The following is a 72,089-nucleotide window of genomic DNA, read 5'->3' on the forward strand; positions in this document are numbered from 1 at the left end:
TATGTTTACATATACATGTTTATTTTATGTTATTTCGCCAAAAGAAGAGAAAATGGGAAGAAATATCGGGTCTTATGCAGAGTCGTTCTAACGCATAATTAGTGACATACTAAGGAGATCGATTACCATGTTTTCCTGCAGTAGTAAGGCCTTTAGTATGACTCTAATCATACGTCAAAACGATTCTGCAAATGGCCCATCATTTTTAGGCTTAAATTAGGTAATCTTCTAGGAACTTTCTGATCTGAATAGTGACGTTTTTGCCAACAAAAGCTGGCAACAGTGCTTCTAAATATTCTTGGCGCTGTCTATGTAAGAAGAATGCACATGTTCCTTGTATGTTGATCTGTGTAATGTAGGGAGTGGAATCATTTAAGGTATCTAAAAGTTAGTTCAACAAGCGTAGTTACTATATTTATTATTGACACTTCATATTGAAAATTCGGGCAGTAAATTGAACGTTTCCGTTGTAATTAGTTTAAATTAGGTGCAGTTTTACTATACAGATCCACAGATTGTAAAATGTACGAAAAAATATAAGAAAGTTTGTAATTTGCCCATTTTATGCCGAGAACAGAACGCAACGAGCCCCTGCGGGGTTCTAGCCCTTTCCTACTCCTACCCCTTCTACTACTATTTATACTATGGATCCGTATAGTAAACCTGCACGTAAATTTTTTATTAGTTTCATCACAAGTGTCCTGTATCAATAGAGGCATATATTCTGAAAGAAGTATGCTACTGAGGAAAATTTTGAAATAAGTTAATACATTCAAAGTAACTTAAGTACAGGTGAAAAATATGGAGGCCGTTGTTGGGAAAATGTACAACTAAGGAACTCATTTATCGAGGTGAGATACCTCAATTAGCTGATTTCCGTTTACGTGCTCTTCATAAACGACAGACACTGTATAATGAGTAAGACTCCAGTTTAAACCGAGATTTGAATAACTTCATTTCGCTTTGTGCTCCGCTATTGGGAATCAGCCCAAGAGCTCGTGCGTCAAGCGCATGTGCTGTAGCTGCTGGATATATGTCACAGACTCTGGTATAAAGTTAACTGATTTTTCGGGGCACGCAGTGGCTCAATGGTAAATGCTTACCTCTGTTGTGTTTGGTTCCTGTTTCGATCTCCAGGCAATTAATTCTTTGCTGTATAGCATCGTGTCTTTGTGTTTTTTCAGAGTACTCCCGTTCTCTCCCACAATATCATTCAATCATTAACAGTCTCCCTTAGCCCCAAGGGCATAATTGTGGGGGTTAAACTGAAAGATTTCATTTAATTTCTAGTGAGTTTTCAAAGGTCTTTCTCTTGCAGAGTAGATCCAGCGTGTCGTGCAGTTTGATTATACGGATCCATACATAAATCATGAAATATATACTTCTTTCTCTCTGCAGTTACTTTTTGTACCTTCAGCAATCATTTTTAAGGTGGGCGCAGATTCGCTTTAAGAAGTCTTGTTTAAAAACCTCAACCAAGCTGTGCATTAGTGGTTACTAAAAATCAGTAATGTTATCTGACCGAGCCAGGGAAGGAGGGCAGCAAGGGGGGTGCTCCGTAAGGAGCAGGCGCGTTAGCGATGGTGAACATATTTGTAAACTAGGATTGTGGAAAACCACTGCTTTCACGATACAAAGATATCTGATTGGTCCTTTCATTTAGACTTTTACTTACAAAAATGGAAAGAAAAAGACTTACCGTTTACTATTCTCCACATCTTACCACTCTTTCGTGCTGACGATTTGTAACAAGTTGAGAAATTTGTAAGAACTTCAATGGTTTCGCTTCTTCACCTTCATATACCTTCAGTCACCTTCACTTTATACACTATGCGCAATGGCTATATAAAGAAAAATGTGTGCAACATGTTACATTTCGATTGTGTTTTTCTAGGTACAAATCTGTGTGTGTGTGGGGGGGGGGGGGGTAACAACACACCGTACTTTTATTCAGATAGAGATACATTATTCAGATACTGGTTTATTATAATATTACTAATTTATTATGAAAGTTTTAGAAACTGTCGATCCATCACTATTTACCTTATGGGCGAATACGGGGAAGGTTCTAGAACACAGATCTCCCTATACAGGTTGGTAGCTAGGTTGATTCCTTTCTGTACCAAAGATTAATATTTAACAAACATAGTATTGCCGAGCGAGCGTCAGCGAGTGAAGGCGGGTTAGTGCCCCGGAGGGCACGTTGTTTTCTGTCTTTATTACAGCAAAATGGGAAGGGAGACCTGTGTTTTAGAACCTTGCCGCGAATACGTGTATACCAAGTTCGACTTTCATTAATGTATTTTCACGGACATACACATCTCACAGGTAAGAACACACCGTATTTTTATTACAACAATAGCTTTTAGTAGCTGTAATTACAAGTTCTCACAATTACATGATTTAAGCAATGTTTACTAATACTTTTTATACGTATCTTCAGAACTTCTTAAGATATTGAAGTGCTGTAAACGGCAAAATGATTTCTTTGTCAATTGCAAATCATGCAAGTAACTAGATATGACACTTATCTAAGCTTGTTTTCGAAATAGAGCCTTTCGAAAAGTTTAAATTTTCAAACTTGGTTCGTATTCATTCTGTCATCTTCATTGTGATGTATGTGTGATAGAGACTTCCAAATTTGGATATTTGTGATCAGGGTTGGTTGGTTTAAACCAACTTGTTTAAAAAAAAAAGATTAAACAAAAAAAAAAAAGACTGGTTTTAACAAAAAAGAAAGGAAGAAAGAACGAAAAATGCTTTAAATCGTATGAACTTAATGGTGGCATTTCCACATATGAAACCATCTGCATTAGTTTTATCTTCTTTTCAACTTTTAATCAAGGCGTCCCATGTTCAATTCTCGGCCGAACCACAACCTTTCTTTCAAGTGTAAACCAAGTAGCAGTTCGGATGTCACTTTAAACCAAGGTCGTCTTCTTACCTCGGTATTACATAAGGATTATTATTATTTATCAGGAGTCTTTCGTGAGTGAGTCTGTAGACTTTTCGCATTTGTGGCAAATTAATCCCGGTTTCGAGTCCAAATGGAGAACAATTTCTCTCACATGTAGTCCGAGAAGCAGTTTGAATTCCTCTTTAAGCTTATGTGACCCCTTCCAGCATAACCCCGTTGTTGCATAATAACACCACGGCGAAACAAATGACTTCTGTCCATATGTAATAAAAATACATAGAACAAATTAAACAAACAAATAAAAAAAAACTTGTTTAAACCAAAAATAGCGTTTCTTTTGTTTTTCCAATAAAAGCTATGGTATTTGCCAACCCTGTTTGTGATAGTAAAACATTCTTAGTTTGCAACACTGAGTAATAAATGGTATTTTAAGTTTTCGTTTGACATATTGATTTGAAATATTTATATTGGGTTGGCAGCACTGTTGGGTGTTGCTGTTTAATTCGTGCAAAAATGTCCCCCACTTTATAGTTGCTTCATGCAGAGTTCAGCTTTTCTCTCTCCTTTGGTTTCTCCGTTATCACAGTTGGACGTTATAAATGATACACCCTGTATATGTGAACGTGGGTTAGTAGCCAGGTTGGTTCCTCTGTTTATCAAAGCTCAATTTACATACTACCGGTAATGGCAAGCGCGGGCCAGCCAAATCGTGCCCTCTATAAGGCATGTGATGAGTGTCTGATCCATGTACTGTGCTGAATTTAGCAGTATTGGTTACTGAGTTATGTCTGTTCATCAGAAGAAATGAGAAGTTACTGAACGAGTAGTTTATTCAATGTAGGTATGAAGGAAAATTATTCCATGAAAAAAGAAAGAAAAGAAAACCAAAAATGGATCAAAAGATTGCGATTTTGGTTAATACTTATTTTTGGATCAGGGGCTAGAAAATTTTTGAACGGTTCCTAAATCGACTTTTCGTACTTTCTGCGGAATAAGCACATCATACTGAGTTAACTAATAGTTTGGGTTTGGCTACACAGTATGTAGTTCTCCAGATATAGGTCTAAGGCATACAAGAAAATTTTTGATTGAATGAAATATATTGGATCAGGGACCACGAAGTTTTTGAACGGCCCCTAAATTGAATTTCTACGGGGGAATAAGCACATTACTGGGTTAAGTGATACTATGAGTTTGGCTACACTCAGACCCGTATTTAGGTAAGCGCTATTCTATGCTCGAGCACAGGGCGGCATTTTTTAATTTTTTTTTTTTTTTTTTTTTTTTAAATTTTTAAAGTAAAGATTCAGAATAAAGTAATATTTAAAACTAGCAACCCGTAGGGTCCCGGGCAAGGGCGAAAAAATGTTAGTGTGCTTAATTTGCTCTAATTACAGTAGTTACCAATAAGCTAGTTTTTTTATTATTATTATTATTATTTTAGAAATTCATCATCTCCCACCCCTACCCCAAGAGAAGTTACGTATTTATATAGAAATATATATACGTAAAGCCGAAATAACAATACATCTAAATGCTCTTTGTTTTGTCTGTGCTTAAAATAATTGCAAGTAAGGGTAAAAGATACGGGTCACCGTACTAAAATATTTCGCTCCAATTTCTTAATCTAAAGCATGTGATGTGTTTATCAATGACATATTTTCTTGTGAAATACTAAGAAAAATGTAAGGCGTTTTGGGAAAACTTCGCCCAAAGATAATTTGTCCCAAAAAGGAAACTACCACTTCTACATTTTTCCGTAACAATTTAGTTATACTAGGTTTATTAATGAAATATTTGTTTATAAAATAATAATAATTAAGCTGAATGAGCCGAATTTTACAAATTTATCAAAAAGAATCTCCAACAGTAAACTACCTCATGTGGATATTTTCATCGAAATGAATTATACAACGTTATAAGAATATTTAGATTTGTTTATGAAATATGACCAAAATCGCCAGAGTGGTTGTGCCTTATTTCCCCCATGTTCTTGCAAAGATTCATAACACGCAAATTGTTCAACAATATTACCACGACAGAAAAAAAAAATAATTGTCAACAATAACGACAAAACAGCTAACAACAGCAATAATAAAAACACGAGCAAATAAAACACAAACTAGAATAACTATTCCGCAACCGACACATAACCAGTAAGTTACATGTTGAAGTGACAACTTGCTGCGATAGTAAACTATATTTCCAATAACGTGCCCCTCTCGAAACTTTTCTAACAGCCTGACAGTTTTCTTCAAGCATGTCATCGTAGAAAATCAGTAGCACGAGATTTGGCGTACCGAATTATTATTTATTTTTCAACAACAATTGGTTTCGACCAGGGTTGGCTGGTTTAAACCAAACAAAGAAAGAACGAAACATGCTTTAAATCGTGTTAACTTGATGGTGATGTCTCCACATATGAAACCATCTGCATTACGTTTATGTACTTTTCACCTTTTAATCAAGGGGTCCCGTGTTCAATTCTCGGTCGAACTACAGCTCATCTTTCAAGTGTAAACCAAGTAGCGATTCGAGGTGTCCCTTTAAGTGAAAGTCTTCTCCGTTATAACCTTGGTATTTCATAAGGATGTTAAGCCTAAGCATACGAAATGCAACCAAATCATATATTTCTACATGAATCAATGCCTGTTGTTTTATAAAGAAGCCAAGGTTGCTTAAATATATTGATAAAAATTGGCAAAATTTATCAACTGCCTGCGTAGCTTCCAATATCAGCTTGGATTTGACTTTGTTTTAATTTTATTGAATGATATCTACATACCAATTTTGTAATTTAATATCTAGCGTAGCGTAGTGATTATGATACGTTGACCTTAAAATTTTATATACAAACACATTTAAAAGTAATAACAGGATTTTCCCAATGACTAAGGCGGGAGTTTCCCGATTTATACCGGGTGAGGCATTTAAAACTGTTTTTTTGAATATCTGGAAAACTACAAATCGGATTTTAAAAAAGTTGTAATAAAAGTTGTTCGTCTCGAAGGGGGACATCCAATGATATCACACTCGACCCCCTGCCCCCACCCCCCGGGTGCGGGAGGGGGGGCAACTTTGAAATCTTAAATAGGAACCCCCATTTTTTATTCCATATTCTGATTCTCCGTGAAGAAATACGTAACTTTTGTATTGAACATTTTTTTCGTCGCGTGATAGATGGCGCTGTAATCTACGAAAATCAAAATGGCTCACAAACATTTGAAAAATGAGCCATTTAAAACTGTTTTTTTCAATATCTGGAAAACTACAAATCGGATTTTAAAAAAGTTGTAATAAAAGTTGTTCGTCTCGAAGGGGACATCCAATGATACCACACTCAACCCCCTGCCCACACCCCCCGGGGGCGGGAAGGGGGCAACTTTGAAATCTTAAATAGGAACCCCCATTTTTTATTCCATATTCTGATTTCCAGTGAAAAAATACGTAACTTTTGTATTGAACATTTTTTTTCGTTGCGTGATAGATGGCGCTGTAATCGACAAAAATCAAAATGGCTCACAAACATTTGAAAAATGAGGCATTTAAAATTGTTTTTTTGAATATCTGGAAAACTACAAATCGGATTTTAAAGAAGTTGTAATAAAAGTTGTTCGCCTCAAAGGGGGACATCCAATGATACCACACTCGAGCCCCTGCCCAACCTCCCGGGGGCGGGAGGGGGTTAACTTTAAAATATTATACGAGAACATCCATTTTTTAATAAAGGTTTGGATTCTCTGGGAACAAATACGTAACTTTTGTATTGAACATTTTTTTCGTTTCGTGATAGGTGGCGCTGTAATCGACGAAAATTTGTTACGAACAATTGAAAAGTATCCAAGAAATACGCATCAGATTAAGAAAATTAAAGTAGATAGTTTTGATATCTTTGTAAATGCTATCAAATGACACCATAGTTGACTACCGTAACGCTATCTCAGTTATTCTGAAAGGTGGTTATTCTAAAATCTTTAATAAGAAACTGTAATGTTTTAAGCAAAATACTTGATTCTCCAGAACATAATTCATTACTTTGCCCAAATTTTTGGCGTAATTTCTGTTACCGATGTAGGTGAAATTTACTTCAATTGGACTACGTGGACGTAGTGTCTATTAGCTTGTTGCCTTTGGTTTGCTGATTCAATGTGAGTCCCCTTGCCTCTCACTAAGGAGGTGCTTGTTTCAGGTAAGTCCCCTTGAGTCTCATCATCGAGGTGTTTGTTTTAGTTGAGCCTCTTGCATCCTACCATTCGGGTGTTTGTTTTGGGGTTGTCTCTTTGCCTCTCACACATCTTCATTGTTTACTGAACAAACGAACAAACGTTCGAAATGGTTCCCCTTTTCTGCAATAGACTACACATTGCAAGTAGGGATAGGCGCGAGTCGAGCTTAAACTCGAGTCGAGTCAAAGGTAATTTTCTGGAGTCGAGTTCCAAGCCGAGTCACTGTTTTGAGCTCGAATTTCGAGTCGAGTCGAGTTTGATAAATGGCTCGCACATTCAGCTCTTTTTAACTCGTTTTTAAATTATGGCCTGTTTAGACTGGAAAGCGAAAGTCATGAGAAATGTAAGCAGTAATGTCGAATACTTTTAATATTTCTCACGACAGAGGTACATCTGGTGGGGGTACGTTTAGTATATGTCATCTCGTCTCGAAAACTAGACAACAATAGATTTTTATAACGAGACAGCTTCAAATTTCGTGAGCACCAATATAAGTATATACTGTAGTTCTTACCGTCTAGGCTTAGACCTGCACGGTCGACTTTTTGAGCCCCAGAAGAAGCCCAATCCGCGCAGTGATGTCAATAGGCTCGGCTGGAACTGAGCGAACAGCTCAAGCCGGCTCGGTTGGAATGGAAAGCCATCGGCTCGGTTCAATTGAGCCGGCTTGGTTGGGACGAGCCAGCGACTCGGCACAATTAAGCCGATGGCTCGAGCCGGTTCCATTCGGATCAGCCACCAACTCGACTCATGTGAGCCATCGGCTCGAGCCAGCTCCATTAAAAGCAGCCCATCGACTCGGTTCGACTCAGCTTAACTGAGCCTATGGCTGAGCCGGCTCGCTTGGGTGAGCTGTTGGCTCACTTTTCTGTTTGGCTTGATAGTGAATAAGCTGTGAGCCGACCGCTTGAGCCGATGACAACCCTAAACCCGGACCAAGCAGTTTTGAACATGTTTGACCGAAGCCCTATAACTTTTATCAATTTTTGGCTTGCTCCTCCGGAACTCAAACCAAGAACCTCATGACCGATGTCCTTGCTTCCTAAAGACTTGTCGACTACGCAGATAGACAGTCAACTAGTTTTTAGTATTCAGATACAAACCGCCTATCTTTCGTATAGTAGTAGTAATAATAATAATAATAATAATAATAATAATAATAATAATAATAATAATTTGTAGTAGTGGTAGTATATTACTAGTAATATCATTGATAATTATATTATCTACGTAGGATATTTGAAAAGAGTATTTGGAACTACACACAGGATTTAGCTCGAATTGGCTCGACTCGACTCGAAACTTAACCCGAATTCGAGTAGAATTTCGAGTAGAGTTGGAGGAAGTTTTTCGAGTCGAGTCGAGTTTCAAAGAAAACTTGCTCGAACTCGCTCGTGCCCTCCCTAATTGCAAGTGTTACACCTACAGGAAATCTAACCATGGACTGCTACGCGTGATAGCAGTTCTTGCTTCGTAGACGGTAGTTTGAATAATGCAAAATATATCGCAAAAAATAGTCACAATTTCGAACATTTTCTTATCACTTGTCAGCGGTGTTTACTCATTTTGATTGTTGTCTATTAGAGCGCCATCTATTAGACAGCGCCAAGAAAGACAATGTTACATAACGTACTCACAAAGTACGTTCACATGTCATTCAGGGTTATGTCGTTGTTTGTATTGGTGAGTATAACTTGTAGTTTCAAGGATTAGTTTCTTGATGTAATTCTATTGAGTGGAGTTCGATTGTGGATTTCACTTTTAATGGGATGTTAACTGAAAGAAAAGAATATGGGCAACAAGACAATAGTCCGTATCGTATGATGAAGTTGGACGTTGCTATGTAGTTGGAGTCTGTGATCAATAATGATGAAAATAGTTGTTCATTAGTTACAGAAAAATTCTTATTATGGATCAATTGAAGATATCAGTAACATTAGGTGACGAAGTTAAGGAGTACTTTGAGTCAAATAGACAGTAGAAGAAGCACGTTTAAGGTATGCTAACCTGTTCCCTGATAGGAATGTTCCTTCTGCAACGACTCTTCGCAGTATTATTAAATTATTTATTGAAACTGGAAGTATTCAACCAAGACAACGAGTCCGATCACGGCCTGTGAAGAACGAAAATGCCGCAGTGAATGTTTTAGCTGCAGTTGCTGCAAATCCTCACATCAGTTCTCGGCAAATCGCACGAAGTTCAGGAATGTCGCAAAGAAGTGTTCTGCGCATACTGCATGAACACAGATTCCATCCATATCACGTTTCGTTGCATCAGGAACTACATGGGGACGACTTTCAACACCGCTTGAACTTTTGCAATTGGATACAACAGCAATTAGCAGTTAATGATGATTTTATTTCACAGATACTTTTCTCTGAGGCAACTTTCACGAATACTGGTCAAGTGAATCGGCATAATATGCATTATTGGTCAGTAGATAATCCTCATTGGTTAAGGCAAGCCGAGCGTCAACGTCCATGGAGTGTGAACGTTTGGTGCGGTGTTTTAGGTACTCGAATAAGTGGCCCATACTTCATAGACGGGAATTTGAATGGTCAAATGTATGCCGATTTTTTAGATAATATTTTGCCAACACTACTGGAAGATGTCCCACTTCAAACAAGAATGAATATTTGGTTTCAACAAGACGGATGTCCAGCGCATTATTCACGGATATCTCGTGAGGTTTTGAATAGAAAATATCCTGATCGATGGGTTGGACAAGGTGGTCCTCAAAATTGGCCTGCACGATCACCTGATTTAACTTCTTCCGACTCTTTCCTGTGGGGAACGCTAAAAGCAAAATGTTACACGGAAGAACCAACAACCCCAGAAAATATGCGGCAGCGCATAATCAATGCATGTGCAAACATTAGCGAAGAGACACTTAGAGCAGTAGAATTGTCCTTCAGAAACAGAGTTGTAATGTGTATTGCAGAAAACGGACACCATTCTGAACATTTGCTTCGGTAAAATATGGAGCTTCCGATGGTGAGAGGCAAGGGGACTCACCTAAAACAAGCACCCCGATGGTGAGAGGCAAGGGGACTCACCTAAAACAAGCACCCCGATGGTGAGAGGCAAGGGGACTCACCTAAAACAAGCACCCCGATGGTGAGAGGCAAGGGGACTCACCTAAAACAAGCACCCCCATGGTGAGAGGCAAGGGGACTCACATTAAAAAAGCACCCCGAAGGGAACAAATTACTACTACGTCCACGTCGTTGTTCCTGGGTAACGCTAAAAGTAGTTTTAATTGTCGAGTATTTTCAAAACGGATCTTGTCCATTTTTTCTTTTTCAAATTGAGATATCAGTAGCTTTGAAATCTTTCAGGTCGTATCTTTCTGTTTATGAATTGGTTTCTTGCCAAAACTGTCTAAAACATTTAAAAAAAAAGTAATTTGGAAAGTAGGTTTTTGTTCATAAGTGACATTGTCCACAACAACATGGCGCACTGATAAGGAAAGGATTTTTTAATTCCAAAACGGCTCCTTTCTATAACCATTGAATGACTAGTTGCCATTTTCGGTTCAAATTGTCTTTTGTCCCAATGCTATGCTTTGCATCAGCAAGCAAGACAATAGTGATAAACAATTAAATTTCACGGGATTTACATTCATTTCTCCTTCAAGAAAGAATATTGTGTTATCACCGTCTATAACTGAAAATTTGATAAGGTATTCCAGATATTCAAAAAAAAAAAAGTTTTAAATGCCTCATTTTTCAAATGTTTGTGAGCCATTTTGATTTTTGTCGATTACAGCGCCATCTATCACGCAACGAAAAAAATGTTCAATACAAAAGTTACGTATTTTTTCACGGAGCATCAGAATATGGAATAAAAAATGGGGGTTCCTATTTAAGATTTCAAAGTTGCCCCCCTCCCGCCCCCGGGGGGAGGGGGCAGGGGGTCGAGTGTGGTATCATTGGATGCCCCCCTTCGAGACAAACAACTTTTATTACAACTTTTTCAAAATCCGATTTGCAGTTTTCCAGATATTCAAAAAAACAGTTTTAAATTCCTCATTCTTCAAATGTTTGTGAGCCATTTTGATTTTTGTCGATTACAGCGCCATCTATCACGCAACGAAAAAATGTTCAATACAAAAGTTACGTATTTTTTCACGGAAAATCAGAATATGAAATAAAAAATGGGGGTTCCTATTTAAGATTTCAAAGTTGCCCCCCCTCCCGCCCCCGGGGGGTGGGGGCAGGGAGTCGAATGTGGTATCATTGGATGTCCCCCTTTGAGACGAACAACTTTTATTACAACTTTTTTAAAATCCGATTTGTAGTTTTCCAGATATTCAAAAAACAGTTTTAAATGCCTCATTTTTCAAATGTTTGTGAGCCATTTTGATTTTTGTCGATTACAGCGCCATCTATCACGCAACGAAAAAAATGTTCAATACAAAAGTTACGTATTTTTTTACGGGGAATCAGAATATGGAATAAAAAAAGGGGGTTTCTATTTAAGATTTCAAAGTTGCCCCCCCTCCCGCCCCCGGGGGGTGTGGGCAGGGGGTCGAGTGTGGTATCATTGGATGTCCCCCTTCGAGACTAACAACTTTTATTACAACTTTTTTAAAATCCGATTTGTAGTTTTCTAGATATTCAAAAAAACAGTTTTAAATGCCTCACCCGGTATATAATTGTTTCTACTTGTGTAACTGTTTATCTTTTTGTCCTTCTGAAATGACTCTTGACATTTATATTAACAAGTAGGTCTATGTAAAGATCAGTACAACGTATTTTTATCAGGAGTCCTTCGTGAGTGAGTCGGCAGTCGCATTTGTGACCAATTAGTCCCGGTTTCGTGTCGAAATGGACAATTTCTCTTGGATGTAAGCCGAGAAACAGTTTGGATTCTGCTTTAAGCTTATGTGACCCCTTCCAGCATAACCTTGTTGTTGCATAATAACACCAAGGCGAAACAAACTAATTTCTGTCGATATCTAATATAAATACATAGAGTAAATTGTTTAAACCAAAAAACCTTTTTTTTTTTTTTTTTTTTTTTCAATAAAAATCATGGTTTTTGCCAACCCTGGTTTCGACTGTGTTCACTTCAATTGTGCATAGTTTCTGAATTAGGTAAGTAAAGAGCACTATACGCAAAGAACAGTATCTTATTATTTGAAAATATGATTGCGGTTTTCGATTGGTGCTTTCCTCGTGCAAATTCACTGCACCATGCAGGAAACTCTTGATACCTCATCCATCCCAAATGGAAAGGCTAAGGATAAACAATTTTTTTACCCCCAGATGCAGAAAATAGTCGTCCTTTTTTGCCACTCTTTACCGCGTTTCTCCTTTGTAGTCTTTTCTCGTTGCACGCGGGCTGCACGTGCTGTTTATACCCTCCTAAAGTGAATCTGTACCCAGTAATTTAACTCCTTATTTAACAAACACCTTCTAAGGTAATAAGAGTGCATTTCTTGATGACAAGTTATTACCTCATGAACGTATGTGTCCCAAAACTAGAACTTCACGTATAATCAAATCTAGCTTCAATTACTGTCATCTGCGACTTCAGAAATGGAAGGTTTTCAGTGCTATGTTATCATTTACATTACTATGATATTTAACGTATTTCTACTGTCTATCATCATTATTACTACTACATTTTATTTTTCAATGTTGTATCATTGGGATTAATATCTTAGCTCTCATTAAACAACTCGATTGTGTTAACGTTAACTATGAGCCGATGTTTTCAAAATTTGCGTTCGATCTTATGCAGTAAGGCGTTGGAATTTAGCACCCCTATTATCAAGATGTAGCTATGAATGTTCTTAAAACACCATAGTATCGTGCCCCAAACTTCATAAACCTCAGTTTTTGTGATAAGTAGGACCAAAAAAAAAAAAAAAAAAAAAAAAAAAAAAAAAAAAAAAAAAAATAAGCGTTAGTTTTACATACTGCTTATGCAAATTAATGCATAAAAGAAAATTAATTTTATGTATCTTACGCAATATTCTTCGATTTGATTCTTTCCGTAATATGATACTTCACTTACTCAGTAAACAGCATTCCCGTTCGATGCAGTGCATTACACAATTCAGTGAAAGAAAATGGAGGCAGAAATCTGTCTCGAATTCGCATCTTTATAACGGACCACAGATATTCAATTTCTTCGGATTCGAAGGTTGGGCGGACCAAGCCACGCCGCAACAGTTCCAGCTGTGTGAATGGGCGCGTTATCATCTTGAAATATGGTATTGCCCGGAAACAACGTCTGAACCTTAGGGTGCACATCCCCTAAAATGGCGACATAATTACGAGCTTTGACGCGATCAGTAAGTGTCGGCACAGAACCAACTGTAAACCAGGCTATTACAAGTCCACGGTAACACAAAGCCGCCGCAATATTTCGCGATAGGTGGAGATACTGCAGATCATAAGTTTTCTTTGAACGCCCGCTACACATATACACGTCCCGTGTTTTGAAATAAGGTAAACAAAATATGGGGTTTTGAAAAAACTCCTTTTTAGTTACAAGAAAGGATCCACCTCACCTGGGCACATGTGAATTTTTCGTTTATTTGTTCTCGCGGATTTTTTTTTTTTTTTTCCAAATTTTTTGGGGGGTGAAAGTGTTTAAATGTGATGTGTATTTATATTAAGATAACATTCTTGTCGTCTGGTTATAATCTGTTCCCTAATAATTGTACAAATGATATAATGAAAGGGCAAACTTAGGTTCATTAAGTTATAAAAAGAACTATAGAAATAGAATGCCTCAATTTTGCTCTTTATTTTACCATTCCTGAAAAAAGCTAACCTGTGTGTCCTAACTTCAGTAATATCTAAGGTAGACCCGTACATTGTTTTAAGGTTTTAAAACGCTGGCCCGCATATATAATACGTGAGAACAGGTTAGTAACAAACTTTCTTCATTTCTTTGTCATAATTCAATTCGCAATTACCCAAATACCGGAAATGGCGAGCAAGCGATAGCAAGTTGTTGGCTAGATTGTTGTCTTTATTACAACTCAATGTGGAAGCGGGCCACTGTTCTAAAACCCTTCCACCAGCTACTTCCCTGCCACAGCTCTTCCACGGCTTCCCTGCTTTGCAGTTAGCTAATTTTTCGCCAGTTTGAGTTCCCTTTTGAAGTATCGAGTTGGGTTAAATTAAGCATGCTATTAAACTATATATTTATTGTTGGTATTTAAATTATTTTTGGATGTGAATGAATCTTTTATTTATTTATTTTATTTTCTTTCTTCAGATTACCAAACGTCCATGTCTGCGTCCTAGTCTTGTCCGAGAAGGCTGCTTTTCCAAACGACGAGCTGTCGCAAGCCAAATTCCTCATTATGACTTTCTGTTGTGATGGACAACAGCAATGCAGTTCAGCATTACTGGTTCCCTGTGTTAATGAGTCAGCAAAAGTTTTGGTGTTCCCTGTATCAGGACTCTTGTTTGATTCGTTGTTAAAATCACGTAGCAATTATTGTACCGTAGAACAGCTCATTATATATTATACACGATTAAATTCATGCAAATGCTTGCAAAATGAAAGAAAATAGAACATATCACACCGGATATTAAGTAAAATTAGATTTTAATTTACCTTTGGTATGACATTAATCGTGTACTCAGTATGAACTACTGCTTGTATTATAATTGTTATACCCGTACAACAACTGATTATATTTTATACATGATTAAATTCATATAAATGCTTGCGAAATGAAACAAAATTAACATATCACACCGGATATTAAGTAAAATTAGATTTTAATTTACCTTTGGTATGACATTAATCGTGTACTCAGTATGAACTACTGCTTGTATTATAATTGTTATACCCGTACAACAACTGATTATATTTTATACATGATTAAATTCATATAAATGCTTGCGAAATGAAACAAAATTAACATATCTCACCGGATATTAAGTAAAATTAGATTTTAATTTACCTTTGGTATGACATTAATCGTGTACTCAGTATGAACTACTGCTTGTATTATAATTGTTATACCCGTACAACAGCTAATTATATTTTATACATGATTAAATTCATATAAATGCTTGCGAAATGAAACAAAATTAACATATCACACCGGATATTAAGTAAAATTAGATTTTAATTTACCTTTGGTATGACATTAATCGTGTACTTAGTATGAAGTGTTTCTTGTGTTACAATTGTTATATCATTCTAAAAGCTAGTGAAAAAGAAAGAAAAACATATTTTAATAAACATCACTTTTATAACTGTTGAGACTAAACTACCTGTAAGTGCTGGTGAAGAATACCTTTCTGACTATCATACCTATAGGGCCGGACCTAAAGATTCAGTTAAGCAATTGGAAAACCTGGTTCCATGAAAGGATTCTAGAGCATGTAGAACTGGAGCCAAATCGGCATTTACTTCTGACCATTACGGTCCTGAATGGAAGACCTTACGCCCACTTTTGTTTCTTGGACTAGGTAAGTACTATGATGTATTTCGGCTTTCTTAATGCAAGTCGACAGTGGTAGGAGAAATTGACTTGGCCTAATTTGACCTTGAGAACCCCCTTAAACCAGTTTGTTGCTAAGTGATATACTCGTAGACGCCTGTAACCTTCTAAGACCGGTAGTTCCCATAGGAACTGGATAGGATAGCGTTGTATGGTTATGCTGAAGATCAGACATCATACAATTTGGTCCTTGGGTTCCACGTATAAGTTATTTGATAGACATATGTTGAAGAACTGATGATAATGCTCATATTGAAGATGTGTGTCAGACTCCATTTTTGGTTAGTTGCTAAGGGGATATAGCGACCCGTGTCAAGCTAGACCAACCACCAACAGTAAAACGACTGATACATATCTCAAAATAATGGGCTAATTAGTTGCTCTAATCTCAATTTTTGGGCTCCTACTGTTTAGCGGGAAATCGTAATCAAAATGGGCGAGTCTAGCTTGACATCAAGCTAGAACCCCCATTACGGTTACAATAGTCCGATTGAAAAAATTCACACGCCAGAATTATGGGCTAATTAGTTGCTCTGATCTCAATTTTTGGGCTCCTACTGTTTGGCAGAAAATCGGAATCAAAATGGGGAGTCTAGCTTGACATCAAGCTAGAACAGGCCCTGCAGTTACAATGGTCTGATCGAAAAAATTTAAACGTCAGAATTATGGGCTATTTGTGGGCTAATTAGTTCAACTAATACCAATTTTTAGGCTCCTAACGTTTAGCGTGAAATCGGAATCAAAATGGGCAAGTCTAGGTTGATATCAAGCTCGAATTCTCCATAAGGTTAGAAAGCTCGAATCGAAAAGATTCAAATACCAGAATTATGGGCTAATTGGTGGTTTAATTCCGATTTTTGGGCTGCTACCGTTTAGCAGAGGTTCTTTATTAAATTGTGGGATTTGGCTTAACTTCTAGCTATAAACCTAGGGCTATAATACTCCGATGAAAAGAATCCAAGTTTCAGAATTATTGGTTATTTGTGTGCTAATTATTTTCTCTAATGTTGATTTTTGTTCTATTGTTAGCAAGAAATATGCAAGATTGGTATTGATGTTTAGGTAACGTGGGATAATAATTTCAACATTGCAGTGAGAAAACATAGATGTTTATTAACTGAAAATTGATTTATTTGCATTCTCCGCAAATGTAAATATATATCTCTATTAGTAAATCCATGAATTCTTTTTTCACGTGTTTATGTTCATTATGTTTGGAAGTAAGTAGTGTGTGTATATATATAGAATTTATATAGTGAAATATCATTTTTTTTTTTTTAATAAATCTTTTGTTTAAAGGAAAAGCCTCTTCGCCGTTGCTGGGGTCCGCAGTGGCACATTGGTAGAGCGTTTACCTCTTGTGCGTGTGATTCCTGGTTTGATCCCAGCACGCGCCAATTGATCTTTGTGGTTGATAAACACCGTGTGCTTGGGTTTTATCGGGGTTCTCCCGTTTCCTCTCACTTTATTCATTCCACCAGTTAGTTCATTTCTTATCACCGTCTCCCTTAGCCTCGGTGAATAACTTGGGACGTTAAACTAGATATTTCATTTCTTTCCCGTACCTGCATTTTTTTTTTTTTTTTTTTTTTTTTTTTTGAGCCTTTACTTTCCAAGAAATATACAGGTAATCTCACCTATGATAAATATATTGCATAAACCGTAACTCTACTTTGGAGCAGTTCTCGAAGAGTAGGGTAAATATTGTGTCCCACAAGCGTGTTAGGAATTTTTTTATATTAAATTAATTAAAAGTTAAAAAGTAAAGTGAGTATTGCATTTTTCTGTACCCATGATGTAGAAAAAACACAAGACCATTTCAAAGATATTATTTATTCACTGTTATGCATAGTTATATTACGAGGCTCATTCTGAAAGTAATGCTTCCTTTTTTTTTTTTTTTTTTGTATGTATGTGTGTGTGTGTTGACTGTGTACGTCTGTCTCAGATGTCGTTGGTGTAGTCACTAATATACGGGGTGGCCCAAAAGTAGGTATACAGTATCGTACTGATCAGCTCATTGCATTTTATATCATTTCTTATCGTTATCCATCAAGTATACTTAGTTTCTTTATTATTTGTTCTTAATGCCTTTTTACTTATATCTTAAACTCGGAATAGCCAAAGCAAATAAACCTATAAGGTAGAATGCTATGCTTGATCAATGCAGGGGTGTATACCTACTTTTGGGCCACCCTGTACAGTATTGTTGAAAATGTTCTTTCCACTCAGAAATTCATTTACTGCATAAAAGTTATACGATTCAACATCACTTAATTGTTGCTTGATTTATTACGACCAGTTTTAATTTTTGTAAGAATAAATTGTCTCGTTATCTATTATATGCAATTATTTACTGATATACTTCTATGCAAATTACTTCTTAATGCAGTAGATACAAAATTTTCAGTTCATACTTCCAAACAATGAAAATATACACATTCAAAGCTTTCTTGTATGTACAAAAATTATACAGTACATGTAAAAAAAAAAAAAAAAAAAAAAAAAAAAAAAAAAAGCAAAATGCATGCTTCAGAACAGCCAAAATGTCAACAAATGCTAAATATGTTAAGAACCTTTATAAATTTTCTATATAGCGTTGGTAATTTTTCTAATATATGTTGAATGGATGTTTTATAATTATTTTTGTATACTTTTATCAAACCAGTGAAGAGGATATACGAGAAGCAAAAGTTCTTCGAAAGCTCATTACCACAATATAAGTACAGATTTACGTAATCAGTTTCAAAGCAGGTAGTTCTAATTGTAAGAAGGGAAACTTGTGAGAAATGCCGCAATTTCATCAGAGCCATAATGTAAACAAACGAAATGAAAGAAAATTAGTGATTTATCACTACCTCTATTTTATTATTTCGCATACTCACACAATTTTCATTATTACTAAGAAAGTGAGAAAACACGTGGACATTTGATATGTTTCTACAAATTAATATATGTTACTTAGCAAGCCATTTGGAATGAACGGAGTGATCAATACATTAAATGTGCAGTACAGTTGTGAATGTTCATTCTTTTGGTTTTTTTTTTCCTCCATTCTCTCTCTCTCCTTGACATTGTTTCCTTACACTTTTTGTTCGTTCTTCAGCGTGTTTTCACCACTCTATTTTTCTTCCCCTTCTTCATCGATTTATATCATTAGAAAAAAGCGAGACAAGCAAAATAAGTAATTAGGAGGCTCGAACGATATTTTAACTAACAGCTCATTTAATTCCTCTTTCTTTACTTTCCTATGCATGTGTGTAGGTAGTTTTCTGTTTTGTTTATTAACAATTAGACATATGGTATATGCTGGCGTATCATGGGCATGTAAAACCTAGTTTCCTGCAGATACCATTCGATCCTTCATGAGTAACAATGTAGCTGTAGGTTGTTCGTGTCGGAATAGCTACATCGGTAGTGTGTGTACTTTCTAATGATATGGTTTTGGGTTCGAATCCCAGCCGAGGACTAATCTTTACATTCAAAATTTTCCAATGTTGTGTGAGCGTGAATCTAAGATGTTCTCTCTCTCTCTCTCTCTCTCTCTCTCTCTCTCTCTGTCTCATTTCTCCATGTAGATGGATGCTACGAAGAAAAACAATAGAGAAGTAAATTCTATCAGTTCGAGATTTTAAAGAAATTTTCATCTTTCTCTGAGCACTTTTATTCGATTAAATAAATATGTGTAATATAACACTCAGTATGCTGATTCTCTCACTAATTACATTCTTTTCATTCAAAAGAAATGTCGCGGCTCCCTTTGAAGCATGAGTGATTTGTTAATATATACGTTCATTTTATTTGCTTTTGTATTTCTTATGTTTATTTTGTTTTTCTCACTTTCACCTTTTTCTCTCTCTTTAAAGGGGAGATGTGAGAGAAGAGAAATTAGGAGAACCTCATTCTTTCACTGCCTCTGGTGTGAAATAGTGGTTTGTAGTCACGTAATCTACGCGTTTCTTGCTCCAAAAAAAGTGTGCAGGGGAGGAATTCGAGGTTTACCTGGTGTGACTAGTGCCATGAAGACGTTATGCTGGCTGCCAAGACTGTTCGGCGTAGCTTCACGATGAACTTAACAGTTCATGTTCCGTTTTTTTTTTTTTTTTTTTTTTTTAACGCGCACTGTACAATTACAGAAACGATTGAATGGATATAAGTCTAGATATATCTTCAATCCTGTGATTCAAATTGTGTACTTGGTGTCAACATGTTCTGAGTTATGTAAAACTTCATCTTGGGTTCTATCACCGAATAGTACATTGTTATATCTATCCGCTTTCTCAGATTTGTTGAGGGAATGTAACATTCAGTTTTTTTTTTTTTAAATATATTATTGCTTCTTTATGCTTTCCTTAACAAAGCAGTGTAGTAATGAGTAATTATTTGATTTTTGAGAAAAATAAAGCAAAATAAGAAAATTATAAGCAAAAAGCCTTTATTTTTATGAGACCTTAGTCCATCAAATGATTACGCGAAGAATATCCCGAGGGAAATTACAGGGATATTTACTCCACAGAGTGCACAGGTATTAGGAGCAGTCACAAATACGTAAAATTGAAGGAACAGAAAATAATGTATTTTTGAGATATACATACAATTAACGCTTCAAGCGAAGTTGCAATATGGGAAATCAATGAACATCTTCACTTGAAATTACTGAAAAAGACAGTAAATGGCTATTTAAAACTCCAAGTGTAAACCTGCGCTTCGAGCGATTCTATTTGTAATATTACAACACGTTCATGCGTAACATGCCTCCGTGGCCAAGCGGGTTTAGCAATGCTGTTAAAATTCTAAAATCGAAGGGTGACAGTTTGCGCCTGAGTGCGGAAAGTTTTTTTTTTTTTCTTTCTTTCTTCAAAATAGTGAAATCTTTTTTAAAATATAAATATCTACTTTGAAGTGCTTGGAAAAACAAGACAAGATGAACAATCACTTTTCAAAGCTCAGTCACATTTATTCACTATGTTCATCATTTAGGCTATATACGAAGACACTAAAATGAGGAACGTTAACAATCCTTATTAACGTTAATACCGCATCCGTATAATGAAAACAGATTTGTGATCTGAATACCAACCTTAAACCATACGTCCAAACTGAAAATTATTAATGTTCTTGATACCTATTGCAACACACAGGTGTATATGTAGAGAGAGAGAGAGAAAATACTGTATATATGCTTGTATTTTTAATTAAAACCGTTAGTGTAAATCATAATCTCGATTTTTATAAAGCAATTTAAACAGCCATAGAAAATATATACTGCTTAAAATTGAATTAAATTACAATTCCAGAATCTGTAACATCATACATTTCTTATTTACATCGAATGTTAACTTATTGTGTAGTTTATAGCATGAGTATCAGCTGATATGTAAGACAAAATTGTCTATAAATCGAATTTAATTAGGAAATTGATATAGTTGCTATAAGAACAAGTTTATGAAAATGAAGTGTATAATAATGGTTGTATTTGAAACAGAAATTAAATATAATGAAATCTTTACGTTTTACGTCCCACGGTTATGCCGGTTAGGCTAAAGGAGACTGTGATGGTGGGAAATGAATGATATGGTGAAATGAATAAAGTGGGAGGAAACGGGAGAACCCCGAGAAACCCACGAGCACGGTGTTTGTCCACCACGAAGTCCACACGGCGTGAGCTGGGATCGAACCAGGGACCCCAAGCACCGGAGTTGAACGCTCTACCACTGAGCCACCCCGCCCCCAATATTAAAAAAAAAAAGTTTGCGTAATGGAGTAAATATTTACACCACCAACTTTGCAATACTGTGCAGTTTAAATTGTCAATCTCATTATTTTACTTATTTCGCTTCAATGTTCATGGAATTTAGTATAGCATTATGAAACATTCAACAACTGATCTGGTAGTGAGACATATTTAATAAGATTACTGCACATTACGGTATATTCTGAGCTCGCTCCCAGCTTTGCGAGCACTTGATAACATTTTATTATTAGATAAAATATTATGTGGAAGAGCTAAATTAAATAAGAAAATGAAATGAAATACTGGTATTAAGTTTAACATCCCATTATTACACCCTTTAGGCGGGGAGGTTCTAGAATGCTGGTCCGCACATAGAGGTGAATCTGGGTTAATAACCAGTTTGGTTCTTTTCTTTATCAAACCTCAATACACAGTTTATATAGTAATGCAGAGCGAGCTATAGCAGGTTAGTATCCAGGTTGATTGCTTTCTTTATATCACGACTCAATTGGTATACGGACCAGTGTTCTAGAACCCGGCCACTTTAGGCTAAAGGAGATGATGATTAAAGTAAGAATAATGATATAAGAATTGGTGGAATGAGAAAGTGGGAAGAAAAGGAAATGCTTTGAGAAGACTCACGGACATCATCATGTCTACCTCAAGCTCCCTTGGACGGAATAAAACCAGAGACCGCATGCACCAAAGGTAAGCGCTCTACCAGTGAACCATCGCGCTCCATAAATAAGAAAGATAAGTAGTAGGCCCTATATAATTGAGTATGCAAGAAACTTATTATCCATTAAGATTCTTTCTCTTCAAGCTTTTCTAATTAATGTTGCAAATCGTCCGATGCTTTGCAATGTGTGTCAAAGAAATAAACGCATGTTTTTCGGGATAGTATCGTCTGCCCCTTGCTGCTATTGGTGGTATAAAAGTAGTGTTGAGTTGATTTTGAGTTTATTGTCCTATTGTTTTGTGAATATAGACTAGACCACAATTTTTTTTATTGGTGTCCATTTCAGGATCACTCAGTAGTATGTTTTTAGTGGAGGAGTGTTACGTGAGTGTAGATTAAACCAATTCACAAATATTTTGACAAAGGTATACATTTTTGTTACACAAATAGTTTGTTTTTCCTTTTACTGCAAATGTTTGTTTCTAAAAGTGATCTGTATTCTTGTTGTATCCGTGAATACATTTTCAAGACTCTTTTTTTAAAATAAATTGTTCAATAAGACACTGAGAAATTTTGGTCTAGTCTATATTCACGTAACATTCCTCCACTTAAAAACATACTACTGAGTGATCCTGAAATGGACACCAATAATGAATTTTGGTCTAGTCTATATTCACGTAACACTCAACAGCGAGGCTATATGAGACGTGGGCCTACTAATTAACGTGGAATCCGAACCACATGAGCTCACATCTGGAATGACCCCCGGATCTCCCACGCCAAAGGCGCGTATTGCCTGTCACATACATAAAAAATGCATGTTTTTCCACAGGATAGGCCAAGTATCATTTTCCCCTTACTATGAGATTGAAATCCCTACACGTTCCTTTTTATCACCTCCGATTTAATTAAATGTAAAGATTTTAAAGGCTTAATCCCTAACCAAATGGATAAACGCATGATCTCTCTCTCTTTGCAGTTCATACAAGACACTATAGAAATATCGCAAAACTTAACAAAAAGAAGAAAAAACAACGTCCCTTCACAGCATAAAGCTTATGGTTATTGCCATATTGCCATTCCGTAGTTCATTAAATCCGTGAATAATTCCCATTCCCGAGACTAGCGTTCGTATCTTAGTCTTACTTATTTTTCACTGACCAGGTAGGACTCCAGTAAAAAGAAACATACCGTTAGAGTTTAACGTGTGATTCGGTATTCTGTAAGTAATTATTTATATATTTATTGCCAAGCGAACAAGATAAAGTTGATTTTACAAGCGTAAAACTGTTCTAGATGTTATTCTTAATAAACACTATCAATACGTTTACAACTCAAAAATAAATTGAATTCTCTTCAATTGTAGTCCATAATTAGCTATGATCAAGGAGGTGGGTTTCAGTTGTTTTGTGTATGGTCAGCACAATGGTTTCCATCATCTTTATTTCTGGAATTGAATATAACTATTTTTCTTTTCGTTTAGATATAAAATACTCATCTTTAGCTCTTAACAAAACAAAGATCATAGTTCAAAATGTCACTATATCATTACATTTCGTTATATAAAGAAATGAAAAAATAATACATTTACACTTGAAAATGTCGAAGGAAATATGACAAATATTATGAACAATTTTATAATAGTTTTTTAAATAATAAAATAAACTCCAATGAAATGCAGGGTGTTTGAAGTTAGCAAAATATTTGCCCTTATATGCTGAAATACAAGTTTCTTAAATATACATTTTGAATTTGATTCTCGATAGAATCTGAAATATACTTCGAACTTTAAACTTTGAAGATCGCAACGCTAATTTGACGTCCCATAGTTATATTATTGCCGTTACAAACTGACTAAACTAGCGATAAATCCATGGAGTAACTCTCAACCAGCTCCTGTTTTCCGATTTTTTTAATAAAAAATAATGTATCTAACAATGGACTTTTGATGAAAAAATGTTTTTCTTTGCATATATTTCAGGGAGAACATGTAACGTCATTTCATTAGCAAATGTAGCAACTGATCAAATTGAATAATGCCAAAAATAACCTATTTTGCTTGCTAGAACCTATTTTTGGTGGTTTTTTTTTTTTTTTTTTTTTTTTTTTTAGGTGTTTGGATACTTCGGAAGGTTTTACAGAATGGTTGTTATTATACATATATATTTGTCCTGTTTGGTACGGAAAAAAGTTTATTATGAAGGAAATGGTCTGCAGAGGTCTTTCTAGAATGTCTGTTGTTAGTTGTAGTAGCTGACTTGATTTTAGCGTCTTATTCAGCAGCGAGGCTACATAAGACAGACTTACAGCTGAACGTGGGATCCGAAACGCATGGGCTCCCGCCGAGAATCGAACTCTGTTTTTAGGAACCCAGTAATTTTGTAATTCATTGGCATTTCATCGCGTCTCTGCCACCGGTGGCTTACTGGTGGTATAATTTTCAAAACGGAAGTGGGGCCACCGTGGATCGTTGCAGTGGGGCCATCAATTTTTGCCAAGAGGTCGTTAGTTACCCATTGATGGTCCACCGACGCTTAAGGCACGGGTTAACTCTAAATTAAATTTAATTAGGAAATCACTATAGTTGCTATAAGAACTAGTTTTTGAACTTGGACTGTGTAATATTGGTCTTTTGAGGCAAACATTTAATAAGTTCAACTTCGAGTATCTTCGGGAAACAGTAAACCAAAGATGATAGGTTCGAACCCACAATCCAACGTTCACAATCGAAAACATTCTGTAAATCCGTACTTTCCTCTTTTAAGTTTAGTAAGATATGTTGATCCGTTATTAACTGTACTGTAGAAACAATTCATCATTGTAATACTTAAGGATAAAGTATTTCGAAATCATGTATACATGGGAGCACATGGTAGTTGCCTCAATCCAGCTATAATCAATGCCCTCTATTTCCTTCGTGCAGTTCAAACCGATTTTCCTGCAAGCTGTTACACAACGACAATTAGTATAGTTGTCTACCTGTCGAACTGCTGAGCCAAAGGACGAGGGATCGAATCTCGGAGATGGACATGAAAATTTTTATTACTTGCAGAATTATACATTTCATCCATAATAAAATGAGCATTAAAACAGTTTGTGTTTCCGTGAAAAAGTAAGAATTTACTTCAAGTTAAACTTGTGAGCAGTGAAGCAAAACGAATTGGGCTCATGGTTGTCCGAATACCTGACGATTTGAATAAATCATAAGACACGCCTAAAGTATGGAGTTAAAGAGCTTTCTGATACGTATAAAGAAATCTCACTGACCTAAAATCCATTACGAAATAGGACCTACCAGAAGCTTCAACACCACGTCTGCGTCACTTCGGCGAACGCAGTATCGAAACTTCCTATATAAATTTCACTCACTCGACGTCTAGTCAGTCTGGACGGGGGGGGGGGGGGGGTAGATTTCACTCATCTGCTGTAAGTAGTGACTACTGCTGTTAACCATTGCTTTCTTTCATTTTTCATTTACACATCCTATCCTCTTTCAAGTTCGGTGCCACATGCCATTCCATTTAGTTTCCTATATTCTGTTCGCTTAAATACACATTCCTCAATCTCTTATAATATGTCCAAATTAACAAAACGGTTCTCTTGCTTTCTTTCTAATAATGATGATTTAGATTTCAAGAGAGTTAATTTTAAATAAACTTGCAACCAATTTGTTAATTACTACGAGCATTGAGTTCTTCCTTATTGTGTGTTCATATATATTCTTCAGTGTTTACATTCTAATAATAAAAATTTATGCCAAAATTAGATATAATTGCAATATACGAAGATTAAGTGGGTAATAAAGCAGTTCAAGCCAATATCTTACTTCAATCTGTATCGTAGATTACAATTATCGTTAAAAGAAATTGAATATTCGCATCCAAAACTGATTTTATCTAGGTAGGATGGATAGAGGAGCGCACGAGACAAGATTTGAGGCCGTCTCGTCTCGAAAATATGCTGTAAAAGTGATGTCTCGACTCGAAAAATGTATATTTTTCTATTGGAAGAGCTGTGACTCGACTCTGCGCATCCCTAAGAATGGACAGTTTGAAGAGCCCAGTATTCCAAAGCTGGCGGGGTAACCAATTACACCATTACGCAACATCTATTTCAGATACAACCATTATTATACACTTCATTTTCACAAGCTGCTTCTTATAATAACTATATCGATTTCCTACTTATATTCAATTATAGATAATTGTTTCTTATGTAGCAGCTAATATTCATGCTATAAGTATAAAACAAGTACACATTCAATGTAAATAAATAAAAATGTAAGATATTACAGATTACTGGCATTGCGATTTAATCCGATTTTAAGCAGTACATATTGTCTACATAATTGCTTTATAAGAATCCAGATTCTGAGGTACCCTAAGTTTTTGTAATGCAAAATAAAAAAATAAAAAAAAAAGGACTTCTGGGCTTGATCCCACCCCCCGCAAATTTTATGTTTATTCAAATAAAATATTGTAAAGTGAATGAAATATCTTGTAGAATGTTCACATTTCCAAGAATGAAGTTAGGAAAGCCCCCCGAACTATATATATGAATAATGTTCATTTTGGACGTGTGGTTTTAGGTATTCAATTGTGTTCACATTTCTCATTTTAGCGTTTTCGTACATGATTATGGACATGGCGGGCTAGTAAATGTGACAGGGATTTGAAAAGTGACAGTTCGTCAGATGAAATGTGTTTCCAATCACTTCTCAGTAGAAATTTATATTTATTAAAAAGTTCTCATATATTTAACCCTTTCACTGTGGAAGGCGACGGAAAAAAATTCCTTAACCTGCGAATGTCGATTATAGTCGACGTGTTAAAATTTGTCTGTATCTTGGTTTTGTCGATTGTAGTCGCCAAAGGTTTTCTGTGTGATTTCTATTGTTTATCGAAAACAATAGAACACAAACAAAAATGAACGGTACAACTTTGGCGACTACTTTCGAGAAAGCCAAGATACGGACAAACAAATTTTAACACGTCGACTATAGTCGACATTCGCATGTTAAGGAAATTTTGTTTGTCGACAAAAGTCGACTTCCTCTGTGAAAGGGTTAAAAAAAAAGGCAGAAAAACTTTAACTTTCCGCACGGAGGCTCGAACCGTCGCCCTTTGTTTCAGAAATGTCAGTAACAGTACTAAACCCGCTTGACCACAGACGCAACGTACAAGAGCTTGTATTATAATATTGATAATAGAATCGCTCCAGCACAGGTTTCTACTTGGATGTTTAAATATCCATTTTCTCTCGTTTTCAGCAATTTTGCTTAAGATAATGTTTGATTTTGCATATTGGAACTGTGCATGAGGTGTGCAATCAATACTAATCTCAGAAATAAGTAGTTTGATTTTGTTTTTACATTTTCACATCGCTCGGATGACAGTACGGTTTGCAGCTAGTGTCTATATAAAGAACGACGGGAACATGCAATTCCCTGTGTATACATCTGCGGGAATTGTGACGGATCTAGGCTCACTTTTTCGGACTTAGTTTCTGAACGATGTGTACAATTTCTGCTGTTGGTGGTATTAAGTCTCAGATTACAAAGAAAGTTGTCCATGCTGCTTACCATGTTCATGGAATATATGTCGAATTCGTGAAGAACCAACACTAGGAAGAGAAGAAACAGAAGAAGAGAGATACCATCAAGGATAAGGTTCTTCAACTCGAGGCAAAAAAAAAAAAAAAAAAGTTAGTTGTTGGCTGATGTTAAGAAGCGTCTGTAATTTATGATGAAATTTGTGATTTGTGATGTTGAAACATTTCAATGAATGCGCTGTTTATTCAATAGCTGTTTTTTTAGTAAAAAACTTGAGTACGTCTACTTTTGTAAATAGTGTTAAGTTTCAGACTGAAAATTGTGAAAGCGGTATAGAGAGACATGGCCATTTCCGTTCTACGCACGTTTCACCTTCTGTAATAGTTTTCGGGGTTGCAAACGTGCGCGCTAAGTTGAGCTAGTTCACTTGAGCACGCTCGTTTTTTTAGTGAGTTTGGTCATGAACTAGGTCGTTCTGAGAAATGTGAGTTATAGTTGGGTTCGAAATATAAGTGAGTTCGATCGGAAAACCACGTTCAGTTTCACGCTCTACTCTGGCTATTGTTATATCAAAAAGAAAAAATAAAAAAGTAATCGGTTATTTGTACTATTTGCCGATCTCTAAGAAGAAACTTGAAATATTAATATCACTGAACAAGTGACATACAGTTAGAGAGGTTAACTCAAGAAATATCTCGAGGCGACTGGGAGAGTACTTACATGCATTTAGTTCAAGTTATATTTGTTAGTTGGCGAAATTTATAAAATATTATTTGTTTGAGCAAAACTATAACACGATAGTTACATGCAAACCAAAGACAAAGAAAACACCTTGACTTTGTATAATAGGTATTTTGCTTTTAAAGAAGTTAACAGGAGGATGTATTGCTATAATCTACAAGTTTTATGTAAAATAAAAAAAATTAAAAAAAGGTTTATTGGCATTAAAAAATATCTTATAAGTATTTTAAAAAATCAACTTTTCCCACAATTTCTCCATGCAATAACAAAATGTAACTAGTAGGGTCTGTCGCTTGACATTTTTCTTCGTCTTTCCTTTCGATCGTAAACTTGAAACTTTCAGCGTCTTCTGAATTAAATTTGATGTTTCTTTACCTTCATAAATAATACAGTGATCAGGTTTTCGTGTTTTGCTTTTGAGCCACGATAGGTGATGAGGAAGCATGATGATCGTGAAAAAGTAGAATTCGAGATTTTATTGTATTTAACAGCTTTCATGGCCTTTACACACCGAAAAGGTGGTTTTTGAATGTCTTTCCGTTCATCGCAATGTATGTTCGCTCGCCTATAAGCTACTATTTAACGTATCCACACCAAATTTTAATATTAAATGTTTAACAAAATTTCCCAGCTTTTCCAGGAGGGTTTTCAGAATTTTCTTCCTATCCCCGAATAAATAAGGTAATTTACTGAAAGACAAAAATAATAAAAATACGATTTTCTTGGTAATGGTTCAATGATTTAGTCTATAATTGATACATGTATATTTCATTAACAGCCCTATATTGTAGCATAAATCATTTCTATAAGTGGCCCCGCGTGGCGTAGTCGCTAACGCTCTCGTCTTCGATGCGAGCGGTCCCGGGTTGGATTCCCGGTGGGGGCACTCGGTCGAAAAATGTAAAAGCATTTTCAGGCCAGCCATCCCAAGTGTGGTTTTCCTGGGTTTTCCTCATTCACACTAGCCAAATGACGGAGTGGTACCTAACTTGTAGGTCTCAGGCCGCTTCCTTCCTTCCCCAATCATTTCTTCCTTCCCTTTCCCCGGATTGTGTGATCCCCGAGGGACGTCATACCTCATACATGACGGGCTGATATAGATGCTGAAAGCCCAGAAATCTAATTCGTAATCAATTTTTTAAGAATAATTCAGAAGGGTTGGTTTACTCTTAGGGATGATTTTTTCGGACAATTTTCACAAACTCAGGCGAATTTGTTAATATTTCATTAATAATTTGACAGTATAGCATTACTCATTTGTCCTGAACAATATACGAGGCGTGGTTTATTCTTAGGGTGAGGTTTCTCGGAGAAATGTGTATCTTAATAATCTAACAATATCACAACTCATTTGTCCTGAAAAAATCCATAACAAGTAGTTTTATCTTAGAGGAGGGTTTTTCCCAATTTTCTCAAAAATTACTCAGTCAATTTTTATTTCATTTCATTACTGAGCTCTCAACATGGCCTAAATCATTTATCCTGGAAATATCCGTAAGGGGTAGTTTTCTCATGGAAATTAGTCCTTTTCAGGTGATTTTCTCAAAAATTACTCAAGTGATTTTCATATTTTGTAACTAAATATTTTGTTAATAAACTGCCAAAATGACGTAACTCCTTTTTTTCTGAAAACATCTACAAGGCGAATGTTACTCTTAGGGATGAGCCTTTCCCAGACGATTTTCTCAAGCACAACTCAGGCGATTTTGTTCATATTTCATAAATAAATATATCTTCAATAACCCTATAATGATGTATAAATAATCTCTCATGAAAAAATTCACAAGGGATAGTTTATTCTTGATATTTCTTTTTGTTTTTTCAATTTTCTCAAACGCGACTCATGCTATTTTGTTGATAGCTCATAAAGAAATATTTCATTAGTAACTCTATAACCTAAGTGATTTGTCATGAAAAAATACAGATGTGATAGCTTTTTTCCAACGGGAGGGGTTCTTCCAACGAAGTTTCCCAAAAATTCCTTATAATATTGTTCACATTCCATAAATGTTTCAATGATAACAGCAACATAACATAGTTTGGTACATCATAAGACGTTCACTTTAGTGTTTTGTCATCAATACAGTACGGAGTAAGTAAAAAGAGAAATGCAACCATCATCACAAGCGCGCGACAAACCTGAGAAACTGTAAAAGTCAGGGAATTTGAAACGACCGGGATTAGTCAGGGAATTCTGCTGAGTCAGAAGATTTCGATTTGCGAAGAATGAGACTTTAAAACATTTAAATGAAAATTTTAAGACTATTTCAGATGTGAATGAGAGCTTGTTTTTTAATTGGCAACTTCATACTTAAAAATTCATTTCTGTTCCACTAACAATGTGTAACAAACTTGTATTCTTTAGTTGTGTGTATTAATCTTTTGCTTTCACGTGTGCATTGGAATATATTGGTGAATCATCCAGGAAATGCAGTTGGATTAACGATCCAACGGGAAACTTGTTTTCGACACACTAATTCCAACGTTTTTTTTTTTTTTTTCGGTTTCGTTTCCACTAGTTTCGATTTTATCAAAGTTTCCTGTCCTGCTTTAAATGAGGGTAGCTTATCATACAAATGAAGGGATTTTGGAGTATGGTTACTCGTATTTCAGCTTCTGTTTTATTCATTGTAATGTATTTTAATTCTCAAAGAGGTTTATTTCGGAGCTGCTTATGAGTTAACAAAACTAGCTGATAAAGTTGAACATCAGCGTGTGCAGTGGATCAATACTCAGTGGATAGCTGAACTAACTTCATCAGACTTTTGATCTTGAAGTATGGGATGCGTCTATAAATACCAAAGTGTACTCTCTACTTTGTGCTTATAATGCAATATTTATTATTATACATTTGCAAATACATATTTAATAAGTTTCTATAAATGATTATACATTTCTAATTATTTAATTATGATGATTAGTCTCATAACTTTAAAAAAAATGTTTGGGGACGCGGTGGCTCAGTGGTTGAGCGTTCACCTCTGGTGCTTGGGGTCCCTGGTTCGATCCTAGCTCGCTCCGTGTGGACTTTCTGGTGGACAAACACCGTTTTCGGTGGTTTCTCGGGGTTCTCCCGTTTCCTCCCACTTTCTTCATTCCACCATTTCATTCATTTCTCATAATTACAGTCTCCTTTAGCCTAACCGGTATAACCGTGGGACGTAAAACTCAAAGATTTCACTTTTTAAAAACTGTTCGTTCTTATTTTTAAATTATTCTGATACTAAAAATGATGTAGCAACTTGCGAACAATATTTATGGCACATGAGTTTAAGTAGTTTCAATCTCTCTCTCTCGTCTTTCATTAAGCCAGATTTTTGTATGCGTTTTCAGTGCCAATATGAAATGTTCCAGGTTTTATAAAACAAGATTTTTTATTTTTCAGACAGGATATGTAAAAATATTTTGTAACTAGAACGCAGGTATTGAAAGAGAGCTACAAGAACTGTTCTGGCGGTCGGAGGGTGTGGCTCAATCGGGACTCCTCTCCTAGCACACCTCTAAAAATACCTACCAATGATTGGATTTCTTTAGTTAGCAGTTCTCACTGAAATAAAAGCAGAAAAAGGGATTGTCAGAATTTGCAATTCAGTTTGTTTTCTGTACACTGTGGAAGTAACTAAGTTTCATGATATACAATTCTTTTTTAATGTTGATATCGTCATACTTTTCTTGTACGAAGAAATCGTAAATGAGATCTCCATCATGTTCCTATGTTGCTGTTCTATACCTTGTTTTTCGCCAAAATCCTTAGGTTTTAAAACTAGGGAACCAAATAAGTTTCTTTTTATTGACAGTTCATTATGACATGTTAAATTAAATGAAGAAACGAGATCCAAGCGATCGATCGTATTTCAGATGGTGGGTTTGAAATATTGTGCATGTTGATATTAACTTAATCACAAATTCGGTGCCGTAGTAGGTAGAGAGTTCACTTCTGGAACCACACTTCCTGCGTTCAAACCATGGGTCCGGAATTTGGGTTTTGTGGAAGATGTTCGAATTTTCATGAAGAAATAGTATTTGGAGAAGTGAAACGAATTACATAATACTGTTAATTTTTTTTTTTTTTGTAAAAATGTGTTGTTAATATACCCTTTCTTGATGAATGTCTCCCCATGAATTTTCCTTTCGTATGTGGAGAAGCCTTCATCGTGTGACTAATTTTACAAATTAAAGAATCAGGGATGATGTTTAATTTGGTGCTTTGTGGAAGAATTTTTATTAGGTAAATGTTCTGTGATTTTATAATAAAATGTGTTGTATTTTTATTATTAATTTCTCTAGTTGGTTAGCAAATATATATTAGGTATCATCGTTTTCATGTTTCCTTGGTCTTGTGACTTTGTACCTCTTGCACCAACCGACCGATCTCGATTAAATTTTCAATATTGATGAAGTGTTCGGGCCTAAGATGGTTTTCATCATTTTACTTTGACGGTGCAACGTAGGGGAAGGGAAAATGGTAGATATTTAAAAGTGATCGAAAATGACCGATATTAGTGTCAAATTCATAGTTTTCTGGGTCGCTAAGATGAACAGCGACACTTCTGATGCCGTTTAAACCCAAATTTAGCCCCGCAACTGGGGGCAGGGGGAGATAATATAAAAGTGATCGAAAATGACCGATATTGTTGTCGACTCCATAGTTCCTGGGGTCGCTTAGACGAGTAGTGACACTTTCGATGCCGGTTAAGTCCAAATTCACCCCTTTATGTCCTAAATGAAACGTATTCTACCCGTGCGAAGAACAGGTATTCTGCTAGTCTAATATATAACAGATTGTCATCTTGAGTGTGATCGTTGGGCCACGGTCAGGTTCATCGGGTCCTTGGTTCGAACCCAACTCGCGCCAAGTGAATTTTGTGGTGGACAAACACTATGTGCGTGGGTTTTCTCGGAAATTTCCGTTTCCGCCCACTTTTTTGGGGGGGGATCGAACCACGGAAAGACGGCTAGAGCGTTTGAAATGGATTTTTGTATACAATTATCAACTATATCGAACTTTGTTTTTATATGTTTCTTTGGTTAAAGTACATTTCTTAAGAAAGAAGCTGGGGTCATAATTTACATGTATGCTAAAAATGAGTATCTTAGGAGACTTTCAAGTTTGGAAAATGAATGTCCGTAGAAACTCCTCATTAAAAATACGGGACATGGAACTCCTGGTCACAGAAGACCAAGATTCCCCTTCAAAGACTCTGCAAAAGATTAAACCTAGATACTTACGTCCCTCAGATCTTTGTTTACAGGGAAATTTATTTTCCTTTGAAAAGCTTATTCTTTTTCACTAGACCTTTCTCCTGACCCTTCTCTATGCTAAGTTTTCGTACAAACGCATTGCGAAGTAGTGTCTTGGGCATGGGCTAACACTTGGGATGACGACTGGGAAAGCTGTGGTGACCCGTTATGCACAACAGGCTTCCTTGTGAAACAACCGCCCACGAAAACCACCAGGAGAAGGGGTGCAAGCAAAGTGACACCCGTGGTGCTAAGGAGCATCCGTCGATTGGCATGCCAAGAGAATCTCCCGACGTAATGTGATATGGGCCACAGATTCCATCTCGCACCGTCGACTATGAACAAAACAATTCGCAAGCGCTTCAGGTTGAAGTGTGTGCGGAAGGCCCGTATACACCACATATACGTCATTGCGGAACGTAAGACGAACTACAAGAAACTATGAGAAGTACCCGGTGGGTTCCAAATGGAAGAAAGTTGTCACAATGGATAAACCATATATTCATCGTACTGCTGGTGGTCACATTTGGGCGATCACATACTGCAGCGTTTCCCAACCGGTGTGCCGCGGCACACTGGTGTGCCGCGAATGGGCCTCTGGTGTGCCGCGAGGAAATCGAAACAAATTATTAATTCGATAGGAACCAAATAACAAGACATAGGGGAAATATATATTTGTATTTCACATTATTATGAACCTCTACCATAAATCTACAACTTTGTTTCATACTGTGTTACTTATTTTTAATGTTGAAAAACGTATTTATCATTGTCATGACCATTATTGCTTCTTTATTGTTGCAGACTATTTCGTAACTTGAAATTTTAACATATCATTCAATAAATTAAACAAAGCAAACATGCATACAAATTACCTACATTTGTGTTTTAAAAGTATAGGAGATCTGTTTATTTATTCGCTATTTAGTGATCTTCCCTTTTAGTTAAATGTTAGATACAGTTTTCGAAAGAGAAAAGAGAATTTTAAAAACCCGAGTACTATATTTCATTGCATTTTTTTTAATTAGAATGAAAACTAAGCATAATGATTTACCATGGGGGAAAAACAGTGATCGAGCTTTCTTCTTTGTAAGAAGGTGATCAGTAATCACCTAAAAATACCACGGTATTTTATATTTACAAATAATAATTGATATATATATATATACAAGGGCGGATCCAAGGGGGGGCTAAGTGGCTATAGCCCGCCCTTGACGCTCAGGTTTACACTGGATAAAATGGGCTTCAATTTTGCTTTACACTGGATAAAAGGGCAAATTATGGTTTAGCCCCTCCCTTGATCATATCCTGGATCCGCCACTGTATATATATATATATATATATATATATATATATATATATATATATGGGTGTGCCGCGAGAATTCAAGTTACACATGTAGTGTGCCGCAAGTTGAAAAAGGTTGGGGAACGCTGACATACTGGGACATTAACGACAAGGAACGGGGAGGGGGATGAAATTCATAATGAATTGAAAGTTGGTTGTGAAAATTGTTTAAGATGAGAAACAAGGCAGTTAAACTACATCTGATATTGTTGCTTTCAAAATTTACTAGACAAACTGTACATGTTACTGAGAATAAATTTGCGATGCACGCACGGTAAACACTTATAGGCTCTACTGCAAGACGTGTTCAGGTTGGTTTCCCTTCTGGTAGTAGCATTAGATATGGTGTCGTACACTACAACATACACGCCGCAATGTTTCCGGTGTTATGTCTCTACACACATGCCTGATATTCTTCTGAACGCCTCGATGTCAAGGGCATGTTATCCAGATACGACTGCATTGTGGTCTCCAGACGATATAAGTATTAGTATGATACTAACCTGTCAGGCAGGAAAATGGGGTCTAATAAAACATTGTCGTATATCCCACACCATTTATTTACACGAGAATCGGTTTGATGGTGAGCTTCCACGAAAGTGTGAGGGTTATCAATAGACCAGACATGGTGTTGTGGCTGTTGGCTGTAATGTTAAGATGGAAAGTAGCCTCATAGCTGAATATAATGTCAGTACCTAGATTAGAATACTGTATTCTTGTCTGCCGGAACCATTTACAGAATGTTCGTAGATAGTCTCTGTTCTGTCACTTCCATGTAACTAGTACCAAATGTGACTTATAGGGATGATATTGTTCACATTACACAATTCTGGAGACAGACATATGGCTCACGTCAGCCTGCAATGCGATCTTACGCTTTGATCGTTCCGTACTAATTGCCACCTTCACAGCCACATCAATACTCATAGCACAGGAAATTGTATTTCGTCCACAATGGGGTCTGTCCACCACGCTGCCTGTGGCTTTGAATCCTGCCATGAGTCGGTGAGACAGTACAATGCTACCCGATTTGGATGACGCCTGTGATATTTTTCTGCTGCTTCCCGTTGACTCATTTCAACTGGATGGAGGAGCACTATTTCAGCTTTCTCCTGCATTGAATACATTTCATTTTGTGACTCATACGTGTCAAAAGAAAGCGATAAATAGAACTACACTAAATTGTTTGACAGAGGTAGCATTAGACATGGCACGGACAGACAACTGCGTTGTAGAGGCACAGGATTGATATGTAATTTGCCCACCAGTGCCCTCTTATTAAATTTTGAAGTTCAAACTTAATAAGACACGCAATCTTTGTATTAGTTGCGAACTTTTCAGCTGTCTCACATGTTATCATTTAATCAAGTTTACCTACTCGCTGTTTGTTCTTGAGTTTAAAAGTGAAACAACTATTATGCACTGTTGACGAAACATTTCCGTTACCGTTTAGGAATCTTAAATGTTTTGGAACAAAATAAGGACTAGTGGTAGAGCTAAAACTTTCCCTCTTGCGAAGCCCCGTGTCACGTAGGGAAGGAGTTCCACACTATCTTAACCTTGGCCATTTTGGAGGTGGCTGGTGAATACGACGCCAAGACGACCTTTCCTCCTCCAGAGTTGCAACCAGGTACATACAGTACTGGACATATGTATTCATACAGCATCTGTGACAGAATTAACAATGCATTGACAGGCAAATGGTGAATGAGAGAGTTATGTCTCCAACGCAGACATGCCCTGCAGTTGGAAGAGTAGACGCAACACGAATTCGTAGAAATATCCTAACTATGGAATGTACAATAAAGGAAATGCGTGGGCAGAGCGATATTTGCCTGGACATATCTATTCGTAGACCGCAGAATAGTACTAGACAAGTACCATCAAATCACTAGTGCTAGCAGGCAGAGAATAGATAGTCATTACTGAGACGCTCGAAGTGTGAGGTGGTGTTCGCTGTAACCTAGAAAGAGATAATGGGGCGGAAAAGGAAAGAAACCACACCTGAGAAAAGGAAACTGATTCTATCACTATTTCAGAAGAACAAATCGTATTCACAAATCGCAGAAATAGTGGACAGAAGTCGTTCGACTGTAGTGTATAGTAGAACGATATAAAGGGAAAACAATATACATGAACAGTGAAAGGGTGGGTCGTCCACAAAAGCTCACTACGAGGGAAACACGGGTAGTGTTGAGAATTATGAAGAAAACGCCAAAAGTGTCATCGTCAGCGATAGCGGCATATGTACATGAACACTTCGGGATACAAGTGTCTTCACGAACTATTCAGCGACTTTTCAATCGAGCTGGGTACAGAGCGCGGGTACCGAGACGAAAACCATTCATCAATAAGAAAAACAGGAAATGGCGCGTAACGTTTGCACAGGAGCATGTAAGTAAAAGTACAGGCCTTTGGGATAAGGTATTGTTTACAGATGAAAGTAAATTTAATATTTTCCACAATGATGGCAGAATTTTAGTGTGGAGAAGACTCAATACTGAGGTTGAGGTTCAGCATATACAAGGACAGTTAAGCATGGTGGTGGAGGGGTGATGGTCTGGGGCTGTATGTCTACCGCGGGCGTTGGAGAGCTTGTATTTATTGACGGAACGATGGACAAATATGTATATTTAGACATCCTAAAACGAAATTTGCAGAAGAGTGTGGATAAATTGGGTCTTGGACAAGATTATTACTTCCAACAGGACAACGACCCAAAACATACCACCGAGGTTGTGCGTATGTGGTTACTATACCACACGCCTCATACCCTGAAAACCCCAGCGCAGTCCCCAGACCTGAACTCCATTGAACATTTGTGGAGTGAATTGGAAACGTGCATACGAAAATATGAAATAACTAATAAAACTAGAATGAAAGAGATACTTTTGCAAGAGTGGCAGAATATTACACGTGAAACCACTACGTCTCTTGTTCATTCAATGCCCAACAGATTGAGAGAGGTTATTCGAAAGCGAGGCATGCATACAAAGTATTAAGGCAAGATATTTATGGTTTGTCATTCATAACCAGAGAACTTTTCGTTTGCTGTACGAATACTTATGTCCAGCACACAGTGCATATTGTCCGTTTCTTTTCATTGTTGTAGCAAATCAATCTATGTTTTGCTTTACGTTTATTTTGTGCATATTCTTTGCTGAATGAAGCATATGTTTCGCACAACACATGCGTCTAATTATTTACCTAATGGCAGAAATATGTGTCTTTTCTTCAACGTTTGCACTGTACGAATACTTATGACCATGACTGTATATTATCTCGAGGCTGAGTGGGCTCCAGAGCCTCTAGGTGTGGAGACTACGGAAAATATATCTGGTTCTTATTAACCCTGAAAGCGAACCGGGGTCCCTCGCGTTGCTATCAGATGCTCTATAGTGTTGGCAAGCGAGGCCAGTGCTGACATCTTTTATTTTTGTGCGTGTTACAATGATAGAGATACAAGGTAATAGTTTGAGTTCGTATCAGATACAAACTCAGGAGATTCCTTACAGAAATTTTTAAAGGCCATTTTTGACCCTTGACCAGAATTGACCCCTTGGAAACAGCGTTCTAAAATTTGGCTGATAAGCATAATTTTCCAGGGTTGATATGTTTAAAACAAAATGTTTAAAACAAGTGTTTAAAACATGTTTAAAACGAGGGCTGTTGTTTTATTCAGTTTGTTTTAAACGTTTTAAACAAATTGTTTTAAACGTGTTTTTTTCGATGCTGGTTGGACATGTTTAAAACAACTAAAATATCAGATTGAAGAAGCTAATTTAATTTTCTAACAAACAACCCATCTTCCGCAGGGTTTGTGCATGGAGTAAATTACAAGCAGAGTTATATTCTTATTATAACAGCAATTACTGAACGAAATTCTGCACATCAGTGTGCTTATAACTAAACCAACAGAAGTTCAAGTGAAGTATTTGAACATTTCATGAGATATACACCATTGAAAAGCTTATAGACCACAAATACCAACGAGATAGTATGCGTGAAATTCCCGCCGTATTCGTAGAAAAAGAACAGACATAAAAAATCATTAAAAATATGAAAATATTGACTTTGCGGGGCCCTGGCAACCCTTGCAGTTACCTGCGCTGACAAAATGATGCTAATGTGTAGGCCACATACTTGTGACAATAATATAAGAAATGGTAGCCGTTGCTGCCATTGCGTAATGAATTCGTTTTATGTAGGAAATATTTAAATTGATGAAAAAAAAAACTTCATCCTCCCTCTCTCGGCCGTACATACGTACCCCGTATATACATAAAATGCAAGTGACGGAAAGCTTTATCTCTCAAAAATACTTTGGTACCAAATCACCTTTCTAGCTTAATTAAGGACTGAGCTATTGATGTTTGTTGTAAAAATAAATGTAATTTACGTCAAAAAACTGAAACTCCAAAAACTGGCTAACTTTGTCCCCTCCCTACTCCCCATAATAAGCAAGAAGTACAAATCAGGGTTGGCAAAAACCATGGTTTTTATTGAAAAAACAAAAAACCGTTTTTTTTTGTTTAAACCAGGTTCTTTTGGTTTAAATAATTTGCTCTATATATTCATATCATATATGGACAGAAATAAGTTTGTTTCGCCTTGATGTTATTATGCAACTACCGGGTTATGCTGGAAGGGATCACATAAGCTTAAAGCGGAATAAAAATCGTTTCTCGAGTTACATCCGAGAGAAATTGTCCTCCATTTGAACTCGGAACCAGGACTAATTGGCCACAAATGCGATACGTCTGCCGACTCACTCACGAAGGAATCCTGATAAAAATACGTTGTACTGATCTTTACATGCTTCTTAATATAACTGTCAAGAGTCATTTCAGAAGGACAAAAAGATAAACAGTTGCACAAGTGAAACCATTATACAGAATTACATATGGACAATTTCAAAGTACTACGGAGTACAGAAGAACTAATTTAGTTCGAGTTAGATAACAGCAACTTTTATTGGTCCAAATACGACGACTTAATTTGCATATTAGTAAGAAAAGTGAATAAAGATACGAATTATTTGAGTTCACTTTGGCTCAGACTCATTTATACATAAATAAATACCAAAGAGACTTCTCATTTCACTAAATGTCTCTCGTGGGGTCTGACCCTCCCTCACCCCCACACAAAAAGTACGGCATTTCGATGTATTTTATCAATAGTAAACATTGAAACGAAACAATATTTAGAATTTTTCTTTGATTGCAATTAAATAAAAACAATAATAACAACTACAAAAAAATCACAAAACAAACATTTGAGTAATGAATGGGGAATTTAGGTCTGAATATAATACGAATAATATACGGGAGTGAAACGTGATAACCCACAAACGTGTGTTCATCAAGATTTTACAAACACTTACACTTTTAGGAACATTTTTCGTTTTTTGGTTTAAACCAGCCAACCCTGGTACAAATACACGATATTACCATGTAGTAACCTACTTCATTGCTTCATGTAACAATTTTTATGAATCTATCCCCCAAGAGGGGGAACGGCCCCCAAAAAACTGTTGAAAACAAAACAAAAAAAACACGATATTTATCCTCCTCCCACATACATAAAATGCACACCAGGAAAGTTGCATCTTTGAGGAATAAATTAGTACCAAAACCATCTTCCAGCCTTAATTTGGGGTTTAAGACTGAGCCATTGAGTTTTAAAGCCCTGACACAGCAGTTGCGTCAATGGGAGTTTAAAGATTAAGAATGCAGACGACCAGTAGAACGTAACACAAAGAAACTAAACTACATATTCTGTGAACGGAGATCGGGAAAATCCCGATTTTTTCTCCGGAATTGAACATTTGGGCGGATCGAGATTAGGGAAGTTCCCGAAATTTGATCTAGCGGTTGAATATAGATGGCAAGCAGTACCTAAGAGTGTAAAAATGTAATATATATGCTTATGTAGATTATTGTTTTAAACAAAATAAACGTTTTAAACATGTTTTTTTCTTGTTTAAAACAAAGTACTTTGTTTTAAACGTTAAAAACGTTTTAAACAATAAAAACATGTTTTAAACATAAAAAAACGTTTTTTATGATTTTTTTTAAAAAAACATGTTTTTTTTCAACCCTGTAATTTTCGATGCGATATGGAGTGTCGAAAACCGCATCTATCGCCGTTCTCAAGATAGCGGATGTTGACAGACAGTACAATAATGATAGTGTCCTATAGGGGCCACTAATGAAAAGAACATTAACTCTTGACGGACGGAGTCTTCAGCGATTCAAAGTTGATAGTTGGAGAAATACGTACTTTGGATGGTAATACAGTATTTCTTGCTTAGCGGCATTTCAGTACAAGATACTAATACCCGTAGTAAGAACACGATACTTTTAATGCTAATTTTACTTAATGTAATACTATTAGAAATAGTACGTATCAACATGTAATAGTTGCAGTAACATGTAGCAATAGCTTCAGTGTTTTTTTACGACTTCGAGTACTTTTTTCGAACCAATTCTTAACTTATGAATTTCATCTCTCTTCCACCACCTGCTCCTCCGCTCCACAATACAAATAATTGCTACTGAGATTTGTCGTATTACGGCATAATTTTGCTTGCTTTCTGTTCAATCACGGGCGTTTCTGGCGGGGGATGCTTCCCACCAAAATTTTGGGTAGAAGAGGAAATAGATGGAAGCTGAATGTACTTACATGGAAGGAGTAAAAAACTGGAAGAAACAGTTGTAATCTCTTACCTCTTTGAAATGTTACCTGTAGGTAGGGATGCGCACGAGACGAGTCGAGACACGGCTCTTCTAATAGAAAAATATACGTTTTTCGAGTCAAGACATCACTTTTACAGCACATTTTTGAGTCGAGACAGCCACAAATCTTATCTCGTGCTCATCCCTACCTGTAGGAGATATTTTGTGCTGATTATTGCTATTAATTAAATTAAAAAACTGCCTTACCTTTTCGAGCATTAATCAACTTAAGATTAACTAAGATTAATGGCATATTTTTTTCCCCACATATTTTACAAAAGATATATTGTGAAACGTATTATGTGCAGAGGAGCTCAGTTTGAAATTTCCATGCTCAATTGAGTTTTTTTAAACATCCTGTTTGCCATGAACTACTGTAAGGTTATATTGATTACCATTTGAGGCGCCTAGCATCAAAAGCCACCAAATCTAATTTTTACCGAAATTGACTTACACATCGCTTGTTATATGTTTGATCTAAACACGGGTGTAGCCAGCAGGTTTGTGTAGAAGGGGCCCGTCGTTTTTGAGTGGGAGCCAGCTACAATGTACAAAGCCAAAAAAATGTGTTGCTGCTAGTGTTTTTGAGGCCTGAAAGAAAGGAAAATTTGGTTTCCTTCTGGAAAACTAAAAACACTATTTTAGCTTCTTCTTCTTCTTCTTCTTCTTCTTCTTCTTATTATTATTATTATTATTATTATTATTATTATTATTATTAATAATAATAATAATAATAATAATAATAATAATAATAATAATAATCTCCATAAATCATATTCATGATAGTTTTTATTATGCTTAATCAAAAACTACTGGGACCAAACGCTATACTTTTGTGCATAACTGTAAAGGTAACCAAGAAAGTTCTGTCCCTTTTTGTGGAGGTCTGTGTTCAATTGGATCTTACTTAGTGAGTTGAATGCGAGTGGAGATACGGCGAACGTCAATTATTGGTGTGGGTATATCCAACATACTACCTGGTTGTGGCAATTCAGATACACAGTGAACTTACATAAAGACAGAGGGAACATTGGACATCCACAGTGCGTCATAAGAGCATGTATGCTGAACGAGTTCAAATGGAGGTCAAACGCCGCTGTAGCGGGACAGAAGATATACCAGGCCTTTGGTGAGGGTGTCGTGACGACGCGGACAGTGCAGCGATGGTTTAACAAGTTTAAGGACGATGACGAAACACTCGAAAACACCACGTACCAGAAGACCAACGCATGTACAAGGAGGAACTGGGACTACAATTCAGTGTGTGGTGAAACCATTTGGCAGCACATCCATCAACTTGGGAAGCACTACAAGTTGGGTCGATGGGTCTCACATGTTTTGACTCCGGGCCAGAAGGCAACGTGGCAGTCGCCTGTGTTCATTTACTGTTTCGGAGCCATTTCTGGACAGGGCGTTGACATGTGATAAAAAGTGGGTCCTATACGAAGCTCCACGGCGCCGTCAACATTGGTTAGCATCCCATGAACCGATTTCAAAACAGCCGAAACCAGCACTGTACCGGAAGGTCCATCTGTGGTCAGAGTATCAATGCAACTGTGTAGTGTCAGCAGTTGAGCTGTGCTCAAGAAAAACTCAAAACTCTGGAGCCATCACTTCTGACTTGTAAATGGGTCCTCGTTTATGGGACAACGCTAAGTCCCATGTGGCTAGGATGACTCAGGACACCATTCTCTGCCTTGGATGGGAAACAATATTGCAACCACTATATTCCCCGGGTATTGCACCGTCCGATTATCACCTGTTCCATTCTTTGGACAATCATCTTAGAGGACGCCAGTTCAAATCCCTAGTAAAAGTCCAAAATGCACCTGATACCTTCTTCGTTTCACGGCCCACCAAGTTCTACCGCGATGGATTCCATGGCCTTCCAGAACGTTTTCAGAAGGTGGTCGATGCTGATGGGGACTATTTTTGATCTTCCCGGTTAGCTGACATATCGATGTTCGAAGGTGGTGGGTGAAAAAGCGACAGAACTTTTCTTGCTTACCTTTATATTTAAATTTAAGACCTTGTAAACAGAACCTATCTACACAAGATTGATTTTCTTTGAAATGTCACTTAATTTCTTTACGGTTTCCTGACAAAAATACTTATTTATTATTCGTGACTAAAGAAAAAAAAACATAATTATTTTATTACACTGAGTAGAAATAAAAGAGAGAGCGAATGAAATCCAAATTGAATAAAAACATTGTTTCTCACCAAATTTTCTATCCTCTATGTCTTTTAAAACACTTGTTAAAGCATATAAAAATACACTGTACTTACAAGTCAGTTTAGTACCTTTGTTTTATCGCTGTATTTGTAGTACCTAGTTAAAACGTTTGTCTTCAAACTGTCAAATATAAATCGCAGTAAATTGTGTAATCTGCTGTCACAAAAAAGTATCCTATTTTTCGATCGGTATAAGGAAGAGATACTATACCATTTTTCGATCGATATGGAAAACAATATTTCTCCATACTATTATACCGTAAATTATTAATTTTCAATAAAATTTGTTACTTTTAAATGAATGAAGCGAGATAATTTTACTATGATGTTTTAAAAGCTGCTCATTTGAGGGGCCAGAAAACCATTTGGGGGGGGGGCTGGTCCCGATGCCCCCCTTGGCTCCACTTCTGGATCTAAACGAATTCTATGGAAACAGAATTTTGTTTAAAAGATTAATATTTCATATTAAAAAAAATAGTTCAAATATGGGACTTCCTACGCGTGTGTATGGAGGATCACTGCACGTTTTACGAGATTACTAGAAACTAAGCGAAATGGATGTGGCGGATAATGTTTTGATACTAGGCGCCTCATTTACAAAGTCTTGTTCGGGCCTTCGATATTCGTTAAGTTCTAAGACTTACGTCGGGATCGTAATACAGCAAATTATTGATGCGTTAAAATATTAAATAATACTTTTAATAAAGTGGATACTTTCAAATATCTAGGATAAATATTAACAGACGGAAATCATATTCACGAAGAAATTAAATGTCGACTAAAAGCAGTGAATTCGTGTTATTATTCAGTTCAAAATCTCTTGTCGTCGCGAATTCTGTCGAGGAATTTGAAGCTTAAAATATATAAAATGATAATCATGCCTGTTGTTCTATGTGGTTGCGAAACATGGTCGCTTACTCTAAGAGAAGAACATAGACTGAAAGTATTTGAGAACAAGATCCTAAGACGAATATTCGGACCCAAGAAGAACTGGAATGGGGAATGGCAGAAACTTCATAACGAGGAACTACATAATTTATATGGTTTACCAAACATTGTTAGGGTCATCAAGTCTAGGAGGCATAGGTGGGCAGGTTATGTAGCTAGGATGGAACAAAGTAGAAACGCTTTCAAAATCTTGACAGGAAGACCAATAGGAAAACGACCATTAAGAAGACCTTTTGTGAACGCGGCATTGAACTTCGGGGTTCCATAAGCCATAGAGTTAGTTTTAATTAGAGTGCGGTTTACAATTATTTAAACATTTAAATGCAGAAGTTGGGTCAAAGCCATGATTTAATATACTAGTCCGGGTGCCAAGACCGAAAACCTTTTTTTTTGTAGTATGGCAAAGGTTTTATGATTGATTTTGATAGTTTAATATGTGTGAATTTCAGAACTGCTTGATGCCACTTCGTCCTCATTGGGCAAAGTTAAATATTCAAGATGGCGTCCAATATGGCGGATCAAATATGCATATTGTACTTAAATGTAAAGCGATTTCTGTAAACAAGATGTCATTTTCTATGTTTCTTGGGTCGAGGAATTCCAAAATGAAGCCTATTTCTTAAACGAAGTTACATAAATCTAAAATATTCAAGATGGCGTCCAACATGGTGGAACAAATATGCATATTGTAAATGTGAAGCGATTTCTGTAAACAAGGTGTCATTTTCTATGTTTTCTGGGTCGAAGAATTCAGAAATGAAGTCCATTTCTTAAACAAAGCTACAGAAATCTAAATATTCAAGATAGCGTCCAATATGGCGGATCAAACATGCATATTGTAAATCTAAAGCGATTTCTGTAAGCAAGGTGACATTTTCTGTGTTTTCTGGGTTGAAGAATTCAAAAATGAAGTCTACGTCTATTGAGTGTTAAAATGTTACTTTATTTTCCAAATATTTCTTAAGTACTTCTTTTTAATGAATAATTTTACGCTAGTCATGTGACAGTAAAGAAAATTTGTAACTTGAACATTATTCTATTCTTCTATCACATCAGCTATATTTTTAACATGTCCTGAACATTAACTAATTAATCCTCAATCACTAAATCATCTTCACTATCAGCCATTTCTTATTCTCCCAAAGTATGCGAATTACAACAATTATTGCCTGAGTGCACGCAGTGACAAAGAATGCTGCACGAATATTAGTTGACCTACAGTAGTATCTGGTTGTTTAGCAGAGCTTATTTGACCGACAGGAACACTTCGTCATGTCCAAAATGTCTTGGGAAGCTATAGCACTGCTTTTCAAATGGTGATGGGAATCATCTGCTTGTCTTCTTCGTTTTCAAATCATCCAAAAGAAACGGGGTAAGTATTTGGCAAAGTCGCGTCACTTGCTTACGTGTCTATTGCAACAGAAGTTTTAGGTATGTTCTGACGTCTGTTAGTTCGTTCCTTCATTGATTTTGATAACGCTTCTGTGCATAAAATCCATCTGGAAAACTTTGTTCAAATTTGGAGACCACAGATTTTCCTATTTCGTAAGCATTGTCTACATTTTCTTCTTGGGATTCTTTTTCCGGATACAATATTTCCTAATCCTTCAGGGTGACCTACTGGGCTTAAAGGCTGTATGCACATCTCTAACTTCCTTCTCAATTTTTCCTGTCTTCAGAATCATGAATAATCCTCCCTTTGCTCTATTCTTTGTGATATACAACCTCTCCTTTGGTCTGGTTCCTCAGATTGCATGAGTCGTTCTGTAGTTGGCTTGTTACATGCATACTCAAAGCCCATCGTTTCACAGCGGCACAATGCATTGTTATGCCTCTTAAGGAAGTTCCTCTTTCACTATGCCCATATCTCATGTCTGACCATGTACCATTCCACAAGCCATTGGTATGCCTCATAACATGTTCTCCACTCAAGAATTGTTCAAGGCATTCTTTCCATAAACCCAAGATGTGACGTTCTCTACGAATCATACCATTCACAATAACAGGAGTGTACGTTTCTCGTACACAAAATGAAAAGGGGTTACTGAACTTCTGTCGAATATATACTTCTGATGACTGGACTCAGTCATCACTTATTCTGTATCAGTGTTCGGACGTGTGTTAACATCGCTCCAGAAGCCATTCATCCGTGACAACATGGGAGTAGATACCTCAACCTGGAGAACCCGTATAGGGTTATTTGCTGTGAAATAGAAGGTTCAGTGTTTAAAACCTCTTGTAAATTCTGAAATTTGTGTTTCAGTGCTTACAATCTCTTTTTTGGTTTAGTAATTGCAGTAACACTTGTAATTAGTGGAATTGAAGTTAATCCAGGTCCTAAGTCATTAGAAGTAAATCCAGGCCCCAAGGCATTAGACGACTTGCACAAAAAATTAGAAGCAATAGACTTGAAGATGTGTGACTGAAATTTACAGTGTGACTAATGACCTAAATAATCAGCTTCAATTAGTGGTGAAAGAACTCAATGCTGCGGAAAAGAAGAATGAAGAACTCAAAATTCAGCTGGCTGCTAACAGTGCACTCTTAGACAAATTAGAAAATCATTCAAGAAGAAACAATCTAATATTTCGAAACATTGGCGAGTGCGAAGGCGTGGAAACTTAGGAAGAATCGGAGAAACGTGTTATAAAGTTTGTCACAGAGCAACTGAAAGTAGACTTGAAAGCGAGTGAAATAGAAAGAGTCCATCGTTTTGGCCTCTGACAACAGAGCAATCATTGCAAAGTTATCTTCCTACAAGAAGAAGAATCTAATATTAAAAAATGCGTATCATGCTAAGGGAACCTCTGTCTCAATTACCGAAGATTTCTCTGCTTCAGTTTGTGAAATTCGCAAAGAACTAACTGCCTACATGTGGGATGCGCGTTCCAAAGGTGACCATACAAAACTTCAGTATAATAAGTTACATATATAAATAATAAGGCATTCACTCTTGAAGAACTGTAACGAAACAATGTGTCGTCGCCATCAAAACAAGAGGAATTTCCGAAGAAAGTGAATACTGAACTTGCAACACTACAAGTGCCTAACCAAACGCCCTCTCAACGAGTGCAATCACCTGTGCAGAAATTCCATCGTCTGACAATAAAAGAGGGAGGAAGACCATCCGGGCGATCTTGACCCACACCCAAAGTAACAGAGTGAGACTACCATCAGAATGCTGTGGAACTTGTGGTAAGTTAACTTTATCTGATAATGATGAAACATGTGTGTGCAGTTCAGAAATAACAACTGATCTTACAAAAAATAAAGAACTTTTAAAAATATTTCATCAAAACATTCTTAGTTTACGTGGTAAAACATATGAATTCTTTTGTGCTGTTTTATCTAATAATTATGACTTAATTGCAATCACTGAGACTTGGATTAACGAATCTTATTATGATGCTGAACTATTTGATAATATATATACGAGTACAGTGTTGAGACAAGACAGAAACTTTATTAAAACTTGTAAAACAAAGGGAGGGGATGTTCTTACTGCAGCTCTAACTAAACATTGTATGTGCTTGTTAGACAGATGTGATGATAATTATGACTGTTTGATTACCAAAATAATCACTGAGGGGAAAACTACGTATATATATTTGTGTTGTGTATTTCACACCGGGTTCTAATATTGAATTGTACAATGATTTACTTGGACATCTTGAAATTAATTGTCCTCAAGGAAGTCCTGTTCTCCTGATTGGAGATTTCAACTTATCGGAAATAAATGGTACGGGATTCAATTTTGAAACAAGCTCTTCTAAATGCAAGAACTTATATGAATTTATGTCTTATTATAATCTACAATCTTTAAATAATGTGACAAACGTAAACAACCGTACATTAGATCTGGTTCTGTCTAATATAACGAACATAGAAGTCTTAAGGGAAGGATATCCACTAATTCCAGAAGATCTAGACCACCTATCTATGGTAATAAACGTGATACAGCAGTGTACCGTGAATGTAAAGAAACAGACCAATAGTATATCTGGATATAATTTTAGAAAAGCAGACTTCTTAGGGATGTATCTTGAATTTTCATATATTGACTGTAACTGCCTAAAACACCATGAAAACGTTAATAATCTATATAATATTATTTATAGTGTATTCGATAAGCGAGTGGCGCTTAGAAACAACTCGCAAACAGATTATCCGTGCTGGTTCACAAATGAAATTATCAAAAAAACTCAAACTGAAAGCAATTTACCATAAAAAGTACAAACGTTACAAAGAAGTATAATAAATTCAAAGAATTGCGTAAGGAAATAAAGAAAGACATTAAGCTGGCATACGGAAAGTTCATACAAGAAATCGAAAATAGCATCAATCACAATACCAATGAATTATGGAACTTTGTAAAAAATAAGACTGGGAGGAAATTGAATTACGAGGGACGTGAACTTCATCGTAATAATGAAATAGCCATTGCATTTGCACAGTATTTCTCTTCAGTTTTTGTGCATGACACAGACAGTACTAATATCACTATAGTAAATGATGTAAATGAAAAACTAGAGTTACTTAGTGTAGATGAAAGCACTCAATCTGAAGTAGAAATGGCAATCAGAAAATTAAAGCCCAGAACACCTGTTGGACCCGATGGAATACCTCCATATATTATAAAGGGGTGTATAGATGCATTTACGTATTCACTATTAATCGCATTCAACCTCTCTCTGAAAATATGTGTTTTTCCAGATAAATGGAAATCATCTATAGTTTGCCCGATACCAAAGACCAATAATAAAAATGAAATAAACAACTACCGGCCCATATCAATTTTATCTACTTTTCCAAAGGTATTTGAACAAATTTTATAGAGACGGACAATTTACCACATACAACCAGTAATATCATCATATCAACATGGGTTTATTCCACACAAATCAACAACAACTAACCTTGCAATTATTTCAGACTTCATAGCGAACTCGCTAGATGTTGGATGCCAGGTGGATGCAATATATATAGATTTTGAAAAGGCGTTTGACAGAGTCAATCACAAAGTATTATTACATAAGCTAAAAAACTATAATTTCATTCCTCTTTTGATCAAGTTCTTCTGATCATATTTAAGCAATCGTAAACAAAACGTTATGTACAAAGAGTTTTTGATCAACCGACTATACTGCTTACTCTGGAATTCCACAGGGCTCCAACCTAGGTCCGTAATTGTTTATTTTATTCATTAACGATCTTCCTGATCACATATCATTAAGAACAAATTGCTCTTTGCGGATGACCTCAAAATATGCGCCAGGATAGAGACCATCCATGACTGTCTCAACTTACAACATGAATTTGAAACTATTGCAAACTGGTATTCTCTTAATAAATTTAGTGTAAACATAAATAACTGTAGTATTTTCTAGATAGTTATAGCGTATCGTTTACTAGAAACAAAATTCAAGTAGAGTTTAATTATTCATTTAATCAGACCGTATTAAACATATTATATTCAGTGAAAGATCTCGGGGTTACGTTTGATACGAAACTAACATATAGTGATCATATAGTGAACATAGTTAATGAATCTTTTAAAATGTTAGGATTCATAATTAGAACGGGAAAGGAGTTTAACAATATCACCACACTAACAAAAATGTATTACTCTTATGACCGATCAAAACTGGAATATACTGCTATGATCTGGAACCCATCGCAACAACAATACCGAAACCAACTCGAAAAAGTCAAATCTAAATTTATCAAATACTTAGTATACAAGAGTACTGGAATCTATCCATCTTACGAAAACTATCTTACATTAATAGACAACTTCTGTATCCCTACACTAGAACAAAGGCGAAATGTGGTAGATCTCATCTTCTTCGTAAAATAGTACAAAATGAGTTCAATGGTACAGATCTGATATCGACATTAAATTTTCATGTACCGACACTTAGAACTCGTGTTAAAAACTCTGGTCTGTTCTATTGCAAAAAGGCAAGTACCAACGTATTATTGAAGTCACCAATCTGGAGAATATGCTCTTCTTATAACAAATTATGTATCGAACACAACAAAATTGATATATGTAATATGAACTATAATATGTTCAAGAAAATTATTGTAAGTTTATTTTGTAATGCATAAACACTATAATTGGGCTTTGCCTGTTGTGTTGTTGTTCACAAATAAATATGTTATAGCGTGTCGCAAATAGTTCCAGTGGCCAGCAGCGGCAAAGTAAGAACATTTCAAATACACAACAAATGTGTAGACAGCAATCGGCTTCCCTTTCTGCCCTCAGAATTGACATCATGAACAAAACGGCCTTAATAAAGGCAGTAAACGCTCAAGCGAGTATTGCGACTTTGCTCATTCTTCTTCTCCAAATCTGTCATCATATTTTCAGAATTTGTTACTTCAGCAGCATCAATTATTGGATGTAAAATTTCTTCACTATAAAGCCGTAAAGATCGCATGTTTTGAGGAAACAATTTTCCCGTTTAACATCTGCTTCACATTAACAATGCACAGTTCAGAATTTCTGTTTATTCGCCTCCAACTGACATGCCGTAATATCATATGTAATTAGACTATTCAATATAAAGTATGGAGATATGTACTCTAATATCATTATTATTCTTTATTACCATCATTTCTTCATTTCTCGATCCTGAAAAAAGATAATAACATGTTATTTTTGGCAATTACTTTATATTTAAATATGCATGTTTGATCCACCATATTGGACGTCATCTTAAATATATAGGTTTCTGCAGCTTCGTTTAGAAAATTGACTTCATTTCTGAATTCTTCGACCCAGACAACATAGAAAATGATACCTTGTTTACAGAAATCGCTTTACATTTACAATATGCATATTTGATCAGCCATATTGGACGCCATCTTGAATATTTAGATTTCTGTAGCTTTGTTTAAGAAATGGACTTTATTTCTGAATTTTTCGACCCAGGAAACATGGGATCATAAAACCTTTGCCATACCATAAACAAAAGTTACCCGTATTTTTCCCGTTTGGCACCCGGACTATACCTACTAAATCAAGATTCAAAAGCACAAACGCCTAGAACAATAGCAGTGATTTATCTACAACCCCTAAAATTTTCGGACACCCCCGGAAATAAATTCCTTACACCAACTAGGGGGTGCAATATTAAAAAGATTCAGTCTCGTTCTGCCTAAAGCCCTCCAGGACTTTGTAGAAAATATTTTAAATGATCTTATCTTTAGACAGAACGGGAATTCCCGTTCTGCCTAATCTTTGGACACAGGGAATTCTATGTGAGGAGACAATTTTTAGGGCAATGCAGCACCGAAAAGCTTGACTCCTAGCATGTTTGTATGCAGACCGGAACTCATGTATAAAATGGCTGTAGTAACGAGGGTGGGAACTAAATCCAAGCGGTCAAAATGCAAGAAAAATTCCGACGAGGACAAAATCTAAGGGACAAAATCACAGGAGTATATTGTATTATATTGGATGTACCAGTGCACATCCTATATGATTATTTTTTCCTTCAATTGTCATATATTCTAGAATGTTATATGTATTTTTTCAACTGAAATAACTTTTTCTTTCTTTTAAAATGCTAACTTAATAAAACGTAAAAATGTTATAATAAAAGGTCAGATTAGCTTTAGTTACTTTCATACATACCCATATGAAAAGTTCTGAATATTCCTATTTATTATACCTTAAGTACGTTTGAATTACGTTTAGCATTTACAGTAAGACCATTCATTTTAATTACGAAAAGTAACTGTGATGCTATTCGATTTTTAAAAAGTCGTTCTTGTCTAGTAGTATATAGCAGCCTTTTATTTTGAGTAATGTATAAATATCTATTTTAACTCTGAAATACTGATCAAGCTTTTTTTTTTTTTTTTTTTTTTTAGCAAAGATCAAAATGTGAAATATATACTTACTATAACAGTCTTACGTCTTTTATTGGGTTTTCAGCCTTTTTTATAAAATGTTATTTCCGTAAAGCGAAGAATTTCAGGTAACATTTTAGATGCATAACAGTCGAAGAAAAAAACAAAACAATTCTTTTATTAACCTGCGCCTATGATTCTGTTGCTTGAATGTAGTCCGTTTTGTCTGAATTTTCCTTGGGGCTTGCCCTCTTGAATTTTGTCCTGCATTCGTAATAATCTGTTTGGTAACTAAAGACTTTGAGACAAAAACCCGTCAAGCCCAAAAGGTGAAAGTGTAAAGGAGGTACCTTCACAGGGGTTTCTCTTCATCGGATTTTCTTCAAACTTAGCACATATATACTAGACCAAAAATAAATCGGCACGTATGTTTTTGTTTCATTCGGAAAATAGATTAAGGCTGTAAGAGACCCATTTTCAAAAAAGGGCCCTCTTGATTAGAAGGGCCACATTAAAGAAACGAAACTCTCCCAATGTAAAAATGACTTCAAAGTAGGGAAGAAGGGTTTTGTCGTTTCTGCGACAAAAGGGTTGTAGGGGGCAATGACCCTCTTCGAAATGACAAATTTGCCGAGATTAGTGCAGGCATCCACAAAGTGTAACCCCGGATCAGTTTTTCGGAAACCGTATGGTAGATGGACAAATCAGCAACCACGAATCTCATTATGTTTGTGAGAACACGTTTTGAAATAATATTTTTGAACCCAAGGCCCCACACAGGGTCCAACGCAAAAGGACCCCAGGAAAACCTTTTGGAAATTGGATTTCGGTGGAATTGCTTGAAACCATGATATGTTCTAGATATTGTGATCCTGAGAAAAAGTCTCAATAGGCACAATCAGCAATCACTGACCATTCGACCACTAGCACCACTATTTTGAAAACAAACGGGGATAACGGTATTCTGGATTTCGGTGGAATTGCATAAAACCGTGATATATTGTATATCTTGTCATCCTGAGAAAAAGTCTCGATGAGCACAACCACCAATCACTGACCGTTTGGCCACTATAGGGCCACATTTCTTTTCAGAACAGCCGAAGATAACGATATGCTGAATTTTGGTAAAAATGACTGAAACTGTTATTTGTCGTAGTTCTCGTCATTCTAGGGAAAAGTCTCAACACGCACAACCACCAATCACTGATCGTTTGACCACTACAGGGCCACTTTTTGGAAAACAGTCGACGATAATGATATTCTGGATTTCGGTGGAATAGATTTACATCGTGATATGTTGTAGATATTTTAACCCTGAGAAAAGGTCACGATGAGTGGAACAAAAATCAAACCCCGGAAAACCACAGACAGGATGATAGAACCAGGCCGAACCTCCCGAATAAACAAATGCTGTACTAACTGACCTACAGTTGTTCGGTAGCCACAACTTAACAATTTTCTCGGGATCACAACATCAACAACATATATTTTCATTCATTTTCACCGAAATTCAAAAGTTCGTTATATGTTGATGACTGTTATATATTGACTGTTTTCAAAAAGTGGCCATGTAGTGGCCAAACAGTCAGTGATTTATGGTTGTGTGTATTAAGACTTTTTCCTTAGGAACACAATATCTACAACATACCATAGTTTCAGTCATTTTCATCAAAATCCAAAATATTATTATCTTCGACAGCTTTCGAAAAAGTGGCTCTGTAGTGGCCATACGATCAGTGATTGGTTGTTATGCCCTTTAAGACTTTTTCTAAGGAACACAACATCTACAACATATCACGGTTTCTAGCAATTCCACCGCAATCCAATTTCCGTAAGGATTGTATGGAGTCCTTTGTCATTTCGAAAGGAGCCATTGCCCCCTGGAACCCTTTTCTCGCAAAAATGAATAAATACGTATTTCTTACTTTGAAGGTTTCGTTTCTTTAAAGTGGCCCTTTTAGTCAAGTGGCGGATTTCTTGCTACTGAGTCAATCAATTTTCCATTTCTCTACAGGTAGCTTTTTATTTTTTAAAAATCACATTCATTTTTACTGAAATACATGTGAATAACAGTGTTAATAACAGAACTTCATCTAGTCATTTTTCCGGGAAAAACAAGAAGAATAACGTCTAAAATTTATGACAAAACTTAAAGAAATAGTTATTCTTCTAACAGAATCTGCTACAATTACTGAAGAAAAATTCTCTTGAAGAAATCCTTCCCTGGATAGAATTACTCGTCTCAAAATATTAGGCAGAACGAAAATTATGAATTCCCGTTCTGCATAAAGATAAGATCATTTAAAATATTTTCTACAAAGTGCTGGAAGACCTTTAGGCAGAACTAGAAGACAAAGATTTCTTTGACGATTTGCTGAACACGCAGCCAAAAACTAATGTGCGTGGAGAAAAGGAGATACACACCGCAGAACCGTATATTCCAGAACCCAATCGAATAGAAGTGGAAGCCGCTATAAAGAAATTGAAGAAACACAAATCTCCAGGCGTAGATGAAATTCCGGCTGAGTTAATTTTAGCTGGAGGCGAAAAATTGTGGAACAAGATACACAAACTCATTCTCCTTATCTGGAACAAGGAAGAATTGCCACAAGAGTGGAAAGAATCAATCATTGTTCCAATTCACAAGAAAGGCGACAAAACTGACTGTAATAATTATCGAGGCATTTCTCTTCTGTCAACATCCTATAAAATCCTTTCAAATATTCTGTTAGCAAGATTGACCCCATACGCAGATGAAATTATTGGAGATTATCAGTGCGGATTTAGACGAAATCGATCAACTATCGACCAAATATTTACCATTCGCCAAATACTCGAAAAGAAGTGGGAATACAATACCCCGGTACATCAACTATTTATTGATTTTAGAAAGGCTTACGACTCGGTTAGGAGAGAAACATTATACAATGTTCTTACAGAATTTGGAATACCGAGAAAGCTAATTAGATTAATTAAGATATGTTTAAGTGAATGCCAAAGTAAAGTCCGGGTAGGAAAATTTTTGTCCACGAGCTTCCACGTCGAAAATGGCCTGAAACAAGGAGATGCGTTGTCGCCATTATTATTTAACTTTGTGCTGGAATACGCCATAAGGAAAATCAAAGATAGCAACCAGGGCCTAGAGTTGAACGGCATTCACCAGGTAATGGCATATGCTGATGATGTAAATTTAATAGGGGATGATAGGAGAACAGTAGAAATGCATGCAGAGATCTTATTAAACGCTTGCAGGGACATGGGTTTAGAAGTAAATGCAGATAAAACTAAATACATGGAAGTGCGTCGGGACCGTAATACGGCAAATTGTGGAGGCGTTAAAATATTAAATAATGCTTTTGATAAAGTGGATACTTTCAAATATTTAGGATCAATATTAACAGACGAAAATCATATTCACAAAGAAATTAAATGTCGACTAAAAGCAGGGAATTCGTGTTACTATTCGGTTCAAAATCTCTTGTCGTCGCGAATTCTGTCGAGAAATTTGAAGCTTAAAATATATAAAACGATAATCATGCCTGTTGTTCTGTATGGTTGTGAAACATGGTCGCTTACTCTGAGGGAAGAACATAGACTGAAAGTATTTGAAAACAGGATCCTGAGAAGAATATTCGGACCCAAGAGGAACGAGAATGGGGAATGGCGGAAGCTTCATAACGAGGAACTACATAGTTTATACGGTTTACCCAACATTGTTAGGGTCGTCAAGTCTAGGAGGCTTAGGTGGGCAGGTCATGTAGCTAGAATGGAAGAAAGTAGAAACGCTTTCAAAGTCTTGACTGGTAGACCCATAGGAAAACGACCATTAGGAAGACCTAGGCGCAGATGGGAGGACAATATTAAGATGGATCTCGCAGAGATAGGAATACAAAGTAGAAACTGGATGCAATTAGCTAAGGATAGAAGTCAGTGGAGAGCTTTTGTGAACGCGGCACTGAACCTCCGGGTTCCATAGGCCATAGAGTTAGTTAGTTAGTTAGAAGACACCATTAAAAATCTTGCTATTTTGGTTTGAAAAAGATTTTGAATTCTTGTTTTTAAGTGCCAATAGAATAAAACAACTTACTTTCGACAAGACAAATTTTCAAGCAAAGCACGCAACGCAAGATTGAATGGAAATCATCCTTTACGCGGCTGTGATCGTCACAACAACGTCTGATCCATCGATTGCAAACAATTTCGTCTCGACACCACACCAAGCATGAGAAAGTTGACGCTAATTGGCTCTGCCTAAGGAAAGAAATCCAATGCAATCGTTCGTTGCATCAACAATGTTTTAAAGTTTGTAAAAAAAAAAGAAAAGAAAAAGAAAAAGAAAGAAAGAGAAAAAAGAAAAAGACGATAATAGTATACGACCTTAATGCAAGATTGCACTCATCCAGATTTTTAAAACACCCACCTAGGTCCAAAATTCTGGATAAATCACTGAACAATAGCACAATTATGAATATCATGAATATATTTCCTTACGTTCAGGCCCGGCTCTACCATATGTGCTTATTGAAGTGGAGCTGTTTAGGAGTTTTCATGACTTGTGATCCTCCTAACATATTCATGTCGCCCCCCCCCCTCATCTACGAAACTTCACACTGCTAGTTGCGGGCGTGGATGCGAATCAACTGTAATGGTTCAAATTTCAATGCTCATCTACCGGGGCTTGGACCCAGGTCCCTAATAACAACACGCGCGCGCTAGCCACTAAACCAGGCCAAACTAGTAAGGAAAAACTGAATTTGAATTTTCCATTACGAATTTAGACAAAATTCAAAAAAAAAAGTCAGAGATTAATTAAAGGTTCAACAGTTTATGGAGTTCTAATACACGCAGTATTACAAGTGAGTGGCCTGACAAAAGATGTAAGCACTGTTAACTCCAATCCCTGCGGTAAAATGGTAGAAATGTTCTCGAAATATAACGAAGTATTTTCGCCTATTCTTCGTCTTCTTCAACCTAAAATATGAAATGTATTTACATTTTTATTCAGACACTTTTTAAATTAAACAATTTTAAATAAGTTTGCATGAAAAGGTTAATCAAAATGCATCGTTTTCGCAAATAGAATTTCTCTGTTAGTGATTCTCCGGTTGGTATCTACGACAGTATGTAATAATAATAATAATAATAATAATAATAATAATAATAATAATAATAATAATAATAATAATAATAATTTATTATTATTATTATCATTACTGAATTAAAAATAAGTATTTTTGGCTATTAAAATGCAGTTTACTGTGGTAAGAGATAAAATGGTGGAACCAGTCTTGTCTACTATCAAGCACAGCACACCCGCGGAGTCAGTATGGAAGTTATATAAGGTACCACGAACATTTAATTTTTATCTAGCAGCAACTCTAGAACCTCACAGCGGGTGCGTATGCTAAGTATGTTAACCTCTAAAGTAACATACAACAAAGACAATCCACAATTCCCGGCCTCCAGGAAAGCTGGATGACAGGAGTACGCCACAACTCCCAGCCGTCAACGGCTGCAATTTTCCTCGTCCATGAAATACGTGAGTTGGTGATTCACCAGCATTCAGCTTTCACAGCACTGTTGCCAGATCTGAAGATTAAAAAGTAGCGAGGTTGTGCTCCGAAGGTAGGGAATTTGAACTATTTGTAGCTCAAGCATAAAAATGTCATATGTTCGAGTTCGCAATAGTCAGCCGGCGACCATAGTTTTGGATTGTTGGCGGTGGTGTGTTAGAGTAAACGTCACATTACATCAGTTGCAGTAGAACTGCAATGTGTACTTAACTGAGCAGGCGGTGATAGCATAAAATGGGCGACTTTCCTGATTTTCTAGAAGACATGTTTGCTTAAGTTAATTTTGAGGGCTCTGAAATACAGTTTACAACGTTTACAGTGTGCTTAGCCCTATTCACATTTATTCCTCACTTCTTTAATTCAGTTGTTGAATTCTTTAATTTTCGAAGTTTTATTGTAAATCCACTATCGCATTATGTTAAAATGGATAATACGGGAACACAATTATATTTGCGATGTTCATATTTACACAACTTGGCATAATTATTAAACCTAGGCAATAATAGAGACAGCAACACAGTCAGTGATATTTCTACAACGCAAACTTACAGTCTAGCTGTCAGATCTGGAGATTAAAAAATAATAAAACAAAAATTGAACTAGTATCGAACCAGGGACGTCATTTAGGAAGAGCAGGAGGGGGCAATTGCCCCCCCCCAAGGGTTTGAAGAATACATATACTTTAATCAATGTCTACTAATATACTAGTACAAAACGTGAAAGTCTAATGGCGATGGAGCTTTGCCCCCCTCAAGCGCAAATGACGCCCCTGTATCGGACATGTTAGTTTTGATACCGTGAATAGAATCCTCAACAAACAAACTTTTTTATTGTATTATACTATAAAACTTCGTGATTTCATATATAAAAATAAACCAGTTGAGAACGCTTCGAGAGCATTGCCACAACGAACTTAAGAAAAAAAGAATGCAGGGATGAAGCGGGAGGGATAACTGTGATTGTTCTTACATATAAAAGTAAATCTTTTTATCCGCGCCTTCTTCTGTTTCTCGCAAAATATCATTTCTCTGTGGCTTACAGTTCCCCAGATATGGCTCCTTAAATCTCCCGAAATTCGAAAATATTTGGCCAGTACCCAGTTGATCAGTGGCCATCGGTTACTATTTGGTACCAAAATGTTCACCATCCTCTTAGGTATTGATCAACACCAATATCATCTCTCTATAACTTATGGTTCCCGAGATATTGCACCTTAAATAAATTGAAATCGGCCATTTTTTGGCCAATATCACAACAACGGTAAGTCATAGAGAGATGATATTAGTGTTAATCAATACCTAAGAGGATGGTAAATATTTTGGTACCGATATTAATTGGTGGCTACTGGCCAAACCAGTGACCAGTTGGAAGAGGCCACTGGTTACTATTTCATACCAAAATATTTACCATCCTCTTAGGTATTGATCAACACCAATATGATTTCTCTTGAGTTATGGTTCCAGAGATATGGCTCCTTAAATCTCTGGAAATCGGTCATTTTTTGGCCAATATCACGACTACGGTAATTCATAGAGAGATGATGTTTTTGTAAAGCAATGACTAAGAGGATGGTAAACATTTTTTACCGATATTAATTTGTCGGCACTGGCCAACTGGCCACTGACCAAACCAATGACCAATTGGGCAGTGGCCACTGGTTACTATTTCGTACCCAAATGTTTACCATCTACTTAGGTATTGATCAACACCAATATAATTTCTCTATGACTTACGGTTCCCGAGATATGGGTCTTTAAATCTCTGGAAGTCGGCCATTTTTTGGCCAATATCTCGGGAACGGTAAGAGTGACGCAAAAAATTAAATCAGTTTCTCAGATAGTTTTTGATGCTTTATTGAATGTAGGGCTCAGAATTGAAAAAATCGCAAATAACAGACAGACAGACATAGAGAATTCAGTAACGAAGTTTTTAGGTTCGGTGAAAAGTGGCGTGTTCTTAATATTTATAGCAGGGCTGTCCAAATGGCGGCCCGCGGGCCGCATGCGGCCCGCCAAACCATTTTCTACGGCCAACAAAGCTTTCATGATTTACGATGTTATAACTGATAATATTTTAATTTATATTCATTCATTCTTTTAATGTTTCCACTCTTCTTTCAGAATAAGGCATCCATTTAGCGCTTTTCTACAACAAGAAGGCTCGGGCATCCACGGCAACACTGGAGTCTGTAATGTAATCGTTGCTGAAAGGAACGATTATTTCAATGAAAGAATATATATTTGATCTAGCTTTTTAAATCAGACCCTTTCTTCCTCGAACTCTGCCTAGAAGCCATAGCGCGCTAGAAATACACCACTTCTTGTGATAAACACAATTTAACATACTTTCCAAGTTACAATCGTCTGGCATTTAATTTTTCTGAGTTCTGTAGAGACATCGAGAGTACCAAGAATGGATTTAATGCGAGATTCTCAGATTTTGACAAACTAAAAAACGACATTGCATTATTTATTAATCCATTGACAATAGATATCGAAGAACATTCTCCAAACTTACAGCTCGAACTTTGTGATCTTCAGGCTGACCCATTCTTTCAGACAAGAACAAGGAAAGCAGTAGATTTTTTAGGCTACTTTCTAACAAACGTTTCCCTAACTTTTGTGAGTTATGTCGAAAAATAGTGTCAATGTTTGGTAGTACTTATCTGTGTGAAAGTGCATTTTCCATCATGAAAATTGTAATGAATCGCTCCAGAAGCTGCCTTGGAGATTCTTCTCTTTTACATCTTCTGCGGGTTACATCTTTTACAACAAGAGGAATGGATGTAGATACCCAGCCCTTGTAAACGCTCCTGTCACCCTCATTAGTCACATTGAATAGGTATGTAATATTTCAAATATATTTTTCTTCTGTAGTGTAATAATAATAATAATAATTTATTTATTTATTATGAGAAATTGCGACCACAGCCGAAGCCATAATGGTCATATATACAATTATATACAATGGAATATTACAGGAAAAAATACAACAAAACAAAAAAAATTAAAATACATGAAATCATGACAATCAAGAAAAGCAAAGGAAAAAACATTAACACAAGTTTAATTCAAACTAAATTACAAAATAAAATTATAATAATAATAAGTATATTATTATTATTATTATTATTATTATTATTATTATTATTATTATTATTATTATTATTATTATTATTATTATTATTATTATTATTATTATCTGCGGCCCTCCACCTTTTTAGTAAAGACGGTTATGGCCCTCAGATTCATTATAATTGGACACCACTGATTTATAGCCTGAAGATAATTAAAGCTAGCCGAAGATGTAGCTTATAGCTCAATTTGAAATTTTTGGTACCAAAGGTACTTTAAAAAATCGCCCAATCCGCTTCTTGTAGTCCAATCTAGCAAAACTGTTTTTTTTTTTCCAGTAGAATGTCTACTGGAGGAAATCTTTGCATACAGTAGGTGGGTGTGCTGTTTATACTTTTCTTTCTTACTTTTTTTTAAAATATGTGACCATATAAGTTCTTACCATAGGGTCAATGGTTTCATTTCCACATTTTAAAAATAAATGTACGTTTTACTATTTATCTCGCCTTATATATTTTATACGGAAAGTGTAGACCTATTTGTATGAAATTACGTTTTACATGTCCTCAGATATATAAATCTATCTGCTTCTGGCCAAAAACGAATGAAAATTCCGGAATATGAGGAAGATGTATATTCAAAGGTTTGAAATCCATAGGAAGCTATCTTAAACAGTAACAAAATTGAGATTTTATTCCATATTACATGTTTAAAGTCTCATGTCTAGGGCTCGTATTGCTACGAATATTTCATTACAAATTCATTTGACCTATTTGGTAAAGAAGTGGCTTCTTGTAGATGGAGAGATGGCCCATTTTGGTTCTCAACACTTCAATAGCAATGTGTCAATATGCGCTTTGATTGCTATGTTGTGTAGACTATTCATAAGTGTATTTGGTATTGTGTTAATAATGTTTCGGTGCAATTTTGCTATACGGATTCGTATTTTTTTAAAAAAAAATAAAGAAAGAAGGAATTTCTAATAATATTTTAATACAGTAGTGTATAAGTATTGGAAATATGATGTGCACTTACCTTTGAAATGCCTATTTACGTGGAAATATAGAAATTAAAGTCGAACCTGAAAAGCACGTAATTTTCCATAAGCTGCCATAAAATTTTGCAAGTCTGCAATTTCACCATTTTATGTCGAGAACAGAACCCAACCAACCCCTGCGGGCCTTCTAGCTCGTTCCTACTACTACTACTACTACTACTGCTTCTACTACCTGTTCTTACTCCTACTACTATTATTACTACACCTACTCCTGCTCTACTACTCCTACTCTTACTACTACACCTACTCCTACTGTTACTACTACTACTACTACTCTTACTCCTTTTCCTCCTCCTACTACTACTACTCTACTCTTACTACTATTACACATACTCCTCCTCCTACTACTACTACTATTACTACTACACCTACTACTACTACTTCTACTACTACTACTACTACTTACTCCTACCGCTACTCCTACTACTACTACTTATACTATGGATCCGTACAGTAAAACTACACGTTGCTTGGTGTTTTGCAGAAGACCTGCTAAAGTGAGCCTGCACCAGAGAATGCAAGAGCACACCTCGAAAATGATTGCTGAAGGAACAGAAAATGAAACCAGAGAGAAAGAAGTAGGTCTATGTTTTTATGAATTTCTGTGTGGATCCATATAGTAAAACTGCAAGAATGTTTCTATGCAAGTTTTTTTTTATCTTTTTTAGTATGATTCTTTAAAGCAATGTTATAGTAGCAAAAGATATTCATTAAACAGATTACAGAGTATATAGTATTATTATAACGCATATACAGGATGTTTCAAAACAACACCGACAACGTTTGGGAGGTGATTCTTGACATCAAGATAAGGCAAAAAGTATAGACCTACCTGATAACCTGGGTGCTCAAATGAGCTCCTAAACTGTGGGACCTACCGCAGCCGGGTGAAGACTTCACTTAGGAAATAGTATGTGTCCCTTCCAAATATCCAAGTTTCAGAATCCTGCGGTCCTTCCGCAACACTTTTTACAAAGGTAGTTGGTGAGCACTTTAAATTATATGCCCATAGCCAAACTCCCTCTATAAAAAATTGTTGCGTGAGTGACTTAAGATTCTCAATTATATATTTTTGGATAGCGCACATACGTATTAGCTCCTAAGCGAAGTCTTAACCCGACTACGGTAGGTTCCATAGTTTTGGAGCTATGGACATTCAAACTTCATTTTTCCATGTTTTCGGCAAATTAGAATTCCGAAAGAAAGCATTTGTGCACCCAAATTGGTCTATACCTTTTGTCTTATCTTAGTGTCAGGAATCACCTCCCAAACGTTGTCGGTGTTGTTTTGAAAGATCCTGTATACGTTAACAGTCACATGAAGACTTTTACATAGAAAACAAATACAGTTAGACCTTTTAATAACAGACATCAATAAGACATTATTATTAATCGTTAAACGAAAGGCTACACAAATTCAGATTACTCACAACTGATGCAATAATTATATAATACAGTATATACCCCCTATACATAGAGTAAACACAAGTTATGAATGTAAATACACGTACTCAGTGTTTGGAGTTTCTGGCGTGTGAGAAAGATATCAACCTCTAAAAAAGGAAAAAATAAAAACACTTACGGATCTGTTTATGTAAGCTGCAACATATACGACCTATATAGTAATTTTCTTCTCAAGTATAAGCGATTCCCTGCAAATATAAGTCCTTAATTTGCATGCTTACATTACCTAAGTTAAAAGTAACACAATAAGGACATCCAATTGATTATTATTAATGTACTGAGAATTTATTGTGGCCAGAGAAAATGAGAACTTGAAGTTAAGCTAATCCCAATTCTGAGTGGTAGTTCACCTGGTTATTAACATGTCAAAGACATTTTGGGAATAATGTGTTTCTTTGTTTGCTGTGGCGGCATGGTGGCTCAATAGTTGAGCGCTTACCTCTGGTGCATGTGGACTCTGGTTCTATCTCCGGCCAAGTAAGTTTGTGGTGAAAAACATCGTGTTCAAGGTTTTCTCGGGGGTACTCCCTTTTCTTCCCACTTTCTCATTCCACCAATTCGTCCATCATTATTCATTTGCCTAAATCATCCGTCTCTCTTGCCAAAGGGAATCATTATGGGACCTTAAACTGAAACATTTCATTTCTTTTGTCTGCTGTGCTGCATTACATATTTATTTTCAAATTTGCAAAACGTTTTCTCTGTGCTAAAGTCATATGAATTGAAAATACAGCAACTCCTATCCGTTATGAAGAGATTAAGATGAACGGTGGAAGGGAAACAGTCTTTGTAAGTCCCGTAAAACGAAGGGTTCTGTCCAGCTATAATATATAGTTTTGCCGGGAACAAATATCTGTCCGTATTATGGACATGTTATTTATTCAGAGAGTCCATTAAGGGAGGATCAACGTAATTGTGCTGGATATTCTGGATATGTTGGAATGATTTCACTTGCTATTGTTCTTGCTCGCATCAGCGTTGGCAGACTCACAAAACACGAAAACCATACTCGAGACCAGAGCCGGATTTAGCATTTTGGCGCCCCTAGGCCCAATAATTTTTTCCGCCCCCTAATCTGGTTAAAGTTATTTTCCTAAAAACCTTTATTAAAAAATTATATCAGGCCTATATGTTAATTGCTTAAACACCACTCCACGATGCTAATAGTTTAACTTTACCACAATTATTTGTTCCAATGAACTTCAAAATCAGAATGCTTTATTAGCCTGATTTTTTTAATCAATTCAAAAAATATGTTAAGTTATGGCTATTTATTTTTATTTCTAGATATTTTTTATTTTTTTCTCGGCCGTGCGTCCCCTGGGAGCTTGCGCCCATAGGCCCGGGCCTACCGGGCCTATTGGGAAATCCGGCTCTGGTCGAGATAAGAATAGACCGCCTTATCCTATGGAGAACTGTGCAGTAACATGAAAGCGAGTTTCTTTTTAAACATACACAAATTTTCTTTCTCTCATCCATCCAGTTTTGCTCTGAAATTATTCACGAATAGATGAAAAGAATAGGACATTATGATAATTATTTAAAATATAATATTAATGTTACATTGATGCATAACAATAACCTAAAAAGGAAACAAGAAAACGCTGATTTGCTACTTATCAAAGCTGAAGTTACGATTTTCATCTTCCAAAGGGACGTCTTTACTTTCCATTAAATGCTACTTTTTGTTTGAACTATACAGAAGACAACATTTTATGCAATTTAACTTATTTAGTGAATGCGTGAAACTGAAATATGTGAATCCATTATATATATTTCACATTGACTGACTAAAATGCATGTATCCACTGTCGACAATAAGCATATATCGTTTTCTCGCTTTTGCTACATTGATTTTACTAAACGAAGAAAAGGGGATCATTGCGCCCAAAGCATCACTATAACGGGTTGTAGCGAGTTGTGATCCAGTGGAGAACATGAAAGATGTAAACTTTTTGTGTGTGTAACAATAAAATATTGCTTCAAAATTTCAGCAAGACCGTATGTAACGCGTACAGTCAAGGACTAGAACCGTATACTGTAAGAGAAGGGCAAATTACCGTATTTGTACGGCAAAAACCGTACATCTGGCAACGCCGCCTGTCAGTCAGTTCTTGTCATCATTGCTGGAAGTTGAATTTCCACGCCATCTAGTAGCTTCTTACTCAATAAATACGACAAGTGTTGTTGACCGACGCGAAAAGATAGCGTCCTACTCTTAACCAGGCAGCACGTTTCCGTAAGTGTGTGCATGTACAGAGTGTCTCAAAAGTCTCCTGACAGGGTAATTCGGTTATTATGAGAGTTACAACAAAATGTAAGAGGGAAAACCGTCTCCAAATATAATCTAAAATGAAGGATTTTTTTTTATTGGACGAGCCGTTTGGGCTGTACACTCTATTAGTCCAATGTTAAATGAAAATGTAACGTTGCCATTTACCTGGATCCACAACATAAGTAAATAAAGTTACTGTTTGAAATGGGGGCTGGCCACCGACACGTTAGCGTAAAACACAGTAACTTCATTCACTTATGTTGTGGGTCCAGGTAAATGGCAATTCTCCAAATCTTAAGACGTTTCTCCCTTCGCAATCATCTGATGCTCTAAAAAGAGTTCTCCCCTTAATTCGACAAAAGCCTGATGTTATCCTCGCAGTTCGGAAACGTTTCTTCTCCTGGTTCACAAAATCACAAATTTCGTCACAATATGATGCTGTCCGATCATTTGTTCTCCAATTCCAAACTTGCGTATGTAAATCATCCCTCTCTGTCTCCATATTTGAATCTCTCTCTCTCTCTCAATGTCGTCCACTATAAATACACATGGTTTGGGCACAAACCTTCGACTCTTGAAACTGAATGTAAGCGCTCTAGCAATATGCTATCGCAACAGTTTGTTTCTGAAAGCAGCATCATTTTAGATTTTGTTCGGGAGGATTCTCCACCGACATAAGAGTGTCAGAGTATCAGTGTTTTACTACACATTTGATCAAATAATATGTGTTTATGAAACTCAAGGGAGGGGAAATTGCGTCTCTACTGTTCTGCTCAAATGACGCCCCTGGAACATTTGCTTGCAATTACTGGGAAACAAAATGAAATTAATAATTGAAGAAGATTCATTTCTATCAGTAGTTTTTAGAGTTCTGCGCCTGTATTACAGACTTGAGAAGTACAAAACCTACTGCCGTTATGAGATATGCAGTCTTTGAAGAAAGAAAATAAAGCAAATAAAGGCATTTATGAAGCTATGGGAACGTTTTGTGACATTTTCTTAAATTCAGGTTCAAAAAAGGCATTTCAAAACAACCGAATGAAAGAGACGGTGTTATAGCTATAAAACTTATAAACATGATTCCAGTTTTCCCCGTCTTGTTCGAAAGAGTATAGTACGTCACACAGATTGCTTTAGACAAGGAGAGAATGAGGAGAAGGGTGAGTTGGATTGAATACCAGGAGGAGAAAGTCGGTCGAGACGTGTGTTTCTGAATGCATAAGCACACGGTGTAAGAGTTCATTAGTAATTTGGACTTAAAAAAATTGTGTAGCCCTTTCATTCCTTCGATCTGTTCAGTTATTTCAAATGGCAGGCTTTCCCCTTACTTTACAGAACTCAAAACGAAAATAGTCTTATTCTAGGCATTTTGTAAGTTGTCACCATAATTCTATGAAACAGTTAACTGAGTGTTCATCAAATAATAAATTGTCATTGTCATTATGTTACTGAAAAGGCGTTGGAATGTCTCAAAATTTAGTTATGATTTTTATGTAAATAGTAGGTGTCATGAGTAGTCCCAAAATTTTTTCCATTTAAGTACTGTGTAAAGACGTTCGATTACACGTATTGACGGTCAAATAGATTATCAACATCTCTATGAGATGTTTAAAAAATAAAAGTGTAAAAACGAACAGCTTAAAATATAAGCTAAATTTGAAGCTTAAAATATATAAAACGATAATCATGCCTGTTGTTCTGTATGGTTGCGAAGCATGGTCGCTTACTCTGAGGGAGGAACAGAAACTGACGATATTTGAGAACAAGATTCTGAGACTAATATTCGGACCCAAGAGGAACGGGAAAGAGGAATGATGGAAACTTCATAATGAGAAACTACGCAATTTACACGGTTTACCAAACATTGTTAGGGTCATCAAGTCTAGGAGGCTCAGGTGGTCAGGTCATGTAGGTAGAATGGAAGAAAGCAGGAACGCTTTCAAATTCATAACTGGAAGACCAATCGGAAAATGACCATTAGGAAGATCTACATGCAGATACGAGGATAATATTAAAATGGATCTCGTCGAAATAGGAATACAAAGTAGGAACTAGATCCAGTTGGCTAAGGATAGAAGTCAGTGGAGAGCTTTTGTGAACGCGGCATTGAACATCCGGGTTCCATAGGTCATAGAGTTAGTTAGTAAGTTAAAAGCAGAGAAAGAAAATGTTTGATTAGTTTTAAAGGTCTCTTCTTTCTAAGCAAAATCAGGGATTGAATTGTAGAAGATATAGAGAGGATAGGAGGTCAATGAGCAATACCAACTGCATTGAACTGCTGGATTTGATTGTAAGGTATGATTAGAATGTTTCAAACCATTTATTGTACACAACTAAGTTTTCTAGAACTTACAACAGAAATCAAAATTATTTAAGTACAGGGGCGTCATTTAGGGAGGGCAGGAGGGGGCAATTGCCCCCCTAAGAGTTTGAGAAATACATATACTTTAATCGATTGTCTACTAATATACTAGTATTACCTGACCAGGATATTAGTGCGGTTTTTCGTGGAGGGCGCTAGTGTTGTGTTTACATCAGTTTCTAGGTAAGCGCGGTGGGACAGGGGAACGGAGAGCGTCACTCTGCAGTGTATCCAACGATTTTCAAAAGTTGCAGTTTACATGTTATAAGTAGCCTAGTCTGTTTCGCTTAATAAAGAACTCCATAAATTATATAGTTGTTATTGAATGCAGTAATGGTTATTCCTGCAGTAATGCAGATGTATTGTGGATTTCGGCATATGCATGGAAATTAACAATTTAAGAACAAGATAACACACTATTGAATTTCTACCGTGTATTAAGCATATTATATAAAAAAATTGATTACGTTTTATTTGATTTCATTATAAAACAGTAGAAACTTGTAAAACTCAGTAATAAGATGTTAATGACTAAAAGATTAATTATGGGTTGGTAACTTAGATACTTGCGCAATATCTTGTCACTGTAAGTTTAAATCAAGTTAAGGCTCGCGATGCTTGTATTTGTTTTAATGTAGGTCCATCGATTGGCAACTAAATTATTTTCTTGAGTTGTAGCCAAGAAAGAATTCCGATACGTTTCCACTCGAGAACTGTGGAAGTTCTCTCCGTTGGTCTATTGGCTAGCGCATGTGTCTTTGTTGTACGTGGTTCTGTGAGAGCCCAACAATTAATTTTACAATCTTTCACTTTCATTAACCATCTGTCTCCTCTAACATAAAGATCATAATCATGGGACGTTAAACTAAAGAAATTTCATTTCATTTTTTCAATGAATGTGAACCCTTTGGGGGAAAAGGAAGTGAAGAAGAAATTTTCCTTAATTTTTTAAGGGGCTACGGGATTGGATAGCTTGTCTTTCGGGATTGCCTTGTAAAACCTGATTACAATGCATCTTTCTTTTAGGATTATTATCATAATCCAGCCTTTTGGTAAATGTGAAATAAAAGTATCGATAAAACATCAGCGTATGGGTAATGTAAGCATAATATCATTGGTTCAATACACAATAAATTCACAACTTTTATTTATGAGTAGAGAAATTCCCTTTGAACTCCCTCTGAATTTCTTTCAGACCCTAGGTTTCTTGTGACAAAGAATTAATTCTATTATCTGTTCTCATACACAATATAATTTTGAAACTTGGGAGCCTAGTGTTGTCTTTGTGTCTGTAATACATAATCATTTGTCGATTGACTTCAGAAGACTGAGTTTAGCCTGTGAGCATAAGTTGCATATAGTTCAAACATATCAGATGTACGGTCTTGTGTAACAAATCCTGTGTGCACATATGAAATTCAAAGACAAAGGTAATCAATCGTCTTTAAACAGCTGTATTTTTATTTCAAGTGTAAGTACTAAAATGTGCTACGTATAGTTCCAAGAGGTTGGGATCCTTAAAAAAAATAATAATAATAAACTGAACTTACGTACCTAACATTGACACTCATCTTCTTCTTCATGATTTGATGTAAGAAGCGGCCGCATGATTTCCGGCCAATTGTTTCATCGCCGGTATCTTTGAGCAATGAGATAGCAGTGGAAGACAAACTTCGTTCTTCTAACTTGATATTTTGAAAAACTTACGCAAGCGGTTTTGTTTCTTAAATACATATCTATTCACTCTAATCAATTTCAAAAGTATCATTAACTTTATAATAACATAATGAATGTAAGAGTTACCCTAAAAATGTATTTTGTATTTCTTTTTAATATGAAATTCATTTTTTCTGAATTTCACTGGAGCTATAAGAAATCAATTGTCAGGCTCCCCACTATAAATTTTAATCGCTTCCCTACCGCCCCCAATGTAGCATTGGGTTTATTTCTTTTAAATATTTTTTTTTTTTTTTTTTCAAAATATGGTAGAAATACTGGATTTTTAAATTACCAAACCATGCTAAATAATGACAGGTTAGATATCAGAGAAAGTTATCTTTATCTACCGTCTTAATTAGGGGCGGATCCAAATCTCCTTCGGAGGCGGTTAGATTATCAGTTACTCTCTCACCAGTCTTTTGCAGCACATCCGAAAATAATCTCAATGCAAATTTGTTACTGAATGTACTGTCAATCGATCGATCACATGGTCCAAATTGGTAGCAATTTCGAAGACGCCTTATCTCAAAACTACACAATAGAACTTGATTTAAACAATGAAAGCACAGTTTGCCAAAGTATAACTTTGATTCACAAAGATGAACTTCGAGTTTTCGTTAACAGATGAATTAGGAATTCCTTACATTCTAATGCTACGAAGTTTTCAATGTTCCTTTGTACAACACTGAGGTTAGTTTATTCGCAAGTTATTGCCAAATTAATATGGAGGGTGTATGTACTTTTTTTTTTTTTTTTTTGCAGTGCCTTAAAATGCTCTGAAAATAACTTTCATAACTTTTGAAATTGCGTTTGTCTTAACTTGAACATATGCGTGAAGTGGTTTATTATGAACAGGGCAAAAACAACTGTGATAGATTAATTGCAAGCACTCCGGTTAGAAACACTGTTGTTTGTATTTTAGTTCCAAAACCGGCCGCCCGCACTCGTTCGCTGGTGGACTTATACAAAACATGAAAGTCTTATGTCGGTAGTCCTCTTGCCCCCCCCCTTCCCCCCAAGCGAAGTCTGAAATCACATCCCTGTTTAAGTAGCTCTGTTTCAGAGGAAATATTCAACGAAACAAGGCACGAAATTTTCAGGTGTCCCTATGTCGCAATATTACTTCAAAAATAACAGTCATAACAACTTTGAACGCTGTTACAAGTGGAAAAATGATTTCCATGATTTTTTTAGATGTTACTGAAAATCGATCTGCCGCAGTATTGGCAGGGCATGCGAAAAAAATAAAATGAAGTCTTTAACGTCCCACGTTTATGTAATTTATTCTAAAGAAGACGAATAGTTATGAAATAATTCGTGAAATGATAATGTGGAAGGTAACGGAAGAACCTCGAGAAAATCCTCGTTCGGAAACAGCATCACAAGCCACTGTTCAAGTCCTGATATTCTTCTTGTGGGTCGTCTCGTAAAATCCTGCCTTATCTCCAGCCTAGAAACCAAGGAAAAATGTTTAGGCTCTAGCAACATACGCCTAATAGTTTCGATGATGTATTGATGTGTGAATCACTGAATCATGGAGTTTATTCTCATATGCATATCACTTGAACGCGTGTGCATGTTTTTCGTTCTATTTTTTTTTTTTTTAACAAGTGAGATTCGTTCACAGTCGGAAATTGCAGTAGACTTTTAAACTATGCAAATTCAATAATTTAATGCTCAAATTGGAAGTAGTACATCTACAGGGTGTTTCAAAATAACACCGACAACGTTGGGAGGTGATTCCTGACACCAAAATAAAACAAAAAGTATAGACCGACTTGGGTGCACAAATGCTTCCTTTCGGAGTTATAGGCTGCCGGAATCATAAAAAATTGAACTGTAAAGATCCAAAGCTCCAAAACTATGTG

At 36.2% G+C, this 72,089-nt stretch overlaps 1 long non-coding RNA gene across 1 annotated transcript; it reads left to right on the forward strand.

Moving 5' to 3' along the window:
* Positions 1-230: 230 nt before the first annotated feature.
* Positions 231-20,054, forward strand: LOC145674369 (uncharacterized). The gene is made up of 3 exons (XR_014128908.1): positions 231-377; positions 14,383-15,593; positions 19,492-20,054. It is a non-coding gene; the product is annotated as an uncharacterized LOC145674369 (long non-coding RNA).
* The last annotated feature ends 52,035 nt before the right edge of the window (positions 20,055-72,089 follow it).

The sequence above is a fragment of the Thermobia domestica genome, chromosome 17, assembly GCF_964235325.1.
Source record: "Thermobia domestica chromosome 17, izTheDome1.hap1.1, whole genome shotgun sequence".
Lineage (NCBI taxonomy): Eukaryota > Metazoa > Arthropoda > Insecta > Zygentoma > Lepismatidae > Thermobia > Thermobia domestica.